Raw genomic sequence first — 72,089 nt, forward strand, 5'->3', positions numbered from 1 at the left:
CTACTAAAATGGGCTCTTGGTGGGTAACCAGCCACACACACAAAAAAAAAGGCAAAAAAAGTCTAGCAGCCAATTCTACACAGAGGCCTCACACACAAGCTGCACTTCAGGGAAAAGACTTCACCGGATTCCCGCCTAAACTATGTTTCTGCCATCTGAGCCAGCCTTTACAAAGGAGTTCCTGGAAGCCTGTTTCCACCAACAGGCCTGAGGCTTTCCCCAACCCAAGCTGCACACCCTGCCTTTGGACCAATCACAATGTGAGAATTCGGGGTCCTCATTTGCATGAGGACAGACCAATCAGGGGCTAAGGGTGGGGACTTCTGGCCATGTGAGCGTGAGAGCACACCTCTCCCTTCCACCTAAGAATGAGTCTCCCCGGCTGAGGTTAAACACCTATGTCTCCCTAAGACGCAATGGTGGAGTAGAGGGGAGCAACTAGCAAACCAGTGCAGCAGACCAACGCAGCATGGAGCAGAGCTGTCTAGCTGGAGAGAGGCCTGGCCCCAGAGCTGCCTCACAGCCATGCTGTATCAAAATTTAGCTGTTTTGCAGTGGATATCATTCTTCACCACACTCCAAATTGAAGATTCCTGTTGGCCTCCGTCTTCCAACGTGTATCTGCCTCCCCCTGCTCTGTATCTGTTCACGTCTCATTTCCCGTTCAATCCTACTCTTGTTTTCCGCTCATCCGGATGAGTCAGTAAACTCCCTCAGTCAGGTACTGGGCTAGCTTAGGTGTCAGTGACAAGAACTCTAGCTGTCAGCCAGAGTGCGTAGGCAAGGGAAGAAACCCTGGCTGCTTTCTTTGGAAGGGGCGTTTCTAGTTGCAATTTCCATACTAAAGACTTAGGAAGGAGCTGGTAAGGTCAGCAAATCTACTTAACACATAAAATGCTTCTAAGAGTTTAGACTATAACTAGACATCAGGGAAGACAGGTTGGTTTCTGATATTAGGGATGGTAACTCCCTGTGGTTATTGAGATTCTGGTGGCGGTGGATATGGAATTGGAGAAACGAAAAACTGCGGTTCAAGCAAAAGGATCGGGGTCCTGAAGTTACCCAATAATTGTGGCCAGGGGAAGAATTTCTTTTGTTATCCCCTCCCAAGAGATATTAAAATGACACTTGACATAGGCTGGCTATTCACCATGAGCGGTGACGGGGTCGCAAGGACTAGGCCAGGCGCTGCTGCCTTCCGCACCCGGGGGGCGGCCGTGCCCACAGCGAGAGCTTCAAGCGCGGTGCTGCAGGGATGAGCCTGTGAACCAGATCCCGGAGCGGTGGTGGGGGTGGGGTTGGACCGCAAGAGGAGCACAGCAGGCGCGGGTAGCCGTAGAGCGGAAAAAATAGTCCTGGAGGAGCAAAGGGCCAACGGCAGCGAATACCGAGAGTAGGCTATAAAGCCCACGGGGGTCCGCCCGTCGCGCGGAGCGTCGGGAACTGTAGTCCTCCGGGCTCCACCCAGACTGGCCGGACTCGGACAGCGCGGCTGCCTCTAGTTATAAATCGCGCACTTACCCGTGGAGGGTAGGGTCCTCACAGCGCAGGAGACGCCTCGTATGACATCATCACTGGTCACCTCCCCTTAGTTGAAGGTTTTAGGTGCCTATGGAAAGTCTGTCATGCAACAAGCCGGTAATAAAATAGTAACTCGTAAACACTGGAGGGGGTGCCCCTCCGATGCCTCTGTTCCCCCTGAATTTTCTTCTGTGGACGTGGCCCCCGCCGCATCAGCACGGCTCCGCTCCCTACTCTGCTCAGGCGGAACCTTAGGCCACCCCAAGGAGAGACGAGGGGCGGGGCCAGCTGGGGCGGGGCGGGGCCCTGGCTGGGCTGCGTCGCGCTCGGGGGCCGCACCGGGTAGCGTTTCTGTCTAGTGCCCGAGGCAGGTCTGGCTCGGGGAGCCTTTAGTCTGCTCCACGGGGACTTCTGTGCACGGATGGACCCGCCCGGATACGGCGGGAAGCGGCCTGGCAGGCGGCGGCCCCGGCGGCGTCAGCAGCGGCAGTACAGGGCTAAGGCCGCGGGTCCCTGAGGCGTGCGGGTCCTCCGGGCCCGGCGGCGACACCATGATGCCGGGCGAGACCCACTCGGCGGCTCCCGGAGCAGCGGCTGATCTCTCACGGTGTCAGGGCTGCGCCTCCCTGCAGCAGGTGCGGCGCCTTCCCGGAGCCGAGGGCGCGGAGGGACTGGGTGGACTCATCTGGACGCGGGGCTGGGGGTCTGGCCGCGGCCGCTGCGTCTCTGCGCGCTGCTCCAGCTTCTTGGCGGAAGCTTTCCTCCCCTTCCCCCCGCCCTCTGGTTTTCCCTCCTCTTTCTGCAGCAGTTGCTTTGGGAACGGTTTCCTTTGGTTTACCTAGGATTGGAACCCAGGATTCATTTATGGGGATGCAGTGGTGGGGGTGGAGTAAGGGAGTTCTGGAGGGCCTCCTCATACACTTACCCCACCTCACGGCTCCCCAGGGCTTACATTTAGGTTGGTGAGTGATTGGTGAAGTGCTGAAGGAATATTTTCCTCCGAGGATAAGGCTTTTGCTTGTCCTGGCCTGTTTTTAAATATCTGTTGCCTGGAGGCAGGTTCTCCTGCGACAATTGAGTTGGCTGGGAGGGTCTTTGATCAGTTGCTTGCAGGTGCTGGAAGTTTCTGGCGGCTACGTGGACTGTTCTGTGTAGTGACTGAAGATGGGTTACTAGTGTCTGGCTCTAGGTCTTGTGAGGTTATAAAGCCAGTCCCAAGTATTCGTTTCCAGCTAGAACCTTCTCTGTCTGATGTCAGGAGTCTTTTAACTTTTTAATATCAGTGTCTTTAATGGTAAATTGGGGCTGTCCACCCTGATACCTTTTAGATGTAATTAAATGATCATCTATTTTATTCAGTGTTCTAGGCACGAGGGACACATAGTGGGGAACAAAATAGGTAAGATCTGTTGTCATAAGTAAGATGTATGTGTGCAGATAAAACTTTAGGGGTCTTAGGAAGAAAATAGAGAAGTCGAAATAGTGCTCTTGTCTCTTGGCTGGGGTGGCAGGCAGGGTGTTTTTGAGGGAGTGACATTGGAGATCTTGGTGAGAAGGAGCAGACTAGAATAGGTGTGGGAGGGCTTTCCAGATAGAAGGATTAACAGGTGGAAAGGTTACTGAAGTGAGAAGGAGCACAGTGCCTTTGAGGAAAACAGGGCCTGGTTGGTGTGAGTGCATGATGCAGGGGGAAAGATTGCTGATGAAATGGGACCAGAAAGGAATGTAGGACTGATAGGCCACCAAGAAAAGCTTGTGTGTGCGTGCGCATGTGTTATCTATGAGCTGATCTCAAACATTTTATTGTTGAGGGCAGGAGGAGGAGCAAAGGGAGTCATATACTGGTACTCTGGACTAGAAGGAGAACTAGTAGTAAAACCGTTGAGTTGAGCTGCATATAAAGCATTTACAACGTGGTTTTCTTTTTTACTTCTCAAAAACGTGGGAACATGAGTGAAATTACCATAAGTCTTTGATAAGTTGTATTTATTATTTGGGCCAGCTCATTCAACAAATATTTATTGAGCATGTGCTGTGTTTCAGACAGTGTGGTTACAGCAGTGAGGAGAAAAGACAAATATCCTTGCTCTCTTCGAGCTTCCATTCTAGGAGGTGGGGGGAAGAGACAGGTTGTGTTAGAAGGTAATAAATACATTGAAGGTAAATAAAGCAAAGAAGAGGGGAGAAAAAGTGGGGGAAGAAGGGACCAGTGACTGGAAAGGCTTCACAGAGAAGGTTAGGTTTGAGAGGGGTTGAGGGGTCGGGGGTAGAGAATAAGCTCTGTAGATTTCTTGGGAGAAAAGCAACCCAGACAGTGAAAAAACAGGTGTGGAGGCCTGACTCAGGAGTCTGCTTAGTGTGCCTGGAAAAGAAAGGAGGCTGTGTATCTGGGGTAGAGGGAATGTTGGTGCCTTCATCTGCTTCATTGGCCTGTGTAATAGAAATTCATTTCCCATAGTTCTGGTGGCTGGGAAGTCCAGGATTAAGGCACCAGCAGATCTGGTGCTGGTAAGGGCCTGATACCCCGTTTAGGACGGCCTCTGGCTGTGTCCTCATGGCAGAAGGGAGAAGACGGTGCTCTGGTGTCTCTTTTATAAGAACGTTATTGTATTCATGAGGGCTTTGCTCTTCTGACCCACCTGACTAATCCCAAAGGCCTCGAATCCAAATTCCATCACATTGAGGATTAGATTTAAACAAAGTAATTTTTTGGAGGGTGCTGGGGGCACAGTGTATAGCAGTCAGAAGACCTGAATTTCCAAAATGGAGGAACTGATCATTCGGGCCCTTGTAATCGTTGTGAGGATTTTGACTTTTACTCTGAAAGAACAGTGAGCCATTGGACACTTTCGTTTAGGAAAGAAACCCATGTGAATTATTCTGTTCAGTAGTGGATCTGACCTTCCTTCAAAACCTGTTCTCCCCATAGTAGGCCCCATTTTGTTTGAAAGTAGCAACTGTAGCCTTCTTGTTGCTTAGGCCAGAAACTGTCATCCTTAATTCCTCTCTCTTAAACCTACATCTAGTCCATCAACTGATTGTATTTGCTTGGTCTTTATTATCCATTGGAGGCTTTTGGAAAGGAAAGAAACCAGTGTGAATTACTCTGTTCAGTCGTGGATCTGATCTTCAAAAGCTGTTCTACTCATAGTAGGCCCCATCTTGCTTAAAAGTAGCAACTGTATCCTTTTTGTTACTTTGGCCAGAAACTGTCCTTAATTCCTCTTTCTCAAACCTGCATCCAATCCATCAACTGATTCTATGGACTCTATCTTTGTTACCCATTCACTTCTCACCATCCCTACCACTTCCACTCTTGTGTAAATGACTATAATCTATTGCCTGGAGATTACTGCAGTAGCCTCCTAAGGAGTCTGCCTTCTTCCACCCTTGCCACATTCCCACTGTCGGTTCTCAAAACAGTAATAGGAGCAGCCCTGTTAAACCTCTAAACCCAGGTGTCTGCAGATTTTCTCTGTAAGGAGCAAGTTCATAAATATTTGGTGCTGTGGTGTCTTGTTCATTACTACTCAACTCTGCCGTTGTACTGTAAAAGTAGCCGTAGGCCATACTAAAGGGATGGGCGTGATGTGTTCCATCAAAATATTGTTTACAAAAAACAGGCTAAGGGCCTTAGTTTGCAGGCCTCTTCTTTATCTGTGGACACACCATTGCATTTGGGTTTTCTGTTAAGTGAAATGTTTTTTTAGGGGAAGAGGATAAATAGAGTCTCTGGAGCAAATCTTTATGTTGCAGAGAAAGGCTGGAAAAATAGGTTCATGGCAGATTATAGGGGACCTTGAATGGTTAACACCTTACCATTTTGTTTTCATTTCTGTCAGCCTTAGGGAGCAGTGAAGGGTTCTGTATACCACATACGAGCAGTTCTGACAGTAAGAATAACGTATGGTAGTGAGCAGAACTACCATATTGGAGGTAGTTGCGACTAGCTCTGGTAAATTACTTTATTAAGGCATACTAGTGATGATGAAAGCCTGGATTAATTGAAATTTCCCAGGCCTGGGAATGGAGGAGAGAAAGGTTCTGATTGTGAGAAACTGCGAGTGGACAGATCTCAAGTCAGGGAGACAGAAGGGGCAGAGATTTAAAATCTGAGTGGCTGTGAGAACTGTGGTAGAGGCAGGAGAAAGCAAAACCAAGTCAGCAGAGGCATTGAAAGTGTGGGCCTGAAGTTTTGGAATGACTCGGGAACTGAGGATTTTCACATTTGTTGCTTGTGAAGCACGGTGCTTCAGGGTACACTGACATACCTCCAAGGAATTAGAGAAGAGGCCGCATTGGGTGAGTGCTGAGTTCGTGGTAAGATTTTATTTGGTGACTGATGGGAATGGGAGAATGGAGGAGTATGTTCTCTTCACTTAAAAGAAACTTTGAAAACCTTTGTCGCAATTCATGGGACTGCATGCCGTCACGAGGAGTCAGTGAAGGAAGACCAGCTGGGTAGTGAGGAAGGTGAGCATGGAGTGGTGAGAAGGAGAAACAGATATACAGGCAGTGTATAGGAAATCAGCTTTGGAGAGCATGAGACTTGAGAACAGGCAATTGGATTTGTCAGTGAGAGGTCAGTAACCACCTTAGGAAAGACATTTCTGTGGGTGTTGCGTAGTAGGACATCAAGTTCTGTGCTCCAGTTACAGTGCAAGAGAGAAACTGAAGAGGTTCTCTGCAGAGAGACAGTAGTATCCGGCTGTGTAGTTTTAACACACTGAAACGTCTGGATTTTGCAGAAAATGTGCAAGCATATCACAGGCACCTTCCCTGCAGGTGGCATACACATGAGTGCTGTGCCTTCATTCTGAGCTGTGATGGGAGTCCAAATGTTGCTGTCCTGATTGAACAGTTGTTACTCGCACTGGAGATCTCCTTTCATGTCTTACTCCTCCCTGCCCTCTTTTCCTTGCTGGTTGAAGAGATACAGTGTGTTTCCTGAGATCGTATCTTGATGCAGAAGCATATAGATGACCACATTGACGTACCGTTTTTACTTGTAGTCCAGTACATCATCTCATTTTTGTTTTCTCACCCTAACTGATAGCAGTGGTTCATGAGAGGTCTGTAGGTTAATGTCCATGTGGGTTGCCAAAATGTGGTAGTTACAAACCAGTGTGGACCTTACTTTGGTGATCTGTGCAATAAATAAGGCTTAAATTGAGTGATTTCAAGTCAAGCTGCCATAAGTCACTTTGTTCCTATGAAGGAAAGGCACTCCCACCCTCCTTTTTTCTTACCAGTTTCATTTGTCACTGGAGAGCTAACTGTTTTATCTCTTGGGGCTCCAGATGAGAATTTGAAGCACATGGTTATACTGTTCAGCTAACGTAGCTAGAACAGCTTTAGAATAGATGGTATTTGGCTGTTTGGGGAGCAGATTTGAGCCTGTGATTTATATAAACTTGTGCTGGACTTGCATTGATAATTGCCAGTAGTTTGAACTTCATCGTTTGGAACTTAACACATACATCCCCATAGACATATTCATTTGCAAATCAATAGACTAATGGTTATGTTACAGGGATGGTCACAGAGTTGTGATTTATTCATTTAGCAAATATTTATTGAGCGTCACTGCATTTGTGATGCCATGGTGTGTTTTGAACACAGTCAAGAACAGAGGAGGCATGGAGCTCATGTTCTACATGAGGTTACGGATGAGTGAGAAAGCATCCAGATTATAAACATAATGCAGTAAGTACTTTGTTGGGTGATATACAGGGTACCCTGAGCATCTAAGAGGGACATCTGAAGGCTTCATAAGAGGAAGTGAACCTAAATTGAGTTCTGAAGGACGATTCGTAGTTAAACAAAAGGGGAGAGATGCAAGGAGCATGTGTGGATGGGGACATGTCATGTTCAGAGGCTTGGAGGGGAGAAAGTCATCTGTGATGGATTAGGCACAGAGTCAAAGGTAAAGGTGACAGAAGTCCAGGCTGGAGAGACTGGGGTGGGAAGACTCCACCCATGGGCCTGTCTTGCAAGCAGATCTTTCTAAGGATAGCAGTTTCCATCCTCCTGTGGCGACTCTTTTGCACACACAGCTTGGGGGTGCTCTGGCCAGCTAGTGAGTAGAGACCAGGGAGGGATGCTACCAAGCATCCCAGAATGCACATACAGCTCCCACAAATAAGGATCCTCAAGCCCAGAATGGTAGTCATGTTAGAGTAGTAGCAACTCAGGCAATTTACTTTTACCCAAATTATCTTTTTATGTATTTGCTGTATATCTACAGATTGTATTTATTTATTTAGTATTACCATTTCGTAAACTACCCTGGCCAGGTCACTGGCTTGCTCTTTGCCAGTGGCTGCCCTTCTGCCCCCTCCCCTTGTCCTGTGGGCTTAGCACTATGTCAATTCTACTTCCCCGAGAAGGGAAGGGGAGATGGGAAGCACAGAGTGAATTTCTTTTTCTCCAGTGCTGCATATTCACACTGACACTCAGGATGATACTCTATGAATAAAATGTAAACAGTACACTGTACTAAAGGAGTGAAAGGGGAACAGAAAGTCTGAGTAGTGGGCTCCTTTGAGAATTGTGTTCGTGGCCCAGTGAGTAAGTATAAAGCATAGCTTGAGGAACTCAACCAGAGGGAAAAGAAAAAGACGGTAGTCATGGGAGGAAAGAAGAGAATTAGGAGTAAATCTGAGCCTTCCAATAGGTATTGGAATAGAAATTCAAAGCAGAAAGCAGGGCTGCTGGGAGAAAAGCAGTAACCAAAGAAACCATATCACCTTAACCTTTTCCTGGAGAGGAGGAGTATGCCGAACCTCACTTCCTTCCCTGGAGGCCAGGCAGTATTAGGGCTCTGTGCATGTGCCTGACAATGAATGTGGGTTGGAAGGGGCTCCAAGGGCCCTTGGAATAGACGCAGACTGCTCAGTGTTCACAACTCTGAGATTCATTATTTGGAGAGCTTTGTTGCAACTAACGTAAGTGACATTTGAATCAGATTGGAGAAAATGGAATGTTTTATTAGGACACTGCATTCAGTATCTGACCAGGTTTGTACCGCCACCCATCCAGGCCTTAGGAAAAAAGTTAGTCAGGGACTAGATTAGAATGCTATAGGAAACTGAGAAGTCATCTTCATTTAGTGGGATTTTATTTCCTTGTATGGTGCTATGTTTTGTGAATTTAGGGTTTTGGTTTTTGTTTTTAAGATTTTATTTATTTATTTTTAGAGAGAGGGGATGGGAAGGAGAGAGAGAGGGAAACGTCAATGTGTGGTTGCCTTTCATGTGCCCCTTACTGGGGACCTGGCCTGCAGCCCAGGCATGTGCCCTGACTAGGAATCGAACCAGCAACCCTTTGGTTTGCAGGCCCATGCTCAAACCAGTGACCCTTTGGTTTGCAGGCCCATGCTCAATCCACTGAGCTATAGCAGCCAGGGCTAGGTTTTTATTTTTATTAGTTATACAGGAGTGTAGTTTAGAGAGACAGCTTGATATACAAGATTTGTTAAGACAGCCCCAGCCCCACTCATTCCCTCTTCCTCACAGACAGTGCTCTTAGTTGTTTGCGCAGTGTGTGTTCATAATGAACTCACGTGTTGTTAAAGAACAGATTTGTGTTGCTACGTCTCGTTTTTCGCTTGTTCCATTTCTGACTTTGGAAGGTGAGAGTTGAGCTCCCTTTCTGCTTTTTGCCCCACCCCACCTGGCAAGCAGCCTTTCTCTGCCCCCCCCCCCGCCCCCCCCCCCCAAGTCCTCAGTGTAGTTAAGATTTCCGTTAGGTCACTAAGGCAGCTGACCTAACTATATGTTACAGCTAAGCTCTGAAGTAAATTATGATTACTTTTCCTTTCCTGTCTTTTCTTTTTTCCCCTGGTTATTGATTATATCCTTAATTCAGTATACTCATCTTAAAAATGTTAAGGAATGCTTACTTTATGCCGGGGGCATTTTGGCTCATCCTATTTAATCCTGACAGCAAACCAGTTTTGTGGCCTCCCAGTGTTTGTCTCCTTATCTGTGCACTTAGAAATCGCTCTGGAGCAGGGAGAAGTCAAGTAAATTTGCCGGAGGTCACTGCCAAAAAGTGGAGGAACAGGAATTTGAGTCCAGCTGTTTCTGACTCTGCAGTCTGAGGTTCCTGGAATGTCTCTGGCATAGTACGTTACATTACAGATGGCATCTGGAAGCAAGGTGGGGAAGATGAGATCCACTAGAAGAACTTGAAACAGAAGGGAAAAAGGCAGAATGGCTTTTACAAAAAAATCATGAATTAAATGCATGATGGAAAGCAGCTTACACTTCTTGCTTGCACTTCTCTGACAGTTGGGTATAAATATCCTTTTAATGCTTTCATTCCAGCAGATAACTCTTTCGTTTTCTTCTTGGGGGAAAAATTTCCTCCTTGAGCCTTCAGCTCTAATCTGGTGCTCAGCTGCCTTCTTAGAGTCTCTTTACCTCTGCTCTGTGCCCCACATTGTCCTCTGTTGATTTATCCATGATTTCGGTGGAGCCTGTTCACATCCTCCAATACCTCCCCGAGCAAGGTTGTCTGGGAAGTAAGTTCATGGAGATTTTGTGGATTTGGAAATAATCTATTTTACTACCACTATTGACTGACAGTTCGTATAGTTTTACCTGGAATTCATTTGTCTCAGAATTTGGAAGGCTTGCTTTCTAGTGTCTAGATTTCTCGTTTTCTCGATTGCTGTTGAAGTCTGAAGCCATTCTGATTCCACATTCTTTGTATATGACTTGTTTCATTGTCTTTTTCTCTCAGGATTCTTAGAGGCTCTTCGCTGTGTCTCTGATGTTCTGAAATTGTATACTGATGTGTCATGGTTTGGATCCTATTTGTATCTGAGTGTTGGGCCCTTTAATTTGGAAACTTCTGGCTTCATTTCTGGGATTTTTTTCTTGAACATCAGTATTTCTTTGATTATCTCCGCATCTTTTCTGTTATTCTCTCTGGAATTCTTATCATTGGGCATGTGGGACCCCTTACACTGACACTCTAATTGCTTTTTTATTCTTTTTTTCTATTTTTCTACTTTATTCTATTTTTCCTTATTCTTTTCCATGTCTGTGGTTTGTTTTATTTTTTTATTTTTAAAGATTTTATTTATTTTTAGAGAGAAGGGAAGGGAAGGAGAAAGAGAAGGAGAGAAAAATCAATGTGTGGTTGCCTCTCACATGCCCTCCTATTCGGGACCTGGCTTGGATTCCAGGCCTGTGCCGTGACTGGAATTGAACCAGGGACCCTTTGCTCCATAGGCCAGAGCTCAGTCCACTGAGCCACACCAGCCAGGGCTGTGATTTGTTTTATTTTGGGGGACAGTTTTTTTCAGCTTCATCAAATCTTTTTGTTGTTTTTAATGATAACAATTTTATTGAGATATAATTCATATACCATAACAGTCCTTTTAATGTGTGTAATTAAGTGGTTTTTAGTATGTTCACAGTTATCTCATCTTGTCACCACTATGTAATTGTGAAATAGGTTCATCAACACCCCCCTATGTCCTTACCAAGAAACTTCTTAAATATTGGATGAGGCAAAAGTAGGTTTACAGTTGTGAGTATGTAAACACTGAGTTTATTCCTGTATTATTAATTATTGTATTTTTTTCATATGAACAACTAGACCTACTTTTGCCCCACCCTGTATTAGCAGTCATTCTCTGTCCTCTGTTACCTGCCACTCCCCCACCCTCCACCCCCCACAACCACTAATCTGTCTCTGGATTTGCCTGTTATGAACAATTTATGTGAATGGAATCATACAGCACATAACCTTTTGTGTCTGGTTTCTTTCACTTAGCATAATGTTTCCAAGGTTCATCCATGTTGGAGCAGGTGCCGTTCATTCTTTTTCAGTGCCAAACAATCACCTCGTATGTCTGTATGACATCTTGTTTATTCATTCATCAGTCGATGGACGTTGAGTTTATTTTTACTTTCTGGCCAGTGTGAATAATACTGCTATAAATAAAAGTGTACGAGTTTGGCCTGGACGTGTGTTTTCAGTTCTCTTGGGTTTATACCTAGGAGTGGAATTGCTGGATCACATGGTTACCTCTATTTAACGTTTTGAGGAACTGCCAAACTATTTTCCACAGCAGCTGCACCATTTTGTATTCCACCAGCAACGTATAAGGGCTCCGATTTCTCTACATCCTCTCCAGCACTTGTGATTGCCTGTCATTTTGATTTTAGCCATGCTAGTGGGTGTTTATAATCTTAATTTTAAGAGCTTTTTCTTTTAATTTCTAAGAGCTCTGATTATTTCTTTTAAAAACAGCTTCTTCATGAATTTAATTTATCTCAGATCATATTAATTTTTTTGAAGCTTTCTTCTCAGCTTTTGCTTACTCCAAGTTTTTTTGGCCTCTTGTTATAAGTTTCTTTCTGAGCTTTATTACAGTAGGTCAGAGTGAGCCATTTATATATGAAATAACATCTTATGTCAGTACCATTAGGTCTTGTCTTCAGACTGGTTAGAGCTCCTCAGATCCTCAGAGATGGTTTCTAGCCTCTGCCTGGAGAACATAAAGATTGGCTGCCACTGTCTGGGAGCTTAATGGGGAGAAGAAGCAGGCAGCCAGTGTGCGTGGGTGTACCCTGTCCCTCCGTTATTGTCCTAGTCCACCTGCTCCAGGTTCACAGTGTTCCAGGAAGAGACTTCTTCAAAAAGCGAAGCTCCTGCTAGATGGGGGGGACCAATTTCTGTGAGGCGAGGCTTGGAGGGAACCAGTGTCACTGATTTCCAAGCTTGCTGATATTGCGCAGTGTAACCTGGGTGCACCTCACTGAAGTCAGGTGCACTCCGAGCATCTGTACAACTTCCTTGCTGTAGAGTTCCATCGTTCAGATAAACGATTCATAGAGACAGTGTGGGCTCGGCATATGTCTCTGTGTTGCACACAATGGAAATAATAGATTCACATATTTCTGTGTTTATGTAAGTACAGTAAACAATATGTTTACAATCAGTGACATGTTACAGTAAAATATTTGAAGTAATTTACATAAAAACAAGTAGCTGACTGTAGTGTTTTTTTTCTTTCAGAATTTAAATGAATACGTTGAAGCATTAATTACCTTGAAGCAAAAAATTATTAACACGGAGTGAGTATGTTTCGTGTGTTTGGCTGAGCTGTGTGGACCCGGCAGACAAGCTGAGTAGGAGGTGCTGTCAGACCTCTGGGTCTGGAAGGCGAGCTGGGGTTTCTCTTTTGAGGCCGGCGTGGTGGTAGTGGTCCAATTGTAGTGCCACTGCTGTCCCCATTGTTGACCTTGTGTTAGTGGCTTTTACAACAAGACTCATGGCTTACGAAATGATTTTTTGCTAAACTGAGCATTTTTTAAAAGCTGTTTTCTGTCTTCAAAGCCTCCTTAGATCTAGGACAGGGCCTCAGATCTCCTCCCAGTATTTCACAGCTGTAGTGTGAGATGTAACTTTTTTAAATTCTGTAGAAGTCACATAATTTATAGGCTAAGATGTTAGATCAAAGGGATTTTAAGTGAGAAGTTCATATATCAATGCACTGTTCTTAAGGAATTGAGGGTTATATATATATATATATATATATATATATATATATATATATATATATATAATTAAACAAATTCATTGCATAGGAAGAAAGGTACCTTGTATGTTTTAAAACAGTTTTAACATAATATAACAATTCTCTTTTTTGTTGTTGCAGTAATTTGTTAACAGAATATCAGAAGAAATGTGATGATATCCTTTGAATTTTAAAATCAAAATTGTTAGAATAAGTTATTAAAATTTGGTAAAACTTTCAATTCTTGAATTTCCGTTCTGTGATGTGGTACTCAGCTTCTGTCTCAACTGTAGATAAATATGGATTTAAAAATATATATATTTGGCATTTGCTCAAAATACATGTTAGTTGAACCTCAAGTATGTCCTAAGTTGCTGTACATCTTGAAATACCAGTGTTGCAGAGTTAGTTAGGCTTTCTAACTTGATTTCGTACCTTTTTTTATAATTCTGATCATTTCTTCGTTTATTAGTTCCTCTTTCTAAAGGGCAGAGTATATTTTATATCATCATGTGTTTTTTGAGCTTTTCTTTCTTGCAAAGGCTGCAGTAGTTCAGGATGAATAAAATATACTTCTTAATCTTGAGAAGCTTACATTCTAATAGAGGAGGATGCAGACTTATTATAAACAAACATTTTCTATATTGTGATATGAGTAGGGATTTATAGGAGATGAAAATTTAAAGGAATTATTTTTTGCTCCTAGCAAAAAATACTGGCAGCTTGAGATGGGAAATGAAGTTTTCCAATTGTGTAAATTGTAAAAGGGAGGGATTTTCTAGATTTTATGTCCTCCCTGTCGTCTTACCTTATTACTCATTGAATATAGTTTCATATCATTTTAGTAAGAACTTAACTCTCATTGATGGAATTAAGGTCTGGACTGTTTGAGAAGTAAAAGACAGGTTATTTGGGGATTCTGATATATATAGGATTCAAGGTATTTTTGATTAGTTTCATATCTTTATCCTTAGAATTTAATTTTTGTATAGTTTTTTAAATTAATTTATCAATTTATTTGTACAGGGAGGGGAAGGAGGAAGAAACAGGGAGAGAAACATTGATGTGAGAAAGAAACATCAGTCGGTTGCTTCCCGGATGTGCCCTGACCAGGGACCAAACTAGGCTTGTTCCCTGACCGGGAATCTAACCAGAGTGACCTTTTGCTTTGTGGGATGACACCGAACCAACTGAGCCACACCAGTCAGGGCTTCAAATTTAATATTAATCATATATTTAATCAGATACCTTTTTAATTTAGAGAAGTGAATATTTTGACTCTTGGTACATGTTATAAATAGGAATAACAGTAAAAAATGTTTATCACAGTTACATGTATGTTGTAGATGAAACTTTGAATATTGTATTCTAAGAATTATGATCTTGCCTATATGTACATTGAATACTCATTATTTTTAAGTGAGTTTTGTCTTCAGCCAAGTATCACTAGATAAAATTATCGGAGTTTTCTTTAACAAGTTGTACAGCTGCAGTTTGCCAGAAGGTAAGCTATCTGTTTTCGTAGTTGATTTGGGCAAGACATTGACCAGTCTAGATTTTTAAGTGGATTCGAACAAAGTGCTACATAAGATTGATGTGTTATTTGGAATGTTTTTTTAATGACCGTGATAAAAGAAGAGTCACATTTTCCTTACTATTAAATTGTCCAAATGAAGGTCTTAAATTATCGTCATGGTTTGACTTTTCAGTAACTGTTATTGATCGTGTTGCCATTGAGATGAAGCTTACTACTATATAATTATTGTCATCTACATGAATTGGACTGTTTCATTCATTGGACTGGGGTTATCTTGTGTATCTGAAACAATTTAAAATAGACTTTTGTAAAAATTCAGCAATATTTTATACTCTGTGTTGATCACTTAGGAGAAGACAGAAAACCATGATTGTAAACTGAACCACTAAATTGCCTATCATTTAACTTGAACAAATGGGGATGAGTTCAGTATTGGAAGAGCCAACTTGTTTGGCAGATTGCCCTTTAATATATCCTCCAGCAGGTTGAGAATCCACTACTTCTGCTTCTCAAGTGGCTTTTGATACACTTTTATTAGAAATAGAGTGCAGTGCCAAAGAAATAAAAAGCAACGTGAGGATCACGTTGATATTAATAGAAAGAATACATTTAAAAGGAGAAAGTCTTTCTTTCTTTTTTTTGTTTCAGTTTAGAAAATAATTGAAAATCACCATAGATATATTTAATAATTCACCGCATTGTCCATTTTTAGAGAGAATAGTACTCTGCATCACCAAGTGGAACAGATGCTTCAAAAAATTTCTCCTCTGCAGAAATGTCAGGAAGAATTGGGATCTTTAAAAGCTGAACTAGAAGAGAAAAAGGTACCTAAAGTAATTTTCCTCCAAAGCTTTGTCTTCAATTAATTAAGAGCCTCTAATTCACTGTTATTGGGATAAGGGGACATTTTCTATGTTAATAAAGGAAATAAATGTTAGTCAGGATTCTTTTAAGTATGTTACTGTACTTAGTAAACATTGAACTAGCTGATTTATGGCTTGGTCCTTATAGTCATCGTTAAATGTGTAATTCTGTGTTTGTTGTTATGTTTTTTGAAAGGGGTTCTACCTGTGAATTTATGGCTCCACGTGTCCTGCATTGCCTTTTCATTTTTTTTCTTTAATGTAAAATAACATGCAAAAAAAAATTAAACTTAAAGATAGCAAAATCATGTTCTCCATTTCAAGATTAGATTGCAGTAAGTTTATTTAAAATGACATAAGCTTGTTTTTCTTTACACATTTTGGTTTCCTCTTTATAGGAGCCTTAGAAGAGAACTCAATGGCTTTTACAGTTAAGAAAAATATAAAGCCAATAAAGTGAGGGGGCTCTCATAAGACCAGTTGTAGCCAAGCTGGGATGATTCTGGGCTTCTCTACCTGTTTTTTAAGCTTGCTACAGGTAGTATTTGTGCCTCTCAGTCTTCAAATTGTGGCATTTTAGCAATGCCACACACCTCTCTGAAGTCTTATGTACTTTAACAGTGATTGGGTTTCTATTTGACTATGCAGTGAAAGTTAAAAAAAACCACTGCAACATTGAAATTTGTCTACCTCTGATTGTATAACAATCTCATCAGCCGCATCTTAGAGGAAACGAACTGGAGTCAGAACCAAATGATATGATAAGCCCTCCTCCCTCACTCACTCACTGTGGCTTTGGAAGACTTAGTCATCTTACGGACCCTTAGACCCCTCGTCTGTACAAAGAGGTCAAGGAGCACATCTCCGAGCTATGGTGATTAAAGAAATATCAAATATCATGTACACATTACATTATGATACAGAGCTATTCAATAACCATTTCTTTCTCACTCCGATGTGGCCATCAGGGTGTACATATTGATTGGTGTTAACACATTTTTTCCAGTTACTATTGAGTACAACAAGGTATTTTATAGTTTTGCATAGTAGTAACAGTTGTTTACAGTAGTAAACAGTTGTTTATATTAAGCTCTAAAACTTCTTTAGGTTTTGTTGAATTTTAATTGGTTGAGGTAAAAATATTGGCTATTCGATATGAAGATTTGGAATTGCCTTAAAATGAATATATTTTCAATTTTATAGTTTTGATTAGATTATTAATCACTATCTAATAAGGATCTGGTTATATCCTTTAAAATGTTCATGAAATGTACTTTGGTTTCCTGTCTAACATATTCATTTGGTTAATTTCATACCTTTAAATGATAATTTAGCTTTTCAAGCTCAAAATAAGTTATTCTGATAGTCATGACTTTCAAATTGACAGTATATATCTGTTTCTTCTTCTTTTTTTTTTTGTAGAGTTCTCTAAAGTTATATCAGGATACTCATCAGGAATACGCTCGTGTAAAAGAAGAATGCTTGAAAACTGATGCTCAGTAAGTAGTTTTCAAATGACTGGAAATAGGGATTTCATCTTTGAAAATTCCTAAATGAATATTTCTCTTCTGTCTTCGGATTTGTTGGCTGTAATTAACTGTGTGATCTTGAATGTCTCTTAACCTTGGTGTCCACATCTGCCAAATGGACATCATAACTACCTTGAAGGATTATAAGGAGTGCTAAATAAGCCATCGTATGTCAAAGGGCTATACAAAGAAAGAATTCTGTAAACATGTTTATGTCTGTGTATAAACATTATCCCCTCCTTTCCTTGTGCCAGCACTTTAACAGGTATCATTCGAAATGGGTGTCTTTGTTACCATTCATAAAAAGGGCTGTTCAGAAGCATCCATTTGATTATTTTAAGTTTAATATTATATCCACATTATTCAACAAACTTGTGAGCTACACATAAAGTAGTTTAATGTTGATGTAGCAATAACTCAAGAGATTCTTTCTCAGAGACTTACCTCCCTTCTCTGATTCAAATTCACCCTAAAACGAGTGCAGGTCCCCAGCCACGGCCTCTCCCACAGTGATGCTATGAGCACTGCTGCTGTCCGTGCTCCCAAAAGTCTCATTGTGGGTTAGAGGCCGCACCAATTCTAGGAGACCATCCTACACATCGGCTCGGTTGATGGATGAGACGGCTGTGGTTCAGAGAGAAAAATACAGATTTCTTTAATCCATTTTAGCACTATTACCCACTAAAGGGCATACTGCTGCTTCTTAGGTTTGATCTACCTTTAGGAGAGTCACTGGTAATTTCGGTAATTGATGTGTGATGCTTGTTGTGACTGGCATTTACTTTGTTATATAAATCTCAGTAATTAAAAAATAAACGTGCCACAAATTGTAGTGTATATATTTTTTTTCTTTCACATACATTTTTTTTGCAATTTTAAAATATAAAATTTTATTTTAGGAAGAAGAAACTAGAAGCCAAGGTGAAGAAGCTGGAAGGTAATTGGCACTATTGTTAGGCTTTGGGTTGGTTTGTGCTGGTTTACTTTTACTGTAAAGGCCAATGATTAATAAAAGGATTTAATTTTGAAATTTGAATCTCATGGGGTTTTCTCATTTTTTTCCTAATGAAATCAATGGTTAGTAAAGAAGGTCACTACTTTTAGTCCCAAGAAACTTGAGGTACCGTATTTTTTGGACCGTAAGATGCACCTACGTTTTAGAGGAGGAAAGTAGGGGAAAATTTTTTGAAGTAAAAAATATGGTAAAACATTTAATAACATAAATAACATAATACTTCACCAATGTGAATGTAAGCTACATTTAGACTATAAGACGCACCCCCTATTTTCCGCCCAAATTTGGGGTGTGTGTCTTATAGTCCAAAAACACAGTATTTAGATCGTTATGACAACACCCAGGGAGAGATTTCCGTGCGGTTCCCTACTTTGAGGATTGTCACTTTGTCCTTGGTAGGTAGAGTGCAGAGGCGCCATGTGAGGATCTGGTCAGTCCTTACGGGGCAGCTCATAACCCTTTCAGGGATGGAACGCCAAATGTTTTTTTTCTCCCTCTTTCATTGGGGTGGTTGGGACGTGGAAGTAATCTCATCCAGTAGAGAGAAGGAGCACTCTGTCAGCCCCACCCCCGATACGTGTTTCTTCCATTCCCATGTGGGCATTTGCAGTCCTCTTAACCTCCTGTGGCTCACTGCCCCTGCTCTTTGCTGTTTCCTCATGCGCACAGGGTTCTGCCTCAGAGAATGGTGAAGTTTTCACTTAGAGTGTGAGATGGGGATTTAAGTGTAGTTGTATCAGGACGTGTAGATATAAGAAAATAGTCATGACTTTACCTAGATTGAACCTGATTTTTTTAGGCCATAACTCTATAAATATTTTGGTAACAGTTTTTTCTTTGATTTGGTTGTTGCACAAACAGTAGTATGGCAGCAAATACAACAGCACTGTGTTCTTTGCAAATACTGCCTTCTCTTGCTAGTATGTGGAGATAAGTATCTATTCAAGGAAATATTTTTAAAAAGGTCTGAAATGCCTGTGAGACTACTTATAGCTTTTAGAACAGAATTCCTTTGAAGCAAAAGTGTAACCTTTATTTTCTATGTGACAAAAATATTTTTTTCCTAGTAATTGGCAGGGCATAATCGGGTAAAAAGATACTCAGCCTTCTCAGAATGAATCGGGTAGGGATTGTTACTCCGGTGTTTTATGGGGTATTGCTTTTCATAATGATCGAGTATGAACAATCTCAGGTAGAGCCAGTACTGCTCAGATCTTTACAGTGCACTTGGACTGTGCAGCGCCTCGGGACCCGGAGTAGGAATGAATAATGGGCTAAAGACTCAGAGGACTGCTATACAAATGCCTTAAAAGTACAGTTGAACCTTGGACAACCTGAGTGTTAGCTGAGTGGGTCCACTTGCACTCAGATTTTTTTCAAGATATACTGTAAATATATTTTCTCTTTTTTATGGCTTTTAATACCATTTTCTGTAGTATACACATATAACATATAAAGTATGTGTTAAAAGACAGTTTATATTGTTGGTAAGGCCTCTAATCAACAGTAGGCTATTAGTAGTTATGTTTTTGGTTATTCAGAAGTTTTATGAGAATTTTCACCTACTTGGTGGTTGGCACCCCGACCCCAGTATTGTTCGAAGGTCAACTATAGATCTCTAACAGACGCATTAGCAGTCACGACTGTTAGCTTATTGAAGGAAATCCCAGAAAGGAGTAATAATATAGCAAGCATAGAGAAGTTTGTCCCTTCCCCCAAATAAAGAGAATGGTATTAACAGTATTCTAAAATCTGTAAACCTTGAATGTCACTGATTGTTGAAGAATAAGGAGTTGGGGAGGGGGGGCATGGCCTCTCCCTCTGTAAAGGTCATGCATGTCGGGTTCTTGCCTGACTAGAGGGTTTGGGTTGGCTTGTGCTGCAATTGCAAAGGATTTTTAGGGCCTGTGCCAGTGTTACGGTTTTATAGCTAATAGAGATAATACTTTAAGCTAAAAGTATTTCTGCATTTATCCCTGATTGACAAAATACTGAAGAAAGTGATCTTTTACAAAATTTTTTTCAAAGTTTTAAGAAATGAGAAAAACTCAGTATTTTAGATTTTGATTCTTTTTTAAGTTGTAGTTGTAAAGTTTGTAAATTCTGTTTCTTTCTTACTTCCATGCACTCTTTAAATAAAGAGGCTGCTCTCAAGCAAACTCAGGACTTCAAGCAACTAAGGAATGAAAAGAAAATACTTGAAAAGGAATTTAAGAAGACACAGGTAATAGATGACAGTGCACACACCTGTTAAATTTCTGGCCTCAGGGCTCCTTAGTGTCCTTTGTAAAAATGCAGTGTCCTAATCACGCAGGAGTCGGGAATGAGGCCCCTGATGGAAATAGCCGGCAGTGCTGGTCAGGTTGGCTCCCCCGCATTTAGGGCCAGGGTGGTTGCACTCCTGGACAGTGCAAGCTCTGTTAGTGTTTTGTTTTCACAGGAAAGGCTGGATGAATTTTCTAAGCAGAAAAATGAAAAAGGTGAGTATTCAGTTAATGGCCTACATAAAAATTCTGTTTTGATATTCAGTATTCTTTTTAACCATTTCCCCCCACATTTCTAGAGTTGAAACACATTGGAACACAAATTTCAAGTGATTCTTATGGAAGCATAGATAAAAGTGAGTATATTCCAAGTTCTGTTTTTATTTCTGTTCATTACTTCTAGTGGTTTGGGAGCTTCTTTGTTGCTGTTACCTGTAACTGTGAAAGTTCCAGGGCTTCGTAGATGTCTCATGGAAGAAGAAGTCATATGCTGTCCCATGTCTCCATTAGATCCGTGTATATTATCGCCCTGCTATTAGATAAATAACACAGTGAAAGAAAACATGGAAAAGCAGTATTGTTTCGGAAATGAAGACTAGTTAGAGATATAATTTCCACACTTTTCAAAAAATAAAAACTAGAGGGTTTGGGTTGACTTGTGCTGGAATTCATTTGCAATTTATCAAGTTAATTTCTTAGGTGCCAAATATATAAAAATTGTTACCGTCAGGCATGAAAGCTGGTGCCAAAGCCATGTTAAGTGTATTTTTGGAAGACAGAACTTTAGGGAAGGCCGAAAGTTACAAGGAAAAGGGAGTGGTTGTCAAACAGTGCACAAGGGAAATGTCAGACGTACAGGTGTGCCTTTTATCCCAGAGTGGCCTTATAGGTGAGGAGGCATGACCCTGAAGTTAGAAATCAGGGGTTTCCCTTTAATATTTCTGTTCACTCACTGTGTGACCAGGAACCTTCCTTCTTTGTGTTTTCGTTCTTCGTTTTTAAAAGGGAGATTATGAATTTCTGCTCCGCCATCTCTCACTGTTTTGGTAGGGATACATTTAAAATGTAAATATTGGTGTTTTCATGTCACTGTTGTGCTTTTTTTTTCCCATGGTGGATATTATTAAAACCACTTACATTGTTTTGTACAATAAAAAGTGTCTCTTTAGAAGTCTTTATCTTTTTTCTTCCTTTAATTTTGTTTTTCAGTTCAGAACACAAGATCACTTTTTTCTGTGTGGTTTAAGGCTTAACAGTTCATACCTTTCAGTTATCTGGGCACCGATTTATCACTGTCAGTGATGCATAATTTGTGTGCTTTTGACTCTCTTCTTCCTGCTCTTATGGTGGAAAGTGAGAGTCTCAGTGACAGCTGTTGCTGAGAGAAGTCGAAGTCTGCACAACGCTTGGCTTTCCCAAGTAGCAGTCAGATGTTGATTTAATGTTCTCTTTTGGACTGGCAGCTTTGCTCTAGGATTCGGCTATTCTCAGGCCTTACTATTTCAGACCGAACCGTCCTACCCCCTTACTATAGTTAATCTCTGTCCCTACATTCTGTTTTACTTTCCTCAAAGAACTTGGTACTATCTCCAAGTAAAATTTTGGTTTGTTTTGATCTTCCCTTCCTGTGGGGGCTGGGAGCTGGAATGTTGTTTGTTGTACATTTTACTTTTTCTAAATAAATGAAGTCTTTAGTCTTTAGGAGTCTGCTGATTATTAAGTTGTGGACTTGGATGGGTTTAATTCCTAATACTCAAACATAAATTTAATGCTTTAATACTTCTAACAGAGATACACAAGTTACGCCGAAAGCGAGTTGATTTCACTTTTAAAAAGTGTTTGAGTGCTACATTTGCCTTTCCTTCCTTTTGAATTCCAGGAAACATGGCAGAAAATAAAATACAGCTCTTTATGTAAAGTAGTTGGTATCAGTTGGTGGTGAAGCCCCAAATTACAGAGAAAATAGCAGCCTTCAGAAAGCAAGTTTTTATGGCAGAAGCCCTGTGTTTCCTCAAAGCAAAGCTGGCAGGGAGAGGGAGAAGGGGCAGGACACCAGCATTTTGCCAGGCCATCGACTAATGTGTGAAGAATGTGCAACCTTCTGGATTCAGAGTTGCCAACATTGGTGCACAGGCTACGACCCAAGGTTCAGCCGTCTAAAGTGTTAGTTATGCGATGGGAGGCACCCAGGGTGGGTGTAAAAATTGGGAATTGTGGTTGCTTTGAAGGATAGCTGCTTCTGGTCCCAGAAAATGAGGTATTTTCATATTCCATGTAAGTCCTCAACAACTGTGTTCATCTGTCTCCCCTCCCTCCAAAAGCAGGGTCCTGTATGCCAGGGATCCCCAATACCCAGCCAGTGGACTGGTACCCTCCGTGGCCCCGTTAGGAACAGGCCGCACAGCAGGAGGTGAGCAGCTGGTGAGAGAGCGAGAGCTTCGTCTGTATTTACAGCCAGTCCCCATCACTCGCATCACCGCCTGAGCTCCATATCCTGTCAGGATCAGCGACAGCATTAGATTCTCATAGGAGCGCAGTCCCTACTGTGAACTGCGCCTGCGAGGGATGTAGTTGTGTGCCCCTTAGGAGAATCTAATGCCTGATGATCTCAGGTGGAGCTGAGATGGTGATGCTAGCGCTGGGATGCTGCTGCAAATGCAGATTATCATTAGCAGAGAGGTTTGACTGCACAGAGACCATAATAAATCAATTGCTTGCAGATGCAAATCAAAAAAAAAAACCCTATCAGTGAGTGGCAAATGACAATTAAGTTGCATGTGGTGGCAGATTATAAAGCCATCCCCTCCCCGCCCACCCCCTGGTCCATGAAAGAATTGTCTTCCATGAAACTGGGCCTTGGTTCCAAAAAGGTTGGGGACTGTTGGCTACAGGCTTATGGAATGAGAACCTATATTTATTGGGAGTATAGGACTAAAAAATGTAGGCTGAAGAAGCATACTGTGGCAATCAAAGGTATCCTGCCTAAACTTTCATCCAAAACAGAGAAAAGGCACTGGCAAAAAAGAAAGGCACCAAAGCTCAAGATGAAGAGCTAGTACCTGAGGAAACAGTATGAAATCATGAACCACGTTAAATGTTAAAAACTGAGTTGTATCCTTAGAGAAGGTCTAAGGACATATAAATAGGCTGCTGCTATGAAATTAGAATTGGGGTTCTGGAATATTAAAAATACGCTTGTAGAAATACACTCACTAGACAGACTGAATTGTTAAATGGACAAATGTAAGTGTCTCTGAGACCTATCACAGGTGTCTCTGAGAACATGGTACAAAAGAACAAAGAAATGAAAGGTATTAGGGGAAATGTAAGAGTCTGAACAATAGAGCTGGATGTCATAATAACCATCTGTTAGAAATTCTCAGGGGAGAACAGCCTAAGGAGAAAAGGTAGTCGAGAAATAACAGAAGGAAACTTCCCAGAGCTTACCACAGATGCGATGTTTATATTGGAAAGGCATGCCCAGTGTTGAGTGTGACCTTTGTGAGTGATCTTTCTCTCTCATGTATTTATAGGGAGTATATTTAACATCAAATGAAATAGAAAAAATAGTATACAGGGATGGATAAAGAAATTCCAAGCAAATGCTAACTTGTAAGCTGTAATCCAAGACAAAAAATAATTCAAGCCTAGAATGACTTTATGTGGATTAAGACGGAGTATCTAGATTGATGGAATGTACAGTTCACTAAGAAGAGACTACTGTCATGGATAAAAAAGCATGAAACTGTCAAGTAAAATGCTTGGAAATTCTAGGGGCAGTAGCCAAGTCTGTCTCCATAGGAGACCTTAATCTGTTTCTCAGAAATAGAAAAGCATAAAAAATAGGAGGTAGAATTGGGATCATAATTGCAAAATTGCTGATTTACATATGATTCTTTTAAATCACAGGTTTAGAATTTAAAATACTTTTAAAACATATGTAAAAGCTGAGTGTTTACTAATAACTTATATCTAATCTGGTATATTAAGATACTGAGTTTTAATAAGATGCTGGTAAAAATACTCTCCCATGCCCCCCAAAAGTCTTTCAAAACCTATCTGGTAACTGCAAACACATAACCACAAATCCTTCTTGGATAACAGAAGGTAAAAATGGGAATACTAAACTGTTTTGGAAATAAACAACAATAGGGCAGCATTTATTAAATTTTTGAGGTAGTGCCAATGTGGTATTCAAAGGAATGATTAGTGGTCTTCAGTGATTATTTTAGAAAGCAAGAATTACAGAAAATGGATGACTAAGAAGGCAGGAAAATACAAGGAAGCAATTGATGAAGATGAAAACAGGTTAATGAAATAGGAAACAAGCAATTGATTTGAGACCATTAAAAACCAATCGCTAGATCTTTGTGATGCTGGTGAAATTGACAGGTCTTTGCAAGTCTGATTGAGAAAGGAAAGAACAAAAATCTAACAGTACCAGGACTGAAACCTATAAAACTGTAGTTGGAGAATCTTAATTCACAAATTTATATTCATATTTGATCCTATTGATGATACAGACTATTTTCTAGGAAAACATACCAAAGTTGACTCAGAGTTGTTATTGCAAACCTGAACAGAAAAAGAACCCAGAAGAAATTAAAAGTTAGTTAAAGCTCTAGTTAACGCCATAGAAGATCCAGGTAGCTTACCATTGAGCTCTGTAAAGCCTTCAGTGAAAACTAAAGTCTTTATTTTATTTATTTTAAAACTCAGAAAAGTATGCAGTGCTTTCTGTCTCATTCTCTCAGACTAGCATAACCCTGTACCAAAGTCAGTTAGAATAACATGCACACACATCCTCAAGACTCAGAGCTTTGCCACTTAGGAATGTAAATAAAATTTTAAGAACTCAAATCTACTAGTAATTGTGAATACAGACAAATTATGACTTAAGGATTTCTCTGAGGAATATTGCAACAACTGGGTAAGAGAAAAATGATATCTCAATTAAGCACACATTCCTCATAAAAAGTAGTGGTGAGGTAATAATAGAATAAAAATATTTGCACTTGAGAAAGATGAAATGTACAGAGCAAGGTCAAGGCAAATGCCCTTCCTGTTACCTCCATTCTTTATGGGAGGCCTGTAGGAGCTGAGAATACTAATAAAGAAGAGTCATTATTGTCATCATTTCAAAAGATACGACTAGAAAATTGAAAAGTCTCAGCTGGAAAATACAAGTAGGAGCTTGGGAAAGGGGTGATATAAACATGGAACACACAACATGTCATCATGAATCTTTTCAGAACAGGGATGGAATAAGAGCAACCCATTCTCAAATGGCAACAGAAGCATCAGAGGTCTAGGAAAAGACCTAAAAGCAGTGTGCTGTGTCTCCAAGAGGAAAATTATAAAACACTCCTGAACTGCGTTAAAGTAAATAAACATGTTTTGAGATTGAAAGATTCTAAGTTTAAGGATGTGAGTTTTCCCAAAATGTATTTGTAAATATACAGCCTCACTCAAAATCTCACTGAGGTTTTATATGGGAAAGGACAAGCAGATGCTGGAGTTTTTTCTAGAACCAGTAGATGTTCAGAATAATATTTTTGAAAAAGAAAAATTCCGAGCAGATATTAAAACATAATAATAAAACTTGTGATTAAAGAAGTGTGGTACTCATGTGGAAACTGACAAGTCAGTGAAATAGAAAAGTCCAGAAATACTGACAGATGCCTTATGTTTTGATAAAGGAAGTGCTTTAAAATACTGGGTTAAGGTGTGCAGTTCAATTTAATGAGGTTTTTCTCTCCCTACCTAATGAAGCCACATTAAGGCCTTTTTTTTGCTTTGCTGGGAATGGATAGCTCTCTTATTTGTGGATAGACGTAATGAAGGAGTGCTCAGTTAGAATAGGCGTAGCTCTGGTTAATAGCCTCCATAAGAATAGAAAAGTAACTTTTTTTCTTTTTTTTTAAGGTTCCCTGTTTGCTGCTTTGGGTATACGTAATAAGCAGGGATCCTGGTCAGGTCATTTAAGCAAAGGGAATTACAGTGTTTGGAAGCAGGCTTTGGGGTAGGTTAAATCACAATGTAGATAAGCTGCTTGATCATAGAATTTGGAACTCAAAAACGAATGTGTCTCACACAGGGTGACCATCAGAGGTTGATTGGCTCAGGGAAAGTTGGAAATGCCCAGCTTTTCAAACCCACACTGCGCCTCTGTCCTCTCCTGTCCTGGTCCCTCTGTCTGAACCTCATTATTTGGTGTGATGCGGTTTGCCGGCTTCCATAGATCTGACCTATTCAAAATTTGTGATTCCTTGGAGATATTTAGGTTTAAAAGGTTGGTCTTTCAACCTTTTGCGACTGGGTTAAAGATTTCAGTATTTTTAATAAATGCTTCAGGTTAATTTAAGAACATGTTCAAGGAAACAATAATAGAACCTTGAAGTGGCCTAAAATTGTGTACTCTTTACAGCTTATTTTTAGTTGAATTTTAATTTGTGTGGACTGTCATTTTATGCAGATTTGACCAATAACTACTGATATTTTTATGAATACTTTTTGCTTTGCAAGTTTTTTTTTAATTTGTATATTTATTAATGTTAAACTCACTTTAAAACCATAGTTAATATTTCTGATTTATATGAATTTTATTGGGCCTGTATTAGTTACAACTACTGTTGGCCTTTCAACTTGAACCAGTGGTTCTTAACCATTTTAGGGATCCAGACAGACCCCTTTGAAAATTTATAGAAATACCAAAGCTTTTGCTTTGCTCATGAGAGCATATACTTCTCTGTGTGATTATTTCGTCTTGTCCGTACGCTTACATGCACACATTTTTGTCTCTCACCTCATTTTGCCCTAAGACCACTAATGGCTTTTCTGTGACCCATGAGGCCCCCAGGTTAATTGCAGCATGGTCGACTTTGAGGCATCTCAGGTAACTTCACGTAACTGAGAAGGTACTGCTCTCCTGTCCCTTGCCGAATATGTAGAGCCCAAACCTTTTATGTCAGTCAGTATACCTGCTCCCTTTCCCAATCACGTATCACACTCTGTAGAAAACTTACAGGCCAAAGATTTATTTGTTCCACACAAACATGAAGGTGATAGAAGCCATTAGCAACAGGTGGATTTGGTTTTTTGACTCCCATTCTCCCTGCTCTCTCAAATAAAACCAAAGCCTACATTCAGTCATCAGTACTGGGCTAGAGCCTTGCAGCCTTTTCCATCCGTGGCTAACTCAGTTGTGTACAGTGGTTGAATTTGGGGAAGATGTTTAAGTTACTTAGTTTTCTAAATATCTAATTAAGTCGTGATTTCACCAGACTATCTTGGCCTTGCATAGATTGAGCCAAATAACATATCTTTAATACTTTATTCTCTTTCCTAGGAAAAGTAAAACTACTTCTGAAGGAACTCTGGCTCTGTATAAACACAACACACAGAGTACCTGGTGAAAGCAGCAGATGTCTCCCAGGTGAGATAGAAGCTTCCAGAAGTACATATTGTACATGAAAGTAGAAATGTTTACCTTGGGTATCGTGTGCCTTTGTTTTTTAATGTCTTAACTTCCATTAAAGAATGAACTGAGTTAGAATGGGTACTCTTAATTATATAAAACTCCTTTCCTTGCAGTGTTACTTCTGCCAATCTCAGTAAATACATTTGGGTTTTAATTTTTAAGAGCAACTTTCATTAGAGAACATACAAAGAAATTGGCAGGACCCACAGTGGAAGCATATTTGACAGGTGTATGCAAAAGACTGAGGACAAACAGCTTTTCCAATCATATGGGTTCCACTCCTCCACCAGCAATTTAGCTTAATTTGCTTTTCATGTAATTTACCAGTTACTTTGGTTGAAATTTTAGTTATAATCTGTTCTGCATTCGTGTTCTCTTTTAGGACACAGATACACAGAGAGGGATAGATAAAAACTGTCACATCAGATTATTATTGTACAGCACAAGAGGCTAATGCATTTTCCGAGATTTGACTTAATCTGTCGTGTATCTTGATTAGCAGTAAAAAGCCACGAAGGCTTTCTTCCACATTCTGTTACACCGTAATCAAAGATTTGGAAATAGATGAGTCACTTGGAGTGGATGGGGAGAAGATTGCTATCTTACATAAGATTAAAATGTTTTTAACCGTTTTGTTGTTGTACTAGTTTTTTCAGTTAGCTGCTATGAATTTACAGGTATTCGAGATCTAAATCTGTGGGAACGTGCACCTAGTGTTTCTTCTCAGGCTGTCAGGGTGACGTTCCCTAAGAAGAACGTTCGTAGGCAAGTTCCTGAATCTCGTCGGCGTGGATTCATAACTCATGAGGCCTTTAGACGCATATTTGTTGGGGTCACCTCCTGGATATAATATGACCATGTAGAGCCTGCAGGTGCTAAATTAGTCTCTCCAGTTTAGAATTTATTCATCTGTTTAGACAAAAGCAGCCTGAGATTCATTTTAGTCTTCTGTATTAGTCAATAGTCCTACTTTATTATAAACACTTGAGTTTATGTTGTTAAAGATGTTTTTAAAAGGGACATCTTTCATTTAATAGTTTTATGTTTATTTAAAAACATTTAGAGGGGTAAGTCTGTTCCTTAATGTTACCTTTTTCAAATAGAAGGGAAAACATGGTATTTTTGGAATTTTATACCATAAAATATATATATATTTTTTTCATATGAGAAAGGTTGCAAAAATAGTGCAGAAAATTCCACTTACTACTACAAAGTTTAACATTTTCCATCGCCAGTAATCAAAACCAGAACACTTAGTACAATACTGTTAACGAAAATAAACCATACGTGAGTTTCATCTGTTTTCTCACCAGGGTCATTTTTCCTCTCCAACATCCCACATGGCATTTAGCCGTCATTCTTCCTTCCATGTGCCCCAGAAGGACATCGCAGCCATCTTCCCTTGTCTCTCATGTCCTTTTACTTTTGCAGAGTACGGATAATTTTGTAGAAAGCCTGTCATTTTGGGCATATCTGATGTCTTCTCATACTAGGATAAGACTTGTACTTAGGCAAGAACCCCACAGTGGTCATACTGCACTCTGCCTTGGATTCTGTGCCCAGGGAGAGAGGGTGTAGAGCTCCATTGTCACTGGGGATGTTAACCTCGATCACTTAGTTAAAGTGGCGTCTGCCAGGTTTCTCCGTTGTCAAGTTTCTATTAGTTAATTATCTTCAGGGAGATACTTCGACACTGCAAATACTCCGTTTCTCTCCAGCTGTGGTGCACTGACTTCAGCAGCCATCCATGGATCTTATTTGCCATATTGACTACTTTGTCTACTAGGTTTTATTGTATTTCCATTTCCTTCATTTCTTTTGCATTTATTAATTGGGATTCTTCTATAAGAAAGAGCTATTCTTTTCACTTATCAGTATAGTTTTATGGGTATTTATTTTATGCATTATAATTCAGTACTGTCGTTATGTATTGTTCAGATTACCCCGGGTTTGGTTATTGGGATCATCGTCTTCCAATTGTTTCCTGGGCCCTTTTTGCACACCCCACCCCATTCTGAGTACCTCTTTACTTTCTGGCACTGCAAGATGTTTCAGGCCCAGCTTGTATTTCCCCTCCCCAGCCTTGTAATCAGCCACTTCTCCCAGGACCCCTGAGCCCTTCTGTGAAACATATTTTTATAGCTTTCAAATATGGCAAATGGATGCTTCTAATTATCTCCTAGGACACTAATTGGCACCACTGCAGTTCACCAAAATCAAGACTCAAAAGCATTGGCTTCTTACAGTAATTTTCCCATTGCTTATAATAAAAAGCTCAAGTTCCTTAATTAGAGCATTGTACAACTGTGGTCATGGGGTAGGTTTGATATCAGTGGATTTTCGATCACTTGTCAGACAGAAAATATCGTGTTCCCTGTCAACCTCCGTGCACAAAGCTGTTTTCCTCCAGGAACTACTGTTTGTTAGGGTCATCAAGAAGAGTGAGCAGGTCGTCAAGGCCCAGGGCCGTTAGACTGCTGAGGGTGCTTTTCCACCCTGTGCCCTGCTGCATGGGGGTTGTGGGCATCCCATCCACCCATCTGCCTGTCTTATCCTATTGGTTGTGAGCAAAGCATACTTACATGAAGTATACTCAGGTTTTGTAGGATAGTCTTCAGGAAAGGACCGTTTTGCTTTTTTTTTTTTTAATATGTTTTTACTTGGATTTAATATTCGCAAGCATCTTAAACTGTTAGAGTAAGTTGGAATTTTTTTAAGTCTTCTCAATATTGTAAATATTGTATATTTATTTTGTTTGTTTGTTTGTTTTTCCCCCCACAGCAAGACCTGCCGAAGAAAAGCCTAGATCCAGAGAGTCTGGGGAAGGTGGCGTGCCCACTCGGGTAGGAGGCAGTCCTCCCAGAACCTCTGCTGTGCAGACATGTCTGGCAGAGCTGTCCATGGAGATAGAGGGTGACTTCTCCCCGTGTAAGAATGTGAGACAAGAGAGGCCCAGTGGAGTAGCTCATCCTAATGAGAACCAGCCCCCTGAAGTTGTGATGCAGAGGAATGAGGAGGACAGTACTGAGTTTTCGCATCACAGTCGCTTTTTTGATGAAGACCTCCAGGCTGCAGTTGACTTCTTCAAGCTTCCCCCTCCTCTTTTGTCTCCAGTGCCGTCACCCCCTCTGGGATCCTTACCGCACCTTGGCACCTTGCCTTCTTCTCTTGCACCTGTGAGTTTGTACTTCGAATTTGAGTTACCAAATGGGCATAGTTTTCATCCTATCATGTTGGCCATACTCAGAGAACATTTGTGGTACTCAGACTAGATTTTATTAGGGAGTATTAAGAGAATATAAAAAGGCCTGCCGGTACCCTTAGGATCAACATGTACTTTTTTTTTTTTCTGTGATGGTTGCATTTTTTTGTCTGTCCTCAGGCAAATTGTAAGTCTCCTGTAGAAGGACTGAGTCTTAATTGTTTCTTATCTCTCGTGATGGGCTGTTAGCCTATCTGGAATGAATTAAATACATGTTTGTAGCCACGGATTTTTTCAGAGATGGGTAAATCCATGTGTATAGCATACATTAACCTAGGTTACTGAGTTCCCCAGTTTCACTTCACGGACTCATCATCTTCTTGTGTGTTTGCAGAATGGCTTATCAGAATTTATTAGGAAGTTAGTTTTAATGAAACGAATTTATATACTTTTTGACTTAAGGAGCAAGTAAATAACTTTGCATTAGTTCTTTCATTCAGGAAACATAATGCAGTTCTGTTGTGTTTCCGACATTGTGCTAGGCTCCAGGAATGCAGAGGTGACGCAGGGAATGGTTGCCACTTGGTTGGATCTTGTATGGTGGTCAGACCATACGAATAGCAATTACCCAACTTCAGTAGAGCACTTCGGTGCTGGGAGGCACACCTGCTGGAGAGGACCCAGACAGGGCCTTGGTCCTGAATGAAGGCCAGGTCGGGTGTTGAGTGGGAGAGGCTTCAGGAATGTAACGTCCTAGCTGAGTGTTGAAGAGAGAGTGAGGCATTTCAAGTGGCATTGCTGTTTACACAAACTATAGAACTGAGGGGAACTTAATGCTAGGGTACATTTTCACAGACGAGGCCCACAAGGGCCATTATGTGTCCTAAGGGCTTTGCATTTTATCCTGTAGGCAGTGGAAAATTCTTGATGGATTAAAAAAAAAAGTGAACCTGATGATAGATTTTTATTTGAAAGGGTTAGTTTAGCGAATGTATGAATGGGTAGGGTTGGGGATAGTCAGGGAAGGGGCAAAACCATAGATAGGGAAATCATTTAACTAATAGCAGCTTTCTGAATTTTTGACACCTTAACCCTAGTGACATTGGGCTTATAAAGAGGTGGGATGGTTTGAAAAATATGAGGTTGAACGAGCAGCCTTTGGTGAGATTTTCAGTGTGTTTATCAGTTGAGATGAGGGGTCAAGGTTGTTGGAAAGCAACAACTGTAAGAAACCCTACTTGGGTGGGAAGGTAGTATGTAAAATGTCAGATATTAGGAGTGTGTGTGATCTCCAAGTGGACATACGTAGTATGTGTTTCAGATCCATGGGCATGGTGCTCCAGGGGAGGCTCTGGTGAGACACAAGTGTTCAGGATGCTTCAGCTTCTGGGTCCAGCAGGCTGTGGCACTGTGTGATGTCATTCATTGAGAGTGTAGAAGACGAAGAGGGGGTCCCAGAGAGGTACTTGGGGAATTGTCAATATTTATGTGACAAAAGGTGAAGAGGAAAGATTGAAAACGAGTGGCTGGACAGTGGAAGAAAAGATAACCAGGAGATGATGGTACTCTAGAACTCAGGGGAGGAAAGAATTCTTTGACTAGTAGGAAGAGTACTCAGCAGTGACTGGTCCTCCCAAGACTACATTTCCCTTACAGAACAGGGGGCCAGTCTGTTGATGAATTGGCTCACATGGTGGGCCACATCTGATGGAGGCAATTGGCATAAGAGGGGCTAGGTGGGCGTCAAGCAGGGTTTCAGGAGCACAGGGGTAGAGACAGAAGCTGGGCAGGAGGGAGAGTGCATGTGCTGTTGGAGGGGTGAAGCGGGTCTGGGTGATAACAACTTCCAAGGTGCAACACCTGTGAGGAGAAGTGTGGTGAGAATTGTCCATGAGTAGGCACGCAGAGTGATGGCCCAGCTGGTACGTAGAGGGCTGTGCTCCAGACTCGAGTCAGATGCGAGTCAGACTCTGGAGGAGTGACTGGGAGGTGGAGATAAAGAGAGGGTTGTACACTGTAATATCAGAAGTCTTTTTGGCCAGAAGATGGAAAAGTAGTTGAGAAGTAGTTTTTGGAGGTTAGGAGAACAAACCTCAGAGGAGGCCATGTGTTGACTGGAACTTGAAAGAACCTGTCATGGGAGAAGAGGTGTGAGTGAGGATAACTCTTGGGGAGAGGTGGGCTCTTAGGAAAGGACAGATCAGCGTCGTACTTGTGATTGAGACTTTCCCACCTGTTACAGAGGTTCTAGAGAGTAAACTGCCTGTCCTCTCATGTGTTAAAGGGTCTTTGGGAAGCATGTACTTTTTTTAAATGTATTTAATTGATATTTTAGTTGGTTGAATTAGTATTTAATTAACTAGTATAACTCATTTATATTTAAGGAAACCTACTTTGGAGAGTACACAGATTCCAGTGATAATGACTCAGCCCAACACAGAAATTCTGCTGAGTCTAATTCAGAAGACGATACATCTGACACACAGGATTGTTTTGGCTCACCCAGAAAGAATACAGGAAGTGGTGCCCGGGAGGAAAAGCCCAATTCACAGGAAGCCACCGAAGCTCTGAACCCATTGGAAGGAAATGAAGTGACAGCTGTTGGATTTGGGGCGCTTACAGCAACATTGAGAGAACCTTCAGCCACATTCACCATAGCTCGTGAGAAGCACTGGGCAGTGTCATCTCAACTCATTAGTGGTAGAAAAAGAGGCATTTTAGGTGAGGCAAAAGGACAAAGAGAGGTTAGGGAGATGGATAAATCAGTGCAGACGGAGGACACACTTTGTAAACCCACCAGAAGTGCGAGTGTTGAGAAGTTGTGTGGCAGCCTAACACAAGGGAAGGAGGCGGCCCTTGGGAAGTCAGACCTGCTTTATTCTCCCCTTGGCAAGAGGCCATTAAATGAACTTACGGGATCTGAAGGGAAAACCCAATTATCCAGAATGATAGGATCACCCAAATCAGACTGTACTAAGTGGACACCAACTAATGAAATCATGGGTGAATCAGATAGTATGTCAGTTTCTGACTATCTTCAGGGAACATCTGGAGAACTGGAAAAGGACAGAGAAGATATGCAAGGGTTTGTTTTAGGAGAATCATCCGAACCTGAAGAAGATTCAGATGATGTAATGGATGCAACAGAGCTTGATGTTGAAGCCAAATTTTCTTCCTCTTCTACCTCAGGAGCGCTGTCTGTCTACAGTAACCCCCAGTCTTCCTCTGGGTTGAAGTGTGGTCACGATAAACATATCCCTGCTGAAATAATCCCTACCGAAGTGTGTCATTCAGAACAGAGGTTACAAGCTAGAACTTCACACGTGTCAGGTCTGCAGTCTGAGCCACTGGAGTGTTCTACAGGAGCAGACGACCTGGAGAATAGCTTCCATGCCCTGCACCCTGAGTTGGGAGCATCTGATGATTTTCATGACCAGAGTAGCAGTGGCACAGAATGTACAAAAGTTGTAAAAGGCATGACCAAAGTATGTGCCCTTCCTCACTCAGTATTTATGAAAGCCATGAAAGGTGGACAGTGTAAGAGTCAAGGTCCGGGAGTTGAGCTCACACCAAGTCAGTCAGATTTTGCACCATTAGTAGAGTCTCAGTCTGGCTTGATTAAGAGTGGTTTTGGATTTGTTAAAAGCACTTCTTGGCACCGTAGTGATCTGTTAAGGAGAGGTAGTGAAGAAAGGCTGAGAGCTAAATCAGAACATGAACAAGAGACCAACCATCCGTTACAAAAGGCAATGCTGTCCTTAGAAAATAGAGGGTCAGCATCATTGTTGCCTAACCAAGTGTCGGTTATCACCAAGCAGGCCAGGCCTGAAATGACACAGAGTGCTAGATCAGAACCTTTGAGACTGCATAGGAGTGAGCCTGCCTTAGCAACAGAAAATGTTGATAACGTTTCGTCCATAGCAAGATGTGGAGAAAGAGAGGAGCCAACCCAGATCATCAAGGAGGTGGCTGCTACGAAAAGGACTTCACCAGAAATTTCCAAATCTTGGAGAAAATTGTATTCTGATTCTCCAAGTGGTTCTTTACCAGTAGAAAATTCTCACTGTTCCACAGAAAGTAAATTATCTTCTTTTCCTGAAAATATCCCAGTCCCAAACCAAAACATGACAGAACCCGCAGTGCAGGCAGAGCTACAGGAGCAGTGTCTGTGTCTGAATGCCACAGGTCTGGACTCACCTGTGACGGGTGCAGGAAAACTTCCTCCAGCTGCAGAAATGGCAGGGTCAGGAAGCTTTCCTGCTGAAGAAATACCCTGTGGAGACACAGTCAGATCTGGTGGTGAAGCCCTGGCCATTTCAAAGGACTCTCCTAGTATAGAGCAAAGCCCAGGGGAGCCTCTGGAGCAGCCATCACTAACTCCTGGTGGTGCTTCTCCTGAAGGTTCAGGCACCACAGGTACAGCGTTTTTACCAGAGACTGGCAGAGAAGATGAAGAGACACGTGTCCCTCCACAAAGTAGCCTTCCCGGCCCTCTGTATTGTTACACAGGCATTCGGGAGGTGGGGGGTGTCGACACTGAGGTGGAAGAGAGTGAGGCCCCTAGCTGCAGTGAGGGTGAGAATGAGCCTGAAGCCGTGATGGGTAACCAGCAGTGGGATGCTGCTGAGTCCTCCAGAGGAGATGTGGGGGCTGCACGCGGTGGTGCCCCCGAGACCAGGCCTTCCACAGAGTTGGGCTGTCTGACCTCAGCACTGCAGGACTTCAACATCAGTACCCTCTCGGAGATAGACAGACTTTCTACGTCAGACGTCGTCATGTTCCTTGAAAGTTGTCGGTTAAGGGATTACAGTTCAGGGGACTCTGTTTCAGAATATTCTAACAAAGAAAGCCTAAACAAAGAAATGAACAAAGAATTAAAGCAAAGCGAAACACCAGGCGGAAAGTGTAGAAAGCAGCTCTGTGATGATGAAGAAACACTCAAAACCTGTGAAGAGTGGATTGAATCCGAGGAAGATGATTGTCCTTTACGGGATGCCAGTCAGCTCACTCAGTGTTCTTTGGAAACGCTGTCCGAGGTGCTGACCAAGATTGGGCAGGACCTTCAGTCCAACTATGAGGACTCAGACGGAAAAGATGCTAGTAATTTACTGCTCTTCAGTATACACGACAGCCTGACAACCGAACACTTAAAGGAACGAGTCTCACCTCAGCAAATAAGCAGCTCCTCGTCGCACCCTGCAGATCCACCCCCGTCAACAGCTGGCTTGGGTGCTGAGGGCAGTTCTCCTACTAGTGGGGTATCTACTGTCAAAAACACTCAAGACAGACTTGACGGTAACTCAGATGTGACCGGGCTGATGAGCAGTGGAGGTGAGGTCCTGTCAGAACTGGTGGAGCTCCCACCCCAGTGCTCTGACTCAGGAGCTGGGCAGACAGCTGCGCACCGTACTGGTTGTGAGACAGAAGGGGCATTTCAGTGTCAGATATCTACTGTGACTTCGGAAGTTATAAATGTGCTGATAAATAAGGACCAAAATCTAGTCATTGAAAAGGGAGACAACTGGACCATCATAAATGGGGTAGCCCTTGTGCCAAATGTGGACCAGGTCATCCTGTGTGACACTCCTGGAGACAGCCCTGCTTCCCCAGACGGAGGAGGGCCGGGAGCTGGTTTCATCTCCGTTACTTCTGTGGAGAAGTCCCCAGAGACCAGCCACCCTGGCTCTCCATTTCAGGAGCCCCCATGTGGCAGTAATCTTCCATGTACCCAAGAGGATATTTCCAACACTGGTCAGAGTTCCAACTTTGATAAAAGTCGTTTGCGGAATAGACCTGTTAAACCTAGCGTAAGGATTAGTTCTGAAATTTATGATCAAATCTTTGAGTCTCAGATTGTTGCATCTGATCACACGTATTATAACTCAAAACTGGAGCCATTTGGCAAAAACAAGAATCGATCAAAGATTTCAAACAAAGATCAGTCAAACAAATTGGTAAAGACTTCATCATCTGGCAGGGTTGAAATGAATTCAAGTGAAGTTTCTCAGTCGCCTTCCGTGGACAGTGTTAACACAAAAACCCAGAGACCTCAAATTCAGACCATTCTGGCCAATGCTGACACCTCAACCCCTATGGATTGTTCTGCTGATACTCTGAGTAAAATACGGCAGGAGGTGGGGCCCCCTTTGCCACCCCTGCTTGCTCCTTTGATTGCCACACCTCCGAGGACTTTACACCCAGTTTCTCCTCTAATATCAAGTTCCAGTCCCTCTTCACCCACCTCTCCTATTGGCCAGCTTTCTCCATTGTGTGAGATCCCAGTGCCACCCATGATGTCCCCCTTGCTGGAAGATACGAGGCGTGCTTCCCCTTTATGCACCTCTCCATCCCCATCCGCTATATCCACTGGGGAAAGGATATTGTCCTCTCCTTTGCAGTTTTGTGCCACCACCCCAAAGCATGCCCTTCCTGTGCCTGGCAGACTGCCTCCCTGTGCATCAGCTCACACTACTGTGGCCGGACCCCAGGAGAACTCCGTTAAAATCCTTGACACCATGTACCCAGAGTTATCTGCCAGGGCCCGTACTCTCAACATCCTCAAAGGGAATATTCAGCTCACTCGAGGTCCACCTACTGACCGGCAGAATTTACCAGGGCCTGTCAGCGCCATAACAGGTTTCAAAGCAATCAGTTCCATGTCAACCGCCTTTGTCAAAACGGGGGGCAGCTCTGGTGGTGCTTGTAATCCGGGTAAGTCCAGAGATTTGGGGACTCAACAGGATTCAAGTGGGAAAAGAACATTGTCAGCATGTATACTGAGGAGTGCTAAAAGATTGCGCCTGGACAGTGGGTCCTCGGAATCAGAAGGTGGGAGCACCACTACAGAAGGAGTCAGCAAGCACCCCTGCAGGAACCTCCCTCAAGCTGAAGTTGCAGCAACAGATGAGGAACCAAGTCCTGTTTCAGCTACCAGTGCAGTTTCACAGTTGCCTCTGAACCCCAAAGAAACTGTGGAGTCCCATGATAAAGCCATAGCTGATGCCCTGAAGAAGATTGCAGAGTCCTCCTTTGACCTGTTGCCTGTCATTCGGAGTCATGTGTATGTGGGAAATATCTCCAAAAAGCCTGTAATGAGAGATCAAGAGAAAGAAGTCGTCTATGACTTCAGCACAACAAAGAAGGTAGGTGGCAGCCGATTTCCATGAGCTTAGGGATTGCTCATCTTCAGGGACAGGCTGTCTGCTGCCAGCAAGATGGCAGAGGACTCCAACAAAAGCTTTACTTCAGATGTTGACAGTTACGCATACAAACATTGAGACCTGTACTTTTACTTCCAGCCAGAATTTTACACATTGGAGATGTGATTTGACACTGGAGATTTGAAAGTTTTTGTTCATTAAATAACATTTTAAAGAAAAAAAAGTATCTGTGAGAACTATAATCGCATATTTCTCATTGATTCTGACATGTTTAAAGGCTTGAAATTATTCACTTGAAAGCATCAAATGGTTATCGCATAACAGCATTTCATTCCGATAAATAGTGTTATAAGCACATTTGAAAGTTGGAGAGCGTTTCAGAAAGACAACATACGGGTCTGGTTTCCCCTCTCCCTCCCTTAATGTATGTTGGAAACCAAATGGGAGCACATGTTCATTTTCAAGATGAGGGTTGTCCGTATCTATTGCAGTTCATTAGGACTTTTATAGACTTACAGTTTCTAAATAACTATGTTGACACCTTGTGTGGATGACTTCAGTGCTACATAGTTGGTTATCTGCACATTTTCCGAGTCAAAGGGGTATAAATTTTCTTAGATCACTGACTTTCAGAAAGCATGCAGAGCAGTGTATGTAACTTTGAAAAGATACTTATTTTCAAAGAGATGAATATGTCAGATTACTTAATGCTGCTTTTCCTGAGCAAGGAAAATGTTAACTAATGTTTGAAGATCTAAACAGGATAAATGTGTAAAGTGCACTGGGGTTGAGAAAACAAGGGAGTAGGATAGAGTGGGTTTAATATACTTGCACACACACAAATTGCAGCAAAAACCAAGGCACTGTAACTGGAATGGTGGTAATGACAACGGACAGCCAGGGGTGCTCAGATCTGCCATCTAGCACCTGCAGCTCCACTGACCACAGGCAGCTGACAGATGGGAACTTCCTCCCCAGAGCCCCTTGGCTTACCTGCTAAGCCAGTCGTTACCAGTTACTGCCTTCTGCTACCTTCTGATAGAGTGCATGTTTTATTTTTCTAGTAGATAACTAAATTTTGTAGCTTTTAGCTTTTCTTTAGAAGGCTAAGGATAAATATCAGGGTGCATTGCCTTTTCATTTTTTCCCCCCACTCCAGCATTTAGCAGAGTGCTTGCTTCACTCTATTCTCTCCGAACTAAAACTTCAGAAGACATCTCTGGAGCACAATTACATTCATGCACTCTGCAGAGTGTATGTGGGTATTTGCCGGCAACTTGGAGACGTAGAAAGAGCTCGCTTATTCTGCTACAGCCTACTGAAGGAAGGTATGTTCATAGCGCAGCTTTTTTGTATTGAAAATATATTACTGCTTTTTTACCTCATTATACTTGGATCTGCATTTTTAGCTTAGCAGTTGCTGTGTATTTTTTTAAGTTGTGCAGTTGTTTATACATTTACCAGAGGGCATGTAGAGCCGTAGGTATACCTGTCTATTCCTGATTTCCAGTAGGAGAATGTCTGTGACTTACACTTAGGTCAGCACTTCACTTGTGTAGGATACGGGGTCTCTCATACTGTATACTTGTTCTATTCCGTGTGCAGCTCCTTTAGAATCTGATGTAGTTGACACAAGATAAGGGAACGAGTTAAAGTAAGTGAGACAAACTGCAGTGCTGTGTCATCACCTGGAAAGAACAGAAAATGTAAGATGGATTCCTTAGCTCACGAAAAGATTATTAGAAGTAGAAAGGCGGGCTGTCCTATGATTCTCTTTCCCCTTTACTGCTATTTCTTCAGTCTCTACTGATAATCAGATTAGGAGTCATTCTTCATTATGTCAGATCATCAGTGGAGACATTTTTAAATAGTAAAATAATATAAAAATGCAATTTAATATTATATCAGAAAGTCATATTTAGATTGCACACATTTATAATCTTTTATTACCATAATTTTTTGTGGGGCTTATAAATCAGGATAATTGAATATAGCCATCATTTCTAGAGTCGTGAATGAGGCTGCTGTGTTTATTGTCCACTTCATTTCTTTGTTTAGTCTTTCAGTCACTGATTTATTCAACAGATATTGTGGGAGCATGCAAATATTATGGGTCAGGGCTTCGGTGGCAACCGAAACCAGATAGGACCATTCAGTGGGGTCAGTACATGGAAACAGTACACAAGCACGCGTCAGGTTTTAGCAGTGCCGGGTGCAGAAAGGACAGGGACATGCCTCTGCTTAGCACAAGCTGGATTTCTGACTTTTCCTCAAACACAACCAGCTCCTTCTCACCTCAGGTTCTTGTGTTACAGGTTTCTCTCTTGGGAAGCTTTCCGTACAGCTTCGTTATGACTTACTCTGATTTCACATACTTTCTCAGTCACTCTTTATCCCTTAGTCTCCTTTTCCTTCAGGGCACTTACCCTGCTTACATTATTTGCTGTCTCCTCCATTAGAGTGTGTACTGTGTAAGGACAGGAATTTTGTTTGTTGTGTTTTTGCCATATTCCCACCCCAGAAAAATGCGTTGTGTATGATCATTATTTGTTGAGCGAATGGATTGTCCTATGGAAGACAGATTTGAGAGCATCTGAGGGTTCAGGGAAGCTTTCTTTGTCAAAGTGACTTTTGAACTTGAGATGTGAAGATGCAAAAGAACCTAAGAGAAAAGGGAAGGAGAGAATTCCAGGCACAGGGAACATGTAGAAAATGTTCTGGGACAGGAGGAAGTATAACCAGACTAATACAAGATTTCGAATTTAACAGATCAAAAATTGCAGTTTATGCCCTGAGTAACCCACTTTTTGAACACATTTTAGTATTAGCTACAATAGAACAGAGAATCAAAACAATGAGGCTTCGTGCCAAACATGTTGTCTGGGTACAACCATGTTTCAAAACATATCAACTTTCTTATAAAATACTAGTTTATCATATGACCTAGAAATTTCACTCGTAGGCACTTATCCAACAGAAGTACACACATGTCTTCACTGGGACTAGTGCACAGATACTCAACAGCGTCTTTATAATATCCCATAACTGGAAACAGATGTCCCTCAATCAGTTAAGGAAAAGCAAGCATGATGTATAAGCAGTGGAATACTGCTCACCTGAACAAAGGAGCAGACTGCTGATGCATACAGCAAAGTGGCTGATTCGCAGAAATATTATGCTAAGGGAAAGCCAGGCAGAGAGGGGAACATGTGCTCCATGTAAGTTAGGCAGACGAAATAGGATGACAGCAAACAGATCAGAGTTATCTGTATCTGGGATGCAATGGTTCACTGGAAAGGCCAGTCCCTGGGAATTTGGGATGATGTGGTCTCTATATTGATTATGGTAGGGATTATATGGATGTATTCATTTATCAAAACACATCTGTCTACTTTAAGAGTATATTTTATTGTATGTACGTTATACCTCAGTTAATTGAACAAAGGCCAAGCCACAGTGTGGGAAGAGGTATTTACAACAAAGGGTTATCATCCATAATTTATTTAAAAATATCTCTTCAGATCAAAAGCTCTGTGTGTTCTACAAGAGAGTTTTTTAATAAATGCACAAAAAATACGGCCCGAAATGACACTAATCGAGTGGAAGGGTTCTGGGACTTGGGCAGGCTGGAGAGAGGATAGTCGCGCTGTCTTCATGTTTTAGAGTTTATTACTCTTCTCATACAGTGGTTTATACACACATGTATTATGTTTCAGATTTAAAGAAAGTTTGCCAAAGGGAAGAAAGGAAAGCAGAGAGAAGCAGATTTTTAAGCTGAGGCTGGCCCTCATGGGGTTGGAAGCACTGCAAGGCAAAAGTGAAATCACTGACGTGTATTCTTAGTTTGTTTATTGATTTGATCAGACATAAAGGTGCACTATCTTTCTTTCTTACAGATTTCCCAGAGTCAGAAAAACTGACTTTGTTCATTGCAAACATGTGGCATGATATATTTATCTCTCAATCAGTGATTAATAAGGCAATGCAGCTAGTTGCCAGGCAGCGTGCTAAAGGGGAGGTTCTGAATTGTTTGAGAGCATTTCTCAATTGGGAAAAGGTGAGATTTATTTTTACTTTTTATAATACCATACTTTCTAGGTCTCACGTAAATGTTACTTGGCTTTGTATTTGGTTTTGTATTAGTTGATAGAGCCTTTTAGAAATAATACATTCCTTGAATTAGATCTTTTAAAATACCATTTTAGCCTAAGCTTTTGCATTTTGTTCATTAAGTATGCATGAGACCCTTTGGGAATAATGGCAGACCTGTGTTTTACGTGAATTTAAGTTTATTTTGTGCACTAATTTATGACTGATGAGATGGTATGTATGTGTGTGTAAGGGCTCCTAAGAGAGCTGAAAATAATTTGTTTCTGCAGTAGGTACTAAGAAAGGTGAAAAAATTGGTATCTCAACTTTTGTTTGTTGAGATTATTCTGAATCTGATGTTCTTTATTTTTCTTTATAGTTGATAGAATTTGTATTTGTTACAAGTATTATATTCCCATGTTTACTTTTATTACTTTATTTTCTTTAGTAATTAATGTGCTAACATAGTATCTAGATTGTTGTTTTAGTAGTTTCTGATGTTAATGTTTATTAAGAAAAAGGCTACTCTCCCCAGGCTGCCTGCAGGACCACTTGGCCCCTGTGTCGTCCTCCACTTGTGCAAAGGAGCCTTCTCCTTTGGCCTGTTCAGGATGAAGCCAGGTGTGATGATTTGATAATAAGACACATTTGTGAATAAGGTAGAATTTTAATAAATATATTTACCCTGTATCAGATTAAATAAAATATAAAGTCAAAGCTATAAAAAGAGGAATACTTGGGGAGAAAATGCTATTATAGTGCATCACTCCCAAATTCTCTTAAAGAATTCAACAGATCTAATAGACAAAAATAAGTGAAGACATAGTGGAATTTAATAACGTAAAAGGTAAATTTGAAGAATATGTATTTTTTCATATGCCTGTGAGACATTTACAAAAACCATTCATGAGTTTGTCCACCTGAAAACCTTAATTCTTAACAAAGTATTATATACTCACAATTCTCTGGTAATAAAATTAGATAAAAATAATCCAAAAATTTTATAAAAATGACTTGGAAATTATAAATGCATATTCTTGGAAAATCAAAAAGTGAAATCACAATCTTTTTAAAGTCATTGAAAAAAACTTTCATAACAAAGATGTCTGGTTTTTGGAAAGCCTATATATTCATTAATATAGTTTAACTGTGTAATTAAACAAATAAAGTTGGCTGATAATCATCTTAAAAATTAAAAGGCTGAGACAGAATCTAGAAAAAGTGAATATAGTTTAAAAAGTAATAAAAGTAATCAAGTAGAGAACAAAGAAACACATAGAAGAAAAAACGTTGCCTTTAAAAATACAACTCTGGTAGCTCAGAGTTCAGATTAATGGAAAAAGAGAAAAGCAAAAATACGCAAGATTTTTGATGAAGAAGAAAGTTAAATTTAAAGGGTAATGACGGAGAAGATTACCACCTGCAACTCCAGAGCAACAGATTTGGAAACCTAGGATGATTTCCTAGCAAAACAAAATTGACCAGAATTGGTTTTAGGGGTAGAACATTTAAATAAACCTGTTGTTTTGACGATCATAAAGGAGGTAGAGAAGATGCTTAGAAGTGTGCTGTAGTCCTGGCTGGGTGGCTCAGTAGATCGGAGTGTCGTCCTGGACACCAAAAGGTTTCGGGTTGGAGTCCTGGTCGGGGCACGTGTGGTAGGCTACCAGTTGGTGTTTTCCGCATCAGTGTCTGTCTGTCTGTCTGTCTCTCTCTCTCTCTCTTTTTCTTCCCAGTCCATCTCTCCCTCCCCCTTCCTGTCTCTGTAAAATTAATTTTTAAAAAATCCTCTGGTGAGGATTTAAAAAAAAGTACTATACAAAAAGCATGTGTAGGTTCCACCTGAATTTTATCTCATCTTTATTTCTTTAAAGATTTTACTTATTTTCAGAGAGAGGAGAAGGGAAGGAGAGAGGGTGAGAAACATCAGTTTGTTGTCTCTTGCACGTCCCCACCTGGGGGCCTGGCCAGCAACCCAGGCCTGTGCCCTGACCGGGAACCGACCCTGCAACCCTTCAGTTTGTAGGCTAGCGATCAGTCCACAAAGCCACACCAGCCAGGGCTTTATCTCATCTTTATAGAACCAGGTAATCCCACTCTTTCAGAAATAAGAAAAGATTGAAAGGTCCCTGTTCATTTTAAATAAAAAACCTAATAACGTAAGAAAACAGTTACAATTCTACTGCTGATATTTACCCAAGAGAAGTCCAATTTATGTCTGCACAAAATCTTGTGCATGAATGCTCATAGTAGTATCAGCTGTAGCCTAAAGCTAGAAATAGCCTGGATGTCTATCAGTGGGTGAATGAGTCATCGGTGGTATGTCTATATAATGGGTTACTACTCAGCAATAAAAAGGAGCATTCAGACCAGTACATGGAAAACTTGGAAAAATGTTAAAAACATGGACAGGTGTGAAAGAATACAGGTAATAAGTGTCTAGTACTGTCATTCAGTTTTATGACTTTCTGGATAAAACAGACTATTGAGTCAGCAAAATGACAGAATTTATGGTATTCTTTAGAGTTTTAAAGTTGTTATTATAACTTCATAACTTTAAATCTGTGATTTGCATTCCAGTCTGGATTGCTGCTAGTCCTTTTCTACGTGCCTGGTTTCTGCACTGTGCTCGGAGCCGTCTGGCCGATCAGCCACCATTCTAGCATTATTTTAGGACACGTGCCATAACTAAGATGAACATAATTCCTTCCTCAAAATACAACTTTCAGAAGGTGTCCTTTAAAATTAAATGATTGTCTGATACCTGTTTTACTCTGAGGTTACATAAAATGTGTTATACTTAAATGAAACTCTTAATAAATTTTGTTTCTTTTTAAATTATTTTTCGTTGCTAGAATTCTCCTGCAGATGTTGGCTTCATGGTTTCTAAGTTGCTTTTGACCATACAGTTATGTCCAAAAACAGAATTTCAGTCCAGTGAAAGATTTGGTGAAGACCTAAGTGACAACACTTGGGAGTACATATTTGCCATTGATCTGCTCTGCTGCCATCAGAAATGGGTTTGGACGCATGATAACATTATAAGGTACGGAGCTGTTTTCTGACTTCAGTAAAGTTGGGTTACTTGAATTGTAGGGCAGTGTATGGAGTGATTGCTGACTTGTGTTTGAATAATTTTTGCTGTTTAAGGCAGCGGAAACATTTACAAATGACATTGTGATCTGGATAAGAGATAATAAAACTACCCTTAAAGTGCTTGTGTCACTATTACATGTCCTTGCTTTATTTTTCGGTGGTACCTGTTACTACTGTTCATTACAGTCCGTTACTCCCGTCTCCCCCAAGGGGAAATGACTCATGAAGGAGGCCCTCTGGTTCACGGGCACACCGCAGCTTATGGGACAGCGCCCAGGCAAGGGAGGCGCTCAAGAAACGTGCAGAGTGGAACAGAGTGACCGTTTTCTTAACATACAGATACTCTGGAAAACCCCACATGAACAGAAGTGTTCAAAATTCAGGGTTAACAGCTCTTCTCACCTGGGGTTTCAGGAGAGAAATAAGTGACAAATTAACTTCTCTCTGTACATCTAGAGTTCTGACACTAGCTATGTACGTCTTCGGGAAAATGGAGAAGATAGTCAAATTTCTGTTTTGTAGTTCTTAATTTCCTTGGAACTCTGGCTGAGAAAGGCTGGTTTGAAGGCAATGATGACATTGAAAGGGATTCACCAAGGATTGATAGTTCATATCCTTGAGATACCGGAGGAATTTATTCTATGGAAATTGGTTCCTTTTTTTCCTCCTTAACACTAGGGAATGATTAGACATCTAAATGTCAGCAATAGGGAATTGAATTATATAATGAAATGCAGCCATATTAAAAGAGCTATAAATGGATTTTTATGTATTGACATGGAAGCATTTCATAGTCTATTGCTAAGAAAGTAACCAAAGTCTATGCATTCCTCCTGTGGACTGATGTGAGAGTGCATACCGGAGCCCTTCTATTCCCAGTGACTGGATGGAGGAGACCGCCAGGGACGGTGCCAGTCAGAGGTGTTTGGTTGAAGGTCTTGCCACAGGTGGAGAGGACAGAGTGGTGAATATCAGGACATCGGTGGGAGTGACTCCAGACCCTGATTCCTGAACACTGTGGTTACTTCCACCCTGTTTTTTACATACATGCACATGTAGAAGTGCATGGAAATGAAGCCCAAAATGAGAAGAGTGATAATTATCTGAGCATGTGTTAATTGGAATGCTTTTGGTTTACATTTTTCTTTCGTTTGTCTGCATTTAACTTTTCTAATATATATACTGTCTAAGAAGTAAACACATTTTTGAAAGCAGAAAGCAATTGGCATTGATTTTCAAAATTACAAAGTTTCTTTAATTCATCAAAAGTGTTTTTTTTTTTTAATTACTGCTTCTAATGGTTTAGTTCTTTTTACAAAACAGCCTGTTTAACCTTGCTCTTCCTATGGAAGCTGTGGGCTGTTAGAACACAGGAGTCTGGAAGGCCAAAGTGAACGTCAAGATTCGTCTCTTCTAGTTCTGTGACTTCGGGACATTGTTCAGCCTCTCTGTGCAAAGTCTTGTAAAAAAAGGGTTAAAACAGAGAATAAAGATGCAAACATAGGTGTTTATAGCCTCTTTTAAGTCAGTATGGGCACAAATATCCTGAATACTTGGAGAGTTTGTGAGCTTCCAGTGTCTGTTCTCATTTTCATTTAAAAAGTGACACCTTCAGAAGTTTCTGTTGTTCACTAATTGTCTGTCTCTTACAGACCTTTTTTAAGATAAGTTCTTAATGTTTGAGTGATGATGAGCATGCATACTCTCATACACACACGTGCATTGTTGTTACTTTATAGTAAGGAGCTGTGGCCTGTAATGGATAAGTGGATAAAATACAGAAAAGGACATGCGAACATTGCATATATTCCTGATGTTATCATAGCATCGATACTGAGGCTGATCGGTGAGTTTCTCTCTGATTAGATGTTTTTCTTGCTATTGATGATATTCTTGGTAAGGGAATGAGTATATGATAATATATGTTAACTGAAACTTCACCATAATCATTGATCTTACAGTCATTAGAGTAGATACTTTTGCACTTAATCCATTCTCCTTACTCATAGTCTTTCTTTATAAATTATTGTTTTCATCCATCTTTGTCAGAGATAAAGGTTTTTAATGTTAGTACATTTTATTTATAATTGAACTCTTCTCAGATACTAATATTAGTATAAACACATGTATGCGCTTGCATATACACACCAGAATAAATAAATTGCTATAAATTGTACTGTATTCTCGTTTGGTTTCTAAAATAAGGCTGTCTCCTATTTTTTTCACACATATTTTTTTCCTACTTGCCTGGTACTTCCATAAGTGGGAACTAGCTTTGTTTTCCTCTAGGCTGAATATACAGAAACTAAAGCATTGTTTAAATGGGACACACTCTTTAATCTCATATCTAATAAGGAAGGACCTCAGTGAGCATTTGGAGGTTCTTCTCCCTAAAACCACAGATCTTTATTTTAAAGTTTTGCCTATTTTTTTCCCTTTTTGCTTCATCTCTGACAAGCTGCTCTCTAGACTCTGCAGAATTATCAGAAATGAGATCTATGAATTACTAGCGGCTCTGTACTTTCAGCCGACTTCTCTGTCTGCAGCAGGTACTTACTGCCCCTGAGCACACAACACAAGGTGCATCTGACTTCTGCCTTAGACCCCGAGGCACTTGACGACAGTTACCATGATTTTTAGGTGTCTTTGGAGTTTAATTAATTAAAACTTCAAGATAATACCATTTGAAGTAAAGTTTGAGAATATTTATGGAAGTCTTATAAATGGATCACAGTAGGAAATATACTATCCCTGGTTAGTTTTGTTACTATTTCAGCAAATATACATTTCTACTCTGTGCATATTTTACATGCAGACATAGGAACACTGTGCTAAGTAAATACAAATGATTTAAGACAACAACCTGATTACAAGGTAGACACCCAGTTTTCACTTGTAAGTAAGTTAATAAGACAGTGTGAGGATCAAAGGTTTGCAAAAGACTTTTCTGGAGTTAGAAGATAAAGGCACAAAAGTCGAAATGAATAAACTGCTCAGTGAGTTAATGTCTCAAAACACGTTTTGCTGAATTCCTCCGTTCAAGAGACCCTGAAGAACAATTTCAGTCCCGAGTAGGAAGCAGTGGGACACAGAAGAGCCACTGGTGGCATTTTCAGCAGTCCGGGCATCTGTACATCTGGAAGTTCTGGTGTCAGTAGCTTCTTTTGTGGATTTAAGAATATTCTCACTTTGGCCTAACTCACTTTACATTATAAAACCTCTTTGAGAATTTAAGAAATTAAGAGAGATATTAAGTCTATAATACATATGTTGACCTAGATGAAGTATCTATGGAATTTTCAAAAAGAATGTGATGCTTTTTGAAGTCACACTTATAAAATATGATACGGTTTTTCCTGTTACTCTTGCAGTGGTTGTGTGTTTATGTATTTATTGATTGTAGTAAGAGAGGAAATGAGAGTGGAAGCCCGTGTTTCTGGTGGGTGACTGTTTTACTGCATGGAAGCAGTTTCTCTCTGGTCAGCTCTGGCACAGGGGCAGCCCCACATGTGGTTCTCTCCTTCAGCAGCTTGTGTGAATCTGTGCTCATCAGCTTTGGCTGATTGTCCACATCGCCTGAGAAGCTTTTTTAGAATACCAGTTCTCTGGCTCCACACATAACTAACTGTACAAGATTATATGAGTACTTCTAATTATATATCTTAAAAAGTAACCCATATGAGAATTAAGAAGAATGTGTCAGTAGTTTATCAATAAATTAGAACGTATAATTGTGGGGAGAAAACCTGACTTGTAGTTTTAGTGAAACTCAGGCTAGTTTACTCTTTAAATCACTAAATTCTGGCTTTTGAGAAAATAATTTGTAGAATTTAATAATATGTATTATTTAGGGTAATATATATGTAATTACATAATTAAGAGTTGGGTGTATTTAATATACTTACATATATGAGAATTATTGGTAGTGTATAAATATATAAATACGGTTCAAAGGATGGATAAGTAGAAAGGAAGTGTAGTGCCGAAAATCAGAGCAGAGTCAGGACTAGTGAATCCTGCTTAGGCCTGCAGGTGGACCAGAGCAGGCCGAGCTAATGTGCCTGAGAAAGACAGGCGTAGAGAGGTGTGGAGAGCTGGAGGGACAGCCGGGCTGTTCTAGTTGTGGCTAAGCTTTGCTTACCCTGGTTATCTGTTGGCACTGAAGGCTGGCCCAGACAAAGCAGTCGATAGGTGCTGAGAGCATAGTGTTGGGGAAATGGCTGAGGGGAAGGGCAAATACAGGTGAGGCAAACTCTTTAGACCTGGGAAGTAGTGTTAGGGTCGCATGTATGGTTTACCCTCCCGCACATGCCTAATCAACTTGGAGTTTGAACTGATTTCTAAGGAGAAAGTTCTAGAAAACCTTCTTGTCTTGGAGTGTCTGAAGCCAACATTAACTAAAGAATTTAGCAAATAATTTGGTTGGTAGACCATGATTTAATAATATCAACAAGTCACACACTGATTATTCATAAAATAAAGGAACTGCATCCTCCTCCCATCTAAGTTCTGTCTGGCTGAAACCACTCATTCTTCTAAATTCCCTTTATGTATTGTAACTTCACTGAGAAAGTAAAGCATCACCTATCATCTGTATGTGTGAGTAAAAGAGAAATAAGAGAGATGACTAGTCCTTTTGATCACTCCTGTGAGATAGATGGTACTTCATTGAGTTCTGATCCATTACTATTTAACCTGTTTTCACTTAAGAATAGGAGTACCCATTTTAACTTCAGTTCAAGGTCATTAAACCTAATGTACATAATATTTTATGAAAGAACAAATTTTAAATTCTTATGAAAGGTTAATCCACACTTAACCAAAGATTGTTTATATTTTGTTTTATTTTTCTTTTCCCCTAGGTCGTTTAGGTCAGTTGGGTTTGAAGGAAGGATTTCCATCTGCTGTGAAAAATATCAGTTCGGTTATTGGTATGTTCATACAGCATGCCCAGGATGAAGGTAACACTTCTGTTCATGAATCACTTGCATGCCTCTCATTAAACTTACCGTGTCCTCACTAGGCCCGGGCGCCACGCTCTGCCTCTCTCACTGCGGGATAGCTGAGGCGGTCAGGGTGGTTTGAAAAGCTGCAGTCTGGCTATACTTTCAGCACTGACAGTTCATTCAGAGCCCCTGCTCTTTACTCAGTGCCACCCCTTCCTGCTTATTGAAATTATTAAAGTTGTTTTTTTAAATCACTGTTTCTTTTATCTTTAGACTTTTTTTTTTTTTTACATCTTTCTCTGAGCCCCACTCTGTTTCTCTAATTGCTTTATTGATTAGGGGGAAGCAATTTTAAAGCTGCAGTACTATCTACATTTTCAGCATTAACGTGAATGTGGGTTTTGTGAAGTTTTTGTTTATTTTAAATAGTAGCAGTTTGCCCTGTTGGGCATCAATCCCATCACTGATAGAAATCTGAAATACATAGTTAATAATAAATTTTAATGAAATAACTCCTGAATTTTTCACCTAAAGTCTTTCAGTGAAATAGACTTTAGCTAAAATTTAAATTAAATTGCAATTAGATAACTCCTAAATAAACTTACGTTAAATTACAACTCTAATATGTCATAATCTGTAACGTAGATATAATTTGTAGTTATATGGCATAATTTATAATCATATACTATAACCTGGGACAGGAAAGCGTGGTACATGGGTAGTTTCTCATTTGTTCTCATTTCGTTATGTTTTCCATTTCCCAAGTCCCTATAGAAACACTTCAGTGGATATTAAATGGAGTCATTTATTTGACGAATGCTTTGGGACTCACATTTTATTAAAAAATAAACATTGGAGTTTGATGCTTCCAGAACTGCTTTGGAAAGCATAGCTACTGTTGGTCATGAGAGGGCAGGCGCTCTGTGGCCAGCCCCGGGTCCTCCAGTAACACGCCTGCCGTTCTCGGCACACAGGCCAGCCCTGGGAACCTGCACAGAGCTGCTCTGCTTTTGTTCTTTTTGTTTTTTCCCTACTTGTGGACAGGTCTTAATTTTTTCATTATGGGTCTTGTCTTTCATATTTAGTTTTCATTGCTGGCAGAAAGTATTCTGTTTTTGAATAGTATTCAGTAGATTACACCATTAAAATTTTGAGTAACAAATGTGTTTTTATGTAATGATGGATGTGAAAATTCTTTTCAGATATACCATGGGGTATACAGCTCGCAGCCGTGTATGCCCTTTGTGACTTGAGTCCCAGCAATCCAGCAGAAATAGCCAAGATCCTGGAAGCCTGGCGCAGAGAGACCTCTCACAGCGTTCCCTCTGCAGTGGTCAGCTCTCTGGAGGAAGTCAGCGCGTTGTGTGCAGGGGAGCTCGGCTAAGCTGCCGCCTGCCGCTGCACCTAGAGAAGTGCCTTCACATACCTTGGGTATAAACAGATTAATGAGCTTTCCGAATGTAAACAAAGGTTTCACAGGAAAGATGCAAAAGAGAAAATGCCAAGAGGCTCTCTCCTCACTGTGTGGCAAGGAGACAGGAAAAAATACACAGCAGCACAGCTGTGTTTCCCTAAACCACATACTTAAATCACGTAAGGCTGTTGTGATTACATGACATATGGATTGTATTGTGTCTTGGTCAAACAACAAAAACTTGAATTTAGCCCTTTTTGCTGCAGAAAGTGTCCTTTCAGTCGCTTTTTGAAATTGAGTGGCATTTTATAATGAATTTAATATGAAAGCATTGATTTGGTTCCTGAGTTAATTCTGGCCTTTGTGCTCAAATGACTGACTAGGAAAAATTGTATTGGCTAAAAAAGAACTAGAAGACTCTTCCACTGTCTCAGCTGGAAGTGGGCTACAGAAGTTTTTCTCAATGTGTAGTGTGCAGCTGATCCAAGTAAACACAGGGGAGCCTCTAGAAACTGCCCTTAATGCGTTTTCTTCACAGGAGTTCCTTAAGGAAAGTTCTTGAAACTGGCTAACTCTGTCAGGAAGAGGGGAGCAAGGAGCCAGGAGTGGAAGCTCACCGTGGGCCCTGCCTCCCTGGTGTGCGCGTAGGGACTGGAGGCCGGCGCAGAGCCCCTGGCCGCAGGCTACAGGCAGTGCGATGATGTGTTGCGTTCGATGACGTTCCGCCTTCGGAATTTTAGTATTTGTACAGGGGACGCGGGTTTAACAACTCTCCGTGCTTCTGATTTGTCTTATATCCATTTCTTAAATCTCTTGTATGTGTTTTTTTATAATAAAAAATAAAAGGAAGCCATGTACATTATTGTTCTGATCAGTAAAGATGACGCTCGGTGTTACTTGTACTTTCACTGCAGATGGAAGAAGACAGACATTCCAAAGGAGAGTCCACTTCGGGGTAGAAACGTGCTGCTTGGCCAGCGTTTCACCATTCCGAGTATTCTCCGAGATGCTCTTGGCGATATCAGATGCCAGATAATCAAGTGTTCATAGGCTCTTATGGTTAACTATATTTGTTGAATTACAGTTGCTGCCCTTTTCAAATTATATTTGACAAGTATTTTACTCCTGTGTGTTTTTAAAGTAATTACAGCAAAAACCTGAGATGTATGAACAACTCCGTGTAACCCCTGGGAGCTTTGGGTTGGTGCGTTCGTCCAGTATTCATTGAGCATGTGCTCTGCACTGCTGTCTCACCCAGAGGAGCTGGTGCACAGGCTGCGAGCAACAAGTCCTTGAAGACCTCTGATCTCTCAGTAGAGGAAAAACCCTAAACAATTACCCCAGTAAATCAACAGTTGAAAATTTTGGTGAGTTCAGTGAAGAAAACGTGGAGGTTTGCAGTAGAATAGCAGGGTAGTAGACTGCTCTTTCTAGGTGTTGATCAAGGTGGGTCCCTCTGAGGAGGTAACACTTGAGCTAGGAGCTGAGAGAAGGGAGCAAGCTTTGAGAGAAGGGGACACATGTCCCTCCTGGACAGGCAAGTGTGGCTTTTAGAAGGAAAGAGCCTTTCGTGTGCAAGAAGGTGGCAGACTGATACAGCCAGAACACACTGTTCAAGTGTCGTTTGTCTGGTGGTACAGATTATGCCAGTCCCTGGGACTGGGGCGGCCCTGGGCTTGTTCACAGGTTGAGCAGAGATGTCATGTGAGATTACGGTTCACGGGGCTGCTCTGTGGCAAAGGGGTGTGAGAAGGGCAAGGGAGGAAGCAGAGGGACCTGTCAGGAGGTAAGGGAGAGATTATGGTGTTAGGTGAATTGCACGATATCTCTTGGAGGTAGAATCAATGCTAAATTCCTGAACTTGGATGAGGGGCAGTTAAGAATCAAGAGTCAAGGTTACTGAGTTGGGTTCCATGGGGTGGGTACAGGTGCACAGGTTGGTGGTAGGAAACAAAAGTCCTAGGTGCTGGTTTGGGACCTGGACATTGTAAGACATCCAAGTGGAGGCAACAGGGAGCCTTTACGGGCCAGTTTGGTGTACATACAAGATAGGGCAGAAGTTAAGTTGATAATGTATGGAGGCTATTTAAAGTTCTGTGTGTGTGTGCGTGTGTGTGAGACAGAGGGAGAGTGTGTGTGTGTTTGCCTAGGGAGAAAAGTACAGTAACTTCCCAGAAGGCAGAGGAGGAAACAGCATTCGGGCAGGAGGCGGTGGTGTAGTACCTTGGCAACTGTTTCCTTGCCAGAGCCAAAAAGGTAGGCGTTGGCTATCTGCTTGAAGCTGCACGGTCAGGTGAGGTAAGCCTGCCAGGAGATGGCTGTGTTTTGCATCCTGTGGATGTGGTGACCTCAGTGAGCATCTCCCATAACAGTTGGCCTAGAGGGGTGCACAGTGGAAGGGAAGTCAGGAAGACGAGCAGGTCTGCAGACAAAGGTTTTTTAGAAAATTTATCTAGTGGGTAGATTTGTCAAAACTGTTCAAAATATTTTTTTTAACCTCAGCAGTTTTACTGGGTTTTGGTGGAGGATAGGTAACAACCTGACATTTTCTGCTGGTTGCCATTCTTTTGGCCCTTTGGTGTGTGGAATTTGTCGTCATCTGCTCTGTTTTGTGACCTGATAAAGTAGGCCTGAATTTGCCTTTGGTGCTGTGTCATCCTCAGAGGGTGAAGCAGTTATAAGCTGTTCATAAATTGAATTTCTGGTATTCAAGCAGAACACTATGGGGTTTTCCCATTTTAAAAAATTGTGAATAAGCGGTTGGACCTGGAGTTTGGTGTGGCTTTAGGCTAACATAGGAGTCTGTGCACCAGGAAGGTTCTCAGGCTGGCTCTGGTCTGACCATGCTCAGTGGTAACAGCCCAGAAGCCTGAAGAACTGTTGGGAATGAGGCAGTGGCTCTGAGGGAGAACGATGGACGACTTCTGGTCAGTGATCTTTATGGACATTGCAACCATTTCCCCATGCATCATCCCGGTGACGTCCCGACTTTTCTTTATGAGCACAAAGTTGGCCTGTAGAAGGTACTTCATGCGGTCATTTCCCACCCTGAGGCAGCCTGTGACATTTGTTACCTGGTTAAGAGAGGATGTAACAACAGGCAGCAGGATCTCTTCCTGGGGATGGGAAGAGCTGCACTGTGGCCATTAGAGGGCACTGCGGACTCGCCCACAAACTACAGTGGCCAGGAAACGGGGCCTTGCCTGGAACACACCTAGGTGCACAGTTTACAACCTGAGAGCCTAGCTCTCGGGGAGACGTTTCCATTCGTACTGCGGGTATTGAGTGGAGTTAGTGCCACCACCTTGGCCCAGTATGTCCAGAAGTAAATGCAAAAGGATAACATGTCATATAGTGGTATTTGGGAGAACATGCCCCCCAACCCTCCTAGAAAAGGAATACTTTGCCTATTTGTTCAGACTCTTCCCTGGATATTTTTTAATGATCCTAAAGGAAAATGCTTTCACCGAAAAAAACAGTAGTGGCAAGTGGGTAAGCGATACTGGGTGGGAAGGCCGTGTGTTAGAGCAGTTAAGTCGTCCTGCTCACGCTGAACACACTCAGTTTTTTCCAGGTACCATTTGCAGCACATCCTTCTGTAGAATAACATAAAGAATCTATAGTGTGAATCTCGCTTATACACGTGAGTTCAGTCAACCTAGGACTATAGATGCAAGAAAGGGTTCAATGAGTGTGCGAGAAATTTGGGGGAGTTTGGGAGTTTTGAAGGTAAAGCAGCCATAAACACTCTTCCATTTGCCTGATACCTGCTTAGAAGAATTTATTCTCAGTTTTGATTGGGAAACAAACAGGAAGTTCTTTTTCCTGCCCTTGGAGAGAATTTTAAGGAAGACACTTTTGTACCATGACATTTCTGTCTTAATAAGCTGTGTGTGTGTGTTCAGCTCAGTTAAAGTGTTCAATGTAAACAAAGAATTGTGGGCGAGGTGTCATTGAGAGATGCTACATACAACTCAATTGTATGACAATGTCTGCTTGCTTTTATGGACTTTGGGTTTTTGTGAACAATGTTTGGACCTTGGGAGGCCCTGCTTGGGCTTTCCCTGCCTCCCAGTCCCCTTCCAGCCAGGGATTACACTTGAGGCCAGGTGAGCCTCTCATTTCACTGCTGGGAAAGGTGGTGCTGCCCAGCACCACCCCTCCCAAGGGGCTCTGTGCCCAGGGGGATGAGGGCTGAGAGGCCTGGCTGGGTGGTCCCCAGACCAGCATTTCTCAAAAGTCACATAGCCTCACCCCAGACCCACTAAATTCCAAACTGGGAGTCTGGTGTTGTGTAGGGAGCCCCCAGCTCTTGGGGAACCTGAGAGTTGCTGCTACTCTGTTCTACCTGGGCACCTGCCCTCCCAGCCACTCCTTACATAGGCTCTCCCATTGTTCCCCTCCTTGGTTCATGTCAGTGGCAATTTGGGAGGAAGTGGGGGAGAACTTGGTAACTGTCTCCCACCATCTCAAACTGAATCTAGTCCCTGTTTTTGCTTTTTTGGTGTGTGGTCTTTAAGAATATTTTTCTCTTAACAAATAGTCATTAACTGCTGCTCTGAGGAACTCTCACCCTAAATCACGAGTGTACAGCTGGCAAAACGCGAGAGGACAGGGTGCCAAAGCGCACACCCTGAACCCAGCACACCCTTGGCACTCAGAGTGACTGCCCCTCTTGATTGTCGTGATTTCGTATGTAAATTTGTATTATTACATATTCATTTTAATAGTTTAAATTGTAATCCAATGTATTTTATTACCTAATCTTTTCATGTTAATCATGTGTTGTATGCGAGTAGTAAATTAAAAATTAAAACAGGTCACACACTGGAATGTCAGTCTCCCTTCATCCCTGTCACTCAGGCCCTGATCTCCGGGGCCAGCTCTGTGTCCAGGCTCTTGGCAGCAGCTTTTGCCTGCCCCTCCCCTTCCCCTGTGTGGGGTAGCCTGGGTAGATGGGCATGCTCGCTCCTAACTACTTCCGATGTAACAGGAATGGCAGGCCCACACCCACTCTTCACCCCTTCTAATCCCCAAGGTTAACAAAATACAAGGTGGCTCATGCTCATCTCCCTTCTCTGCTTCACCTTCCAGTGTGGAATTGGGTTCTACATGCCCATGTTTCCCTTTGGAAGTTGTACCCTAGGGTGGGAACATCGTGTGTCCCCTGATGAAGGGAAGGCTTCAGGTTATGTGAAGAGCTGAATCATATTTAGCTGTTCAAAGTGAGTTCCCCTCAGAAGCCAAAAGTGCCAGGAAGTCAAGTATGAAGGGCTGTCCCTTTGGCCTTGGGATCCTAGATGCTGGAGGGAGGGCAGGTGGGAGGAGAAGGATGCCTGACCTGGAGTCAGGCAGGTGCGCCTGTCCCTCCGGGCTCTGTCCCCTGCTGGCAGGGCGCACGGTTCTGGAGCAAAGGGTTGGCCAGCAGGCAGCATGTCATGGGGTCTGAAGCGACTTTCTCTACATAACTTGCACCCCATGGTGGCTTGTGTACCTCAACTCCTAAGTCAGTCCTGGTTTATGATTCCCGGAACACCAGTTAGATTCTTAAAACCAGCCCTAATAAAAATGCACCAAAACCTCAAATGAAGTAGCCATTCTAATTTTTAAAGAGTAATCACATTTAAAATTTTGTAACAGCTCTGTAAGAAAAACGCACCTAGTAATGTTTCAGGGGTTGGAGTTTAGAAGCAGTAAATGTGTGATTTATGAAGAGGTGACTTCAAAGGGATGCCCAACCTTTTGGCATCTCTGGGTGACCCTGGAAGAAGAAGAGTTGTCTTGGGCCACACAATTAAATACACAAACACAAAAACTGATGAGCAAAAAAAAAAGGTTTTAAGTGAATTTATGATTTTGTGTTGGGCCGTGTGGTGAATACCCCTGCGTGTGTCAGGCAACTGCACCGCTTTCTTCGTTCCGCACTGTATTTAAGGCCGCCTCCATTGTGTGGACTAGTACAAGGGGGCTGGGAGTTGGCAAAACAATTGCCAAAAGGTGAAACCAAAATCAGAGTTCCCTCCCCCAGGGCACCTTTCACATGTAGTACGGAAAGCCCCACCTTGCCCTGCCCTTGAACCACTAGCAGAGAACCAAGATCTCACTTCATGTTAATAGAAAACGACAGTCATATTTGCAAATGTTTGGACAAAGCAAATCTGACCTCCAGAAACTTTCTTCATAGAAATACTGTTGGTAAATAAATACTCTGTTTCTGTGGGGCAATAGGCCTTCTGACCTGTATCCCTCCCTATATATTTTGTGGTGCTTCACCTGTCAGTGGGGGGGAAATGTTTCTGGAGAAAGAGGAAAACATTTCCACAGAAGGCACTTAGCCTACCAGGGTTTATTCTGCGAAGCAGAGCACCCTGCCAGCCCCCACACCTGACCTGGGCGTGGGGAAGGTCAGGGGGAAGGCTGGGACAGCCGGGTGCCTACCAAGCATGTGGTGCAGGCCACACTGATATCGGGAAGCTCCAATCAAGAATTCAGAGCCCGGCATGGTTTGTCTCAAGGTTCTGCTTTGATCTCACCCTGGGGTCATTGAGATGAGGAAAGGGATTTTGAGATGGGGGAGAACCTGCTATTTGTAGGGTGTTGACTTCTTCCAGAATCTTGTTAATGTGGAAACATCTAGAATAGCAGAGTTGGGATCCCTTGTGGCAGGACTCTAGGGTCAGGTCTCCTGCAGCTGTGTGATCAGTTGAGGGAGAGATGCTGGAGAAAACACAATCCTGGTCTCCACCTTAAAATGCAGAAGGAAGTGCATTATAAAAGGTCATGAGCACCTTTTGCAGCTTAGCTTTCAGAATGGCAATTTAACAGTGACTCGTGTTCAGGATGCAAGGGTACTGCATCCCCTTCATTCCGTGAAGGGGAGCCTCCTTCACGGAAGACAGGAAAGCATGACGCGCACAGTCCACGCAGGGTACTCACACACCCCCACTCCAGCTCTGCCGCCCTGAACGCCTGCCGCCAAGGACCAGCTTTTATCTGCATGTTGAAAATCTGTTTCTTCAATTGGCAATGGAGCAGAAAATAGAATTGGTAAGGCACTCACTCACTCTTGACCTTTCCCACTTTGTATTTTTAAGAAGAATGGAATTTAACTCCAATCATCTTGGCCATCACCCAGAATAATATTTTTAATGCACCTTTTTGTTTATAAAACCTATTTGCATTAGGAAATAAGTTTCCTGGATTTTGAAATGCTTAACTAATTTCTATTTAGAAACACAGGCATGAGAAAAATTAAAGATAAATACAGTTCCATAAACTGTCAGTTCATCTTGCTTTCTTTTTTTTTTTTTTTTTTTTTTTTCTGGCTTTCCTTAGCAGTGTATGCCCATGTTATACAAGAAATGGTGCAAATGGTTTGTTTTTATTCACAGATTGAGCTTTGTATTTGTCCTTTACGTGGCATCCTTTTCTCTCAAATTTCACAAAACCCTTATGCCTGATTCCAAGTGTGTCATTGTTGATTGTTTTGTTTTTTAATTCCATGCATCTGGAAATACTCGCAGTCCCCTAGCTCCTCCACTCTTGGGAGGCCTGCAGTCGCCTACTTGCCTTCCCAGTAGGGGGCGCCTGCACCTTGGTCATGAGCCCCCAGCCTTCCATCCACCCATCCTTCCACATCCATGCATGGAAACACCGTTTTAGGAAAGAAAAGAAACTAAAGGACATCAAGGTGTATTTCAGATTAACCCAATGCCCTCCTTTTCCCAAACATGTTCCTGGTGTATGTTTTAAGGAGGAAGTTTTCATGGCTTTGTCAGCTGGTGGTGGGAGTTTCCAAAGAGTGTGGGAAAGGGCTTCCAGGAGAGATTTTTCAGAGAAGTTGAAATTTTTTCCTTCCTTTTTAACATAATGACATCGCAGTTTACTTGGGATTATTGTGGCAAAAACAAGACTATATGCACATCTCTCAGATGCAGATCAAGTGGGGAACATCTGTATTCTTTTGTAACTTCATGTAGCTCTTTGCATCCTGGGACTTGTCTTTGTCTTATGTAGCATCGATGAAGCAGTACACTTACACTATACGTAACATTTTTCTGAGTCATCCAAGAAGTTTTGATGAAGGCGAAAACATTTTTCTGTGGAAAATACGGACAATACCCCTGAAAAAGGCTCATTCAGATCATGAGATTTAGAAGCCAAGAGGCATTGTGGCCTAGGAGACTTTTCTTCGCGTTAGCAAAGCCCACTGCACGTTGACTTATTCTGAGAGTCCCGGGGGTTTGTTAGTTGACCACTGAAACGGAATGATTTTGATTGCTTTCGTTTGCCTGTTGTTGTTTTCTGGGGTTTTTTTTTGTGTGTGTGTGTGGGGGGGGTGCTTTATGTTTTAAATATTCAAGTGTATTAGAATAATACTTATAATGATACAGAATCTGTAGAGATATCTCCTTTTTACTAATGTTGGTAGTTTTGGGCTTTTCTCTCATAATTCAGCCTCGTGTTGCTTCTTTATATCTTTAGTTATAAAAGTTCTGTTCAGCTAGTGTTCAGGTGGTTCTGAAGGGTGGTTGCTCTGTAATTTAGTTGCAGTTTTGATGTGGTCCTGGAAGGAGGTGAGCACAGCCTTTTCCATTGTCTACAATCTTGACCAGAAGTTGATTTTGTGTCCTGGGAAGTTGTTTCCCATGTAGAGGAGCTTGAAATGCAAGGAGCTGGATCTCATGACGTCATGTGATGCTTACAGCTGCATTAGAGCCAGTTGTCAAAACCTGTGTTAACAGCAAAATTGATAAAAGAGTATATTCCTGTTCTATGTTAAGACCTTAAAGATCAGATTTTACTATGAGTGAGAGGCTTGATTGAAGAGGGGAAAGGCATCTTTCTCCTTGTGCAAATGCTCTGTGCCTTGATAGATACTCACAGAGCCTATGGAAGAGTCCACTTGAGAACTGAACATTTCAATGTGTATAAATTGTATTTAAACTTTTTCCTAGTGTGACTTTAAATAATTTTGCCATGCCCATCCCCTCTGCTCTAGGTTTAGAGAGCAGACCTGGAACTTGAAGTTGCCATTTCAAGGGACTTTCTAGGGGGGAAAGGCTGATCATGAGAACCACTGAACAGCTAGCTCTGTGTGCTCCCCCCTTGGGCCCTCCGCCCTGTGCAGTTCCCTACCTCAGGCAGCTCCCTCTGGCTCAGGAACAACAGGCTGATGAACTCAGCTGCACAGCTGTCCTGTGGGGAAGGAGAACTCTTCTCACCTGTGGAGTTCCAGAAAGAGGAACTCTAAACCAGCAGGGATTGCTAACTTTATGTGTCAGTGTGGTTAGGCCATGGGGCCGAGTTGTTTGGTCAGATACTCTTGGACGTGTTGCTGTAAAGGGACTTTGTAAATGTGATTAACATCTACCATCAGTTGACTTCAAATAAAAGAGATTATCCTTGATAATGTGGGTAGACCTTACCCAAACAGCTGAGGGCCTCAAGAGCAAAGACTGAGGTTCCCCAAAGAAAAAGCAATTTTGCCTCAAGACTGCAACATAGAAACCCAGTTTGAATTTCCAGCCTGTTGCCTTGTGGAATTCGACTTAAAACTGCCACATCAACTCATACCTGAATTCCCAGGCTGCCCACTTATTTCAGACTTGCTAGCTTCCATAAAGACAGAGATGATAATTCCTTAAAAATCGATCAATCCAATCAATCACTATCCATCTATCTATTTATACAAATAGCTGTAGATTAGATAAATATAGATATAGATACAGTGTAGGTATCTGGATATTAATATATCTCTGTAGGTACATATGTGTAGAGAGAGGTTATATCTATATTTTATCTGTCGTACACCTATTTGTCATCTGTCTACCTGTAATTTATTAATCCAGGTTTTCCAGTGACACGGAACCCATAGGACATATGTTAGGATATGTGGCTCTGTGTCTTTGGGAAATCTGGACTAATAAAACAAAAATAGTTAGAATTATGGTCTTTATATTCAAGCAAACTCAAAATGAGTGTGGAAGCTTTGACTACAAATAGATGATAAAGATTTATTTAAGGGTCTTAGAGCTTGCAACTTGGAACACAGCTAAGGGAAAACCCAGAATGTTCCGAATAATAAAGAAAAGAGTTCTCATAATGAAAGTGCCTTCTTGAGAATAACCAGTCCTACATTCTTAGCCCTAGAACTGGGCCAGGATGGTTATCAGTCGGACGTCAGGCAGTCTGGATGATGATGCCAGGTAGTCTGAAGGATGTGGCCAGGCTGTCTGGTCATATCTGGTGGCCTGCATAATGGATGTCAGGTGGCCTGGTTCAGTGAGCCCTTCAGGTGGCACTCAGAGGGTTGTCTGAAGGTCTGATGTACATCCAGGTGTATATCCAGGCTTTGGCACACAACTGGAAATTTCAGAAAGTTTAAGTTTTCAAGTTAGAATAAGAATGGAAACTTTCCTGATACCTCAATCTTCATAATATTAACAATTTTAGCATCTTGGTTAAAGTGACTCCACTGTATATATTCCCTATCTTCACTCTTTCTTATGTCTGTATCATCTGTATCTATATCTACACTATATCTGTATACTGAGATACCTATTAATATCGATATTGGTATCGATATGTGTTAGTGTCTATCTATCCATCCATCCATCTGTTCATCATGTCAGGATTCTCCGAAGACACACACAGAAGCACATATCCCTGACTAATACACGTCCCATTTGTCTGTGTCTCTGGGGATCCCAGACTGACACATCAGCATATTTTCCTCTGCACCAGCACAGCATCCTGATTCAGAGGAAGCAGGTGGCTCCATATGAAAGGTCATTTATTTGGGAAAAAGCATTCCTGAAGTGATTGATGAAGGTGTCTTCCAACTGGCATATTTGGGGACAGGAGCATTTATATTTTTGAAACCAGATTCCCTAAAACGGGTGCTGTATTGCTCATCGCGTAATTCTTCATGATATACCTGTTCATTATTTCTTCAATGAAAAATGGTGGTTGGCTACAACTCTGTTAAACTGCAATCTCTCTATCTCAGGGTCTGTGGGCTTTTTAATAACAATGTGCCAATTTCTGTTGAGGGCAATTCCCTTTTGATTATTCTAGTTTGAACTCAGCACGTGGGTGAAGGTTAGGTTCTCACAGTCATTGTGGGATTGGTTGCTCTATTGTGACTAGAACCCCCATAGTGAAGGGGTACAGAAGCTTTGTCCACGCTATCTGGACCACATCTCCCAGGTCACATCTGTGGAAAGAAGATACCTACTAAGCAGGGCTCTTGGTGGCTGAGCTCAAATTTTTAAAAAGCAGAGCATAGCAGCCATTTTTGCATAGGGGTCTCTCGTGCAAACTGCACTTCGGGATGAAGCCTGCCCCAAATTACCTGCCTCTGCACTGAACTGCCTTGCCTGCCTACACAGTTTTCCTGCCTGCTGAACCAACCCCTATAAAATTCCCGGAATCCCATTTCAGCTGATAGGAGTGAGACTTTCCCCCTCCAATTAGAGCTGTGCAGGTATATACCCCATGAACTTCTTCACTAACCAATCAGACCAGCTCTATTCTGAGTAATCAGAACAGTGCCTTTTAGACCAATTAAACTGTGAGAATTTGGAGTCCTCATTTGAATGAGAATGGATCAATAAGGAACCAGGGGCAGAGACTTCTGTCTACATAAGTCAGCTCCCCTCTGGCTTTGAGAGCACACTCTCCTTTTCCACCAAGGACTGTGTTCTCCAGCTGGAGCTGCAACACCAAAGATGTCTTGCTGGAGCAGAGCAGAGCAGGCCAACACAGGGTAGAGCAGAGCAGTCTAGTCAGAGCGGGACCTGGCCCCAGGGACACCTCACAGCTTTGCTGTTTTCACAGCTGTGCTGTATCGCAATTGAGCTATCCATATCTTGCACTGAATAAAGTTTTCTTCTTTACCACACTCCAAATTGGGGGTTCCTATTGGCATAGAAGTGGTGCCAACGACCGTTGCTGGACAGACCAGTTCAATGCATGCATGTGGTCCCATTCATCTTCATGATCACTCACTCCACCCCTCCCCTCAGGATTTGTTAAGCCCTTTGCTTCTGGGTTCCCAGATCAGAAGCTCCTTTCAATAGTCACATTGCTGCTTCTTGAAAGCCACACCATCTTTAGCCTCATGTGGGTACACTGCATCAGCAGCAGCCTGTGACCCTCTGTGTATCAGATGATGCTCGATTGTCACTGGCACATACTTAAGACAATTGCATCCAGTAAAGCACAGCATAAGGACTATAGTCAATCATGTTGTAGTTACTATGTATGGTTGCAGGTGGGCATTTGAAATATCAAGGGCAAGACTTTGTAAAGTATATGACTGTCTAACCACTATGCTGTACAGTATGCTGAAAATAATACAAAATAATATTGACTATAAACTGTAATTTTTAAAAAAGCCTATTGCATCCAAACTGGGAGAGACCACAGGTGCCAGAACAGACGGAAGGTAAAGGTGAGGGCTTGAGGAGGACGAAGAGAGTAGGAGCTGCTCTCTGACTCCTGATTCCTCATAAGGGATTTAAACCTCCTGCTGCAGACTGTGATGGACCCCACCCTGCCAACCCCATGTGCTTCTGCCCCTGCCGCCCCCTTGACCTCTACTCTTTTCTTCCTTTCTCTTCAAAGACGCACAAACTGGTGGCCTGGTGTTACCAGAAAGCCTGTCCATCCCTGCCGCCCCTCAGTTTGGAGCAGGCGTGCAGGGAGCCTTCAGTCCCCTTCTCACCTCCGATCAGTTTCCTCTGCTGATCATTAGTGTGTTAATTTCACTGGCTCTACAGATCACTGGCCTTAATTTTACCTGCCACACCAGGTTAACTCTTTGGCAGGGCCACGGGAAGACCACCATCATCATTTGCTCCTGCTTCCCCAGACTCATCTCCGCCCACTCCCCCCACCACGATCCCCTACTATGGACCTGGGATGTGACTACCCACCATGATCTGCCCAGTTAGGAATCTGTGATCGGACCCTGTGTGGTTACTTTTGGTCACTGGGCCTGCCAGGTCTGCTGTGTATCCCCTTTATGTTCACAATGTAAACACCACCAGAACCTGCTCTGATCTATTGGGTTGGTCAAAAAGTTTGTGTATTTTTTTTCCATAAAATGAAAGACACATTTTCCACTTTCACCAATAACTTTATTGATTTGGATATATTGAGTATGTTGGCTATCTCCTGCATGGTATAATGTTGATTGTTCTCAATTAATGTGTCAATTCGATCGCTGCCAACTTCAACCGGTCTACCCAACCCTGGAGCATCATCCAGCAAGAAATCTCCAGCATGAAACTTCACCCACCATTTTTGACATACTTGATCAGTCACAGCACCTTCTCCATACACTGCACATTTTTTTTTTTTGCATTTCAGTTGCATTTTACCTTTCTTGAAATAATAAAGCATAATATGCCAAAAATGTTACATATTTTCTTCCATCTTCAATATTAAAATAGCTACACAAAAATTCACCAATTTTGGTAAGTTTTTTCAAAAAATCACACTGATATGACAGCTGTCCCAATACAATCTAACAAAATTGTTTCTGATGAAGTTAAAGACAACTAAGTGCTACAAGAGCCAACTTCTGGGAAAAAACCAAAGGAAGTTTTTGGCCAATAAGTGAAGGCTCTGAAATTGACCCCAGGCTGTGGCTGTGTCCTGTGTCACACTGTCCCTTCCATAACTAATTCTATTTTCTGTCCTCTCTTGTGAAAAATCTGCTGAGCTGTGGAGAGTGGACTCACTAACTGGTCTCTGGTGTGGCCAGTCCAGGGCCCCTGCCTCAGCAAGCACCTTCCTGAGCAGCCAGCCAGGGTTAGAAGCTGCCATGTTGCTTTCTGTTCTTTTCAAAGGCCCACACACAAACGAAAAGATCAATGTTTCCCAAATAGGAAATGTCAGTCTACGTGGAGAGAAAGCAAGTTGGAAAACACCAGTAATCTCTTCAAAGAGCGTCTGGACATGAGAGAGAGGCCTTTCGGTTCTATTTGGAGTGCTGATAGAAACAAGACAACTCTTCAGAAAATGATGTTGAAGGTTGTCTTTAGGTCCCCCAAGACCTTACAAAACCTGTTATTGTTCACGGGCCTGTGTTAGGTTTACTCTGACAGCTGCAGGGGGTAGAATTCAAACAGGGGCACCTGATAGTTATAATGGAGAGGTGGGCAAGGGCGAGGGAGCCCAGCACAGCATCCTTGCTGAGGTGTGAGGTGTGGGAGGAGCAGCCGGAGGTCTGTGGGCCCTGGTGCACTGGGAGAACACGGACTGGAAATCACATCATGTCCAGCTGTACAATTTCCCCAGTGTTGGCTGTTCACTTGTCGGCAAGCAGTTAGATTTACCTGGTCTGGAGTTTTGAAAAATGGGGATATTAATAACTTTTTGTCAGAGTCATACTAATGAAGTGAGGTAATACACAGGAATCACCATGCATGTTGTAGGTCAGTGTGCAAATTTGAGGGATTTTTGGTAATGAACAATCAATTCCTGATATGTAAATATCACTTATACAAGCTAGAATATTTCATTTTTCCATCTCCTGTTCAAGCAGAAAAGACATTTTAATTTGTTTGTATATGTGAGATGCTTGCACCAAGCACTTGAAGGTGGTCTGGGGGAGACAGATTTACTGCAGGCCCAGCAGCGTTCGTCACTGCCTCGTGCGCGGAACTCCGGGGGTCCTCGCCGCCAGCCCAGAGCAGACAGCCTGCAGGACGCAGGGTTCTCTCAGGTGTTCTCTTCTCGTTTACAAGACTTAGTTGGTGGTTTTCGCATTTTGTTCTTGGAAAACTGGGCAGCTGATGATATCAGTTGCAATTGTGCAGGTATTTTTTTTAAGCAGGTATTTATTTACATAAAGTGCTACTGCCACAAACAAGCTCAGTAGACCAGGTGATTTTTTTTCACAAGCCCTTGGCTGGGAAAAAAACTAGGCCAGCGCAGCATGCTGGCCATTAAACAGTGGGATTTCAAGGAACACCGTTTAGATTGATGTTTTGAATATTCTCATGAATTTCTTAGTTCTAGGAGCTACCTTCACCTGGAAGAAGATGAATTGTTGGTTGTTTTGAAAACTAATGCCAAGGGTATTTGAATCTGTTTGGCCAGATTCACTCTCATTCCAAATATTTTTTTGTAATGTTTTTCTTACTGCTGTTTCTCTAAAGCGTGTGTTCTAGTCTCTAGTTACCCTCTGAGGAAACTTCGTAATGACAAACGAGGTGGTAATTCGATCGCAGTGACACCACTGGTCAAGATTTATTTTTTCTTATTCTCTTAAGGACTCTTGCCTGGGTCTCTGCAATACTTGGTCTAACTCTCAGACACAGTTCTCCTGAAAACCCCGCCTCAAACTCCCGGATACTCAGCCCTCAGTGAGCTCTGTCCAGTCCTCAGAGTCCTGCTCAGCACCGTGAGCGTGCAGCTGCAGGGAATTTTTCTGGTTTTGATCCTCTCTCTCTTGATGCCTCCTGACCTTGCCAAGGCCTCTGAGTTTCCCTCGAAGAACATCACTCCATCTCGCTCTTTCTCTCTCTCCCTCTGGCTCGACAATCATTGTTTTGGCTTCCCTCTCTTCCTCTAAATCAGACTTGATCTGTTTTTCTATCCCATGCTATAACGTGTCTCTTATTCTAGCTGTCCTTGCTGCCACCGTTCCACAAGTGTTTGTGAGATAAATAAAGCTATGAATCTTATGCTCCAAATTAATATTTCTCTTAATTATAAAACCTAATTTAGCTGAAGAGGGTACAATGATATGGGCATGCCCATATATTATTGGTGTCACTCTAAATGGTTATGACTCTTTGAAAATAAATTTGACAGTATGCCTCCAGAGCCTTCCATTAATCCTCTTTAACCCAGTGATTAGACTTCGGAAAGCCTATTCTATATAGCAAATCCCAAACTCAAGCATAAAATTATACCGAAAGATATTCAGGATAGCATCATCCATAATTGCCCCAAATGGAAAAGAATCCAAATATCCCATAATAATAAAATATGTTTTAAAACAGAGTTAAATGCATCGAAATATTATAATGAGAAAAATATTAGTGTAAAATTGAATGGGAAGTAAGATAGAAAATGTGCTTAAGGGCTGCCAGAGAATGTGCCATCAGGACAGAAGTAGTTTGAGCGGAGTCAGGACCCTCGGAAGCTCGAGTGATGTGGCCGCCAGTCACACGGGTGTTCGGTTATTGAGTGCTGCACAACAGACCACCTAGTCATGCGAACCAGCAATCATTTTATTGTGCTCCCAAATCCCATGGGTCAGGAAATGGTGTGGGGCTCCAAAGAGCGGTCTGAAGTCTTCCTTGGAAACACCCAACTGGCTGGGATGATCTGAGGCCAGAGACTGGAAACACCCTCACTCAGACCCCTGGCACATAGGGTGGGTGGCCAGAAGGCTGGGCTCTGCCGGGGTGGCTGAGCAGAGTGCCCACACATGGCCTCTCCCCATGGCTTGGGTTTCTCAGGGCAGGCGCTGGGTTCTGAGAAGGAGCGTTCGAATAGGGGACACTCCAAAAGACCACATGGAAGTTCATGACTTAAGACCTCACTCCAGAAGTCATGTAATGTCACTTCCATCATACTGATTGACTGAAGCAGTCACAAACCTGCCTGACTTAAAGGGAGGAAACACAGATCCAGCTAAAGGAGGAGTGTCAAAGACATTGTGACTTTTTTTTTAAATGCCACATTGAAAAAGGAGTAACATTCAATGTTCTTTTGCCTACAAGGATGTTCAGCACCAAGGTGTGCAAGGTGCACGTGGATGGAGGAAATGTCACTGCTAAGGTGTCTGTGGATCAGATCAGAAACTTTAGAAATTAATGATGCAACTAGTCTCTCTCCCTCTGCCCAGTCACCAGTGTTTAGTCTTAAGAGAAGAGCTCACAACACAAAGGGACTTTACTGCCGAAAGGCTTGATGCACAGAAGGTCTTAGATGGAATTTCTAGGAGAGTTATATAATAATGAGAAGAGTAGTTCACGTTGTATGGTCTAAAAACATTTCTGTCTAAAAGTGGAAGGAATTATATCACATTATCGGTTTCTATGACTCCTTGGTAGAAAGCATTTTCTTTTCTGTTAACCTTTGAAGACTTATAGGCAGAAATTAAAATTCACCCTATGAGTCCTGAGAGGAATCAGTTTATCATTGAATACTCATTACTTACAATCCTGGAAACATTTTAGGAAATGGATGTGGATATATTATAGATCTGGTATGTTTGTATCCATCTGAGTACTCCAGGAAAAAGAAAAATACATAGGAGCAGAGTCAGTCAATAAAACTGCCTACTTACATCATGAGTTGTTTTAGGAAGAAGTGAAAAAGTAATGATGTACCCTGCCATGCCATAGCAATTATGGAACAATTGTCATTGGACACAGATTTTAATAAGACCAGTGGTAACTACAAAATGCCTGAACTTCTACTCTCCCCACCCCAAGCCAGCTGGTAATACTCCTTAGAATAATACCCTCTGTCGTTGACTTTGATTCAGCCTCAGAATCTTTGTCAGCCAGGTGATTAAATTGGAATACTATGCAGCAGAAAGAAAGAAGGAACTCCTACCCTTCGTGGTAGCATGCATGGAACTGGAGAGCATTGTGCTAAGTGAAATAAACCAGGCAGTGAAAGACAAATACCTAATCAACAAAACAAACAAATGAGCAAAATAGAACCACAAACATGGAAATAAAGAACAAATTGATAGTGACCAGAGGGGAGGAGAGAGGGGGATAACAGGGAAAGAAGGGGAAAGGTCAAGTCAAGGACCCTGTGAAGCACCCATGGACAAAGACAACAGGGGAGGATTGAATGTAGGAAGTGTGGGTGTGTAGGGCAGGGGAGAGTGATGGGAGAAAAATGAGGCAACTATAATTGAACCACAATTAAAAAAAGAAATAAAAAATAAAGAAATTTGTTTTAGGGAGTATGTTCTCTACATGAGCTATTACACTCATTAGGCACCGAGAGTGCAGGGTACTTTTTTGTCCAGGCCGCACTCACCCATGAGCACATGTCTGTTCACTCACACAGAGGCAGACCCCCACTCCCGCCCTGGTCTTCACTTTGTCCAATGAGCTCCCCTTCTTCACCTCCTTACCCTCCTCCACACCCAGCCCTACACACAGCTGCTGGATGGGGGCCCAGGAGTGACAAGGCCAGTGGTCAGGGACGTGGCCTGGTTGACGCCGAGCAAGGCTGCAACTCAAACTCATCATTGACTCCCCTTCTCTAGGCTGGATCTCCAGAGGAAACGGAGGATAAATGACAGTCTGTAAGACTGGCTTGCTTGATTATGTTTCTCTGATCTGTCATTTGCTTTCTTAATTAGATTTTCCCCAAAAAAAACAGATTATTAAATTTGAGGTTAGGCTATACATCTTGAAACCCTTTATCTTCCCCCAACCTGGCATGCTTTAATGAGAGGTGGGCAATTCCCAAGAACACAAGGTGATGAAGCCTAAGAGAGATCTAGTTTCATAAAAAAATTAACTCTTTAGGCTCTTTGTGACACAAAAGGAGGTAGCAAGAAAAATTAAAATATCTTATTAAATTAAGGAGATCACTTGAAAGATGGACTTAATGCACAGCACCAGGTCACAGTTGAGCTAGGACTCTAACGGTCAAGTTTGCAGGCTGCAAGCTAACAAAGGAAACATTCCCTTGGGGTCGTTGACCGTGGGCACCTGATTCCCAACACTATGGCTGCTCACAGCTCCAGGCCTTCACCAGGACTGGACGTCCTGTGCTGCGCTATGAGATCTGTGCCCTCTGCCCGAGAGACTGGTCCTCGTGTTGCGATGAAGGCCTGGTGTCTGTCCCTCTTCCACACAGTGCCTGGCACTCTGCTTGGCCTGGTGACTTCTGTACATGGTTTCCATTTGTTTGTCCCCATTTGAGGCAAAGCTGCTTATAGTCTTGATGGAAATTTTGTAGTCAAGAGACTGACAGAGCCAAAAGGTCCCTAAATATAACATGATCCTGTTTCTTCATTTACATACAAGGAAACCGAAGCCTCGTGAGGGACCATGCAGGCCCACTCAGACCATGGAAAGTGCAGGTTAGGCGATCAAACAAATAGTTTTCCAAAAGCCTGAGCAAGAATAGAAGGCAGACATAGCACACACACAATTAACAGAAGTCACAGTGGCATATGGTAGAAGGAAACAGTGTCTGTCAGAACTCTGTGTATTAGCAGGCTCACTTAAGAGAAACATTGTTTAAACTACTCAATAATTTCTTCCCTTCACAGATTTCAAAGGACAGTTGAACACTCAGTGGTCATGAATTCCTGGAAGGGGGCTGGGCCTGTAGACTCCATTCTCCCAATGGCTAGGCGACCTGGTGTTTGTTTCCCAGGGCTGCTGTAACAAAGTGCCACACCCTTGATAGTTCAAAACCACAGACATTTATTGCCTCACAATTTTGGAGACCAGAAGTCTGAAACCAAGGTGTTGACAGGGCCATGCTCCCTCTGAAGACTCCGGGGGGGGGGGTCTTCCTGCCCCTCCCAGCTTCTCATGGTGGCCACCAATCTTTGGTGTTCCTTGGCTTGTAGACACGTTGCTCCATTCTCTGCCCTCGTCTTCACTCAGTGTCCTTCTCTGTGTGTCTCTATTTTCTCTTTTAATTAGGACATCAGCCATTGGGTTAGAACCCAGCTTAATCCAGAATGACCTCGCCTTAAACAATTACATCTAAAAAGACCTTTAAAAAAAAACACAAAGTCACATCAAAAGGTTCAGGGTAGACTTTAATTTGGGGGAGACTCTTCCCTACCTAGTATGGACCTTGTAAGTACTTACCTTCTCACACTCAGGTCCTAAGTCCCAGTGTCCCTCAGTTTTGCTCATCTTGCTTGACTAACTTATCCTTTTTTGTAATTAAGACCTCCTTAAGTAGGAATGGGTTTGGTGGTAAGAGTCACTTGAGAGCTGTAAAACAACTGTTGAGAAGACAAAGTTACATCTGCACTAGCACAAACTAGTTTTTTATTTTTTAAAGAGTAATTTGGAAATACACATTTTTTTCTGGTGTAGTTGGGTGAAGAAATCATATCAGAAGCCCACCAAAATATGTTTTCTATACATAAGTCATGAGACCTGAATATTTAAGAACTCAAATGGTTTTCTTTAGCAACATCACTCAACAGAGCGTGTCTCTCCCCAAGTTGGTATGAAACTGTGCTGGCTCTTGACTGTGTCAGCCAGGCGTGGGATTATTCTCTGGGCATTTGTCTTTTCAGGGCTCTCTTTGAGGGCAATTATAGAAGATGACATGTTTCCTAATGTGTCTTAAGCATCATTATCCACTTTCCTTGACAGTACCGTCCACTGTTGTTATGTGGGACCTAACAGGTGGCATCCAAGTCATCTTTACTTGTGTGTATGAAGTCTTTTCCAGCAGTGGA

At 41.9% G+C, this 72,089-nt stretch overlaps 1 protein-coding gene across 2 annotated transcripts; it reads left to right on the top strand.

Annotated features, from left to right (window-relative positions):
• The first annotated feature begins 1,835 nt into the window (after window positions 1–1,835).
• On the top strand, window positions 1,836–52,512 carry ICE1 (interactor of little elongation complex ELL subunit 1). Of its 2 annotated transcripts, XM_045186243.2 has the most exons (20): window positions 1,836–2,156; window positions 12,559–12,617; window positions 13,202–13,236; window positions 14,546–14,564; window positions 15,310–15,421; window positions 16,883–16,959; window positions 17,889–17,926; window positions 20,146–20,228; window positions 20,445–20,484; window positions 20,568–20,624; window positions 27,617–27,703; window positions 30,530–30,924; window positions 33,335–38,092; window positions 39,270–39,438; window positions 42,007–42,167; window positions 45,055–45,245; window positions 47,035–47,141; window positions 50,158–50,256; window positions 51,444–51,672; window positions 52,194–52,512. In XM_045186243.2, the coding sequence occupies exons 1-19, from the start codon at window positions 2,073–2,075 to the stop codon at window positions 51,623–51,625; spliced, it is 6,753 nt and encodes a 2,250-aa protein (XP_045042178.2). In that variant the 5' UTR covers window positions 1,836–2,072; the 3' UTR covers window positions 51,626–51,672; window positions 52,194–52,512. The 2 variants fall into 2 exon arrangements, with proteins under 2 accessions (XP_045042178.2, XP_024434193.2); XM_024578425.3 differs by having other exon boundaries at window positions 51,444–52,512.
• The last annotated feature ends 19,577 nt before the right edge of the window (window positions 52,513–72,089 follow it).

Source organism: Desmodus rotundus, chromosome 1 (genome assembly GCF_022682495.2).
Source record: "Desmodus rotundus isolate HL8 chromosome 1, HLdesRot8A.1, whole genome shotgun sequence".
In the NCBI taxonomy this organism is placed as follows: Eukaryota; Metazoa; Chordata; class Mammalia; order Chiroptera; family Phyllostomidae; genus Desmodus; species Desmodus rotundus.

What these genes read in the sequence shown, in the direction of transcription:
- ICE1 (XM_024578425.3), top strand. Translation starts at nt 2,073, where the DNA reads ATGATGCCGGGCGAGACCCACTCGGCGGCTCCCGGAGCAGCGGCTGAT. An exon ending in GCTGCGCCTCCCTGCAGCAG is followed by an intron (nt 2,157 to 12,558) that starts GTGCGGCGCCTT and finishes TTTTTCTTTCAG; the next exon opens with AATTTAAATGAATACGTTGA. An exon ending in CAAGGTGAAGAAGCTGGAAG is followed by an intron (nt 17,927 to 20,145) that starts GTAATTGGCACT and finishes CTTTAAATAAAG; the next exon opens with AGGCTGCTCTCAAGCAAACT.